This window comes from Saccostrea cucullata, unplaced genomic scaffold (genome assembly GCF_032062105.1).
Source record: "Saccostrea cucullata isolate Sc308-1 unplaced genomic scaffold, CSIRO_AGI_Scuc_v1 ctg1769, whole genome shotgun sequence".
Lineage (NCBI taxonomy): Eukaryota > Metazoa > Mollusca > Bivalvia > Ostreida > Ostreidae > Saccostrea > Saccostrea cuccullata.
In genome coordinates, this window is record NW_026939684.1 from 1 (window position 1) to 72,089 (window position 72,089).

The window sequence follows — 72,089 nt, forward strand, 5'->3', positions numbered from 1 at the left end:
TTTGGGGTTTATTTGAAATCATGGATGCTACAACTGAGTATGAAATGACTAGACCTGTAAGTCTAGGGTTAAGAAGGAGAGGTATGTAAAAAATAATCTTAAATCTGTAAAAAGAAAAGTTTTAACTCGAGTTTAAACTCGCTTATGTTCAGTCAGGATAGGAATGATATTCAAACACAAGCCGTTCGTGTCTTTTTCTGTCTTTTTTTACATCTTTTTTTATTCAACGTCTTAATATATCAAAAGAATATTTGGCAATATTCACACAATTGAATTTTTGAAATCTTTATTCGTCACGAAAAATTTTATTTTTGAAAACGGGAACAGACAACAAAAAGAGAGGAACAAAGACAAAACAACGGAGAAGTTCGGTCTAGAACGTTATTTTTTAAGATCTAAGGCACACAATGAAAAATTAAACAAAAAATTGAAAGTAATACTATTAGATATTTCTCAGTATTTGATCAGGAACGATGCCGAATCACTAAAGAGCGATTTCTCACACTCGTCAAAAACCACTAACAAGGAAACTGCTACAGGAATTAGCAATGACGAAACCTACTTGCGCATTGGTAGAGGCTCAATAAAGAAACCAATAGAAAAGGAACACCCGATAGGAGAAAGAGATAGGTCAATATTTCCAATCTTTGGGAATACAGAGAAAGTGGATAAAGATGAATCACAGGCGATTTACACGGATGATGGGAACAGAAAAGAAAATTCCGATACATTAGTTGAGCAGGAATTTCAGGGAATTAAAAATGATGAAGCGAACAGCGTCGAAAATTCTTTTACGTCAGAACCAGTTTTAAAAGAGGAGAGAGGCATAGTGCAGGAACCTGATGAATATATTTACAAAATCCTTCGATTTAACGAATCCTATGACGGTGGACTGAGACCAAAGAACATCTTCTCGAGAGTTAGTCTTCAGCAACACGTGGATCGGGGAAGTAAGGGCCAGGAATCGAGGTTTATTTCGTGCTGCAAAACACTGTATGGTATAGAGAGGCTAGGAAGCCTAACGAATGAGTTTCAAAGAATAAGAGAGGTAGTACGGATAAATATAACAAAGCTTAAAGACAGAGCCCAAATTATAGACCTGACAAAGGAGGAAATACGAGAACGTCACATATCACGTTATTCTACAGCATGGGGATATGCCGAAAGGTTTGAAGAAGTGATTATAGACCCAACGTCACATGTTCCTTCAGAATGTGTGGAGAAAATCGGCGTCGTTCATATGAGAAGTTTCAAAAAAACATAAAGTGTTGAGCAAGTATTGACTTGAGAAAACATTATTACGTACTTTACAAGCTGATTACAAGCAGATTGTGGTTTTTTGTCTCGTTTAGAAATATCATCTAAGTTTAAATAAAATTTCAGATTTCCTGGAAAGCCATACTCCCAACTGAATAAACATCTCTGTCTATTTTCATTGAAAAACATGTTGCTCTCTAGAGCCACGAGTTTTGTTTTGTTTACATAAGAAAATGGTATTAAAGTTGATTTCATAGAAAATACAATTTCATCTTGGAAACACTTTAGGTCATCTGTCGTGTTTATCAATATTTCCTCCCATGGTGACCACGGTGTTTTGCATAACTTCCACCGTCATTCGTCCAGCATCCGTCATGTTTTTTTTTTTGTTTTTTCTTTTGGCAACCTTTTCCATATAGTTCAGCTCGTCTGGACGTCAAAGTTTCGTTGAAGTAGATGGATCTTATTTGTTTTGTTGGATTTTGGTTGTAGGATTTTATATTTCGTGTGTTTCCATATCTCTGTATCTAATAGATTTTACTATAATGTCTCTAGTTTTCGGTTTGGATCGTATTTGCCCACTTCGTGTGACCTGAAAAATCTTTGGTCGAGATTTTATAATTGTTTTCATTTAGAACAAGGTTGTTAATGACATTCACAGGTAGTTTATCAGCAGATTCGTCTTGTTTTTCAGGAATGACAGTTAATTTTCGAGAATTTCACCTTGAATATTATTCTATTTCGTCGATTTTTGACGTGAGTTCAATTATTATTTCTTTTCTGAGTGAGCTTATCTCCGAGACAAAATAATCCAGTAAGAGTTTTTAGCTCACATGAGCTGAAGGCCCAAGTGAGCTTTTCTGATCAAAATTTGTTGTTTGTCGTCGTTGTGGTCGTTGTCGTCGTCGTAATATTTTCACATTTTCATCTTCTTCTCAAGAACCACTGGGCCAATTTTAACCAAACTTGCCACAAAGTATCCTTGCGTGAAGGGGATTCAAGTTTCTTCAAATGAAGGGCTACACCCTTTTCCAAGGGAAGATAATCATGAATAAGAGAAAAAGTAATGGCATTTTTAAAAAATCTTCTCCTCAAGAACCACTAGGCCATGAAAGATGAAACTTATGTGGAATTATCCTCAGGTTGTGTAGATTCAAGTTTGTTCAAGTCATGACCCCCGGGGGTAGGGTGGGGCCAAAATGGCCGATGAAAGTTTTACATAGGAATATATAGAAAAAAATCTTTAAAAATCTTCTTATCAAGAACCACTAGGCCAGGAAAGATGAAACTTATGTGGAATTATCCTCAGGTAGTGTAGATTCAAGTTTGTTCAAGTCATGACCCTCGGGAGTAGGGTGGGACCAAAATGGCCGATCAAAGTTTTACATAGGAAGATATAGGAAAAATCTTTAAAAATCTTCCTAAGAACCACTGGGTCAGGAAAGATGAAACTCATGTGGAAGCATCCTCAGGTGGTGTAGATTCAGGTTTGAACAAATCATGACCCCCCCCCCCGGGTAGGGTGGGGCCACAATGGTCGATCAAAGTTTTGCATAGGAGTATATAGGGAACATTTTAAAAATCTTCTCCTCAAGAATCAATGTGCCAGGAAAGATGAATCTCATGTAGAAGCATCCTCAGTTAGTGTAGATTCAAGTTTGTACAAATCATGATCCTCGGATGCAGGATGGGGCAACAATGGCTGATCAAAGTTTTACATAGGAATTTATAGGAAAATCGTCTTCTTAAGTACTTCAAAGCAATGATAAGTGATATTATAGGAAGAAAATGTTTTTAAAAAATCTTTTTATCAAGAACAGCAAAGTCATATGCTGTATTAATGTGAAGGAATTCTAAAGTAGTACCGGTACATGTATTAAATTCAAGCGGCTTTTAGGCCCCCCCCCCCCCTCCCCCTTCAGTAAACTTTTCAATTCTGATCTGATTTGTGTTTTTTTCCCAAGACGATTTGCTCAGGTGAGCGATGTGGCCCCTGGGCCTCTTGTTTTAAGTTATCTTTATTGAGAATGAGAGTGATTGCCTGTTCGATGGCGTTTTCATCAGAGAAAACCAGGTCTAACAAATCAAAGCATTATGTTCAACAGTAAGAGAAATCATTGCCCCATAGCATTAAAAGAAAATCTTTAACATATATATAATTGAATGACTATAGCTTGTTCATAAAGGGATTTCTTGCTTTCTTTGGGTTTTATTTTAGATCGTAGTCTCTCTTTTTCAACTGCCAGTCCCTATATGTTGGTATCATGCGACTGTTGCGGAGAAGGGCTATTAGAGGTGAAACCTACCTTAAAACCCAAATGTAGTTCATGTTCTGCATTTTGTACTTGTAACTTGCCAAATTGTCATTTAGCAGCTGTTACTGATGGTAAATTAGAGATTAAAAAAAACCATAGATATTTTTGTCAAGTTAAAGGGCAAATGGCCATTTCTAAGCGCTAGTGGTGTGACTTTTTGTTTATTCAAAAGAATTAATTTTGAGGAAGAGTATTATGCAGATGTACAGGTAAATTTGATTAATTTTTAAATCATTCATTGTTCCAAAAATTATTGAAAAGCAAGATATGCTTGCTACACCAATGGAAGTTGGAAGCAGTGGAGATAGTTATTTTTGTTTGATTTGTAAAAATCAGATTTATGAGCAAGAAAATGTGAAATCCTTTGGACAGCGTAGTATTTTTTGTGATATATACATAACTACTGGTATCATTTTAAATGTTTGGGTATGTCAAAGTCAGTTTTGAATAGCACTTCCACATGGATGTGTCAAACTTGTAAAACAAATGATATTCGAACTTGAGGTTATAACAGAGCGGATTTGTATTTCATAATATGCCTGTACATGTGAAGATGAAAAATACCATTTTGCAAGATCAGAGATTCTTAAGTATTTATTAAGAATTGTAACAAAGAATATGACTGAGAACTAAAACAGAGAAAATGATTTTATTCTTGGTGTAAAAAGTATGAACTTTGAATCAAATTATATATCTTTTATAGGAAGTCCTTTTATAAAAGAAAGACTTCAAAAATTAATGTTCATTTATGTGACAGTTGTGACTGCAGTAAGTACATGTTTCTTAACTGCAGTAAGAACACATTTGTGAATAAGAAAATTTGATGAATTGTTATTATTGTTCATTGTTTTGTTGTTATCTTAATTATATAATGGTGATAAATAATAATGGTCAATACAATTGATTCAATGGTTATTCCAGAGTTTGAAATTCAAGGGATGACAAAATCTAGTTCTTAGAATTAAGGTCACTTGCTACATACAAACACCTATAAAAATTTAAAATATAAAAGTTCATGTACATACGTTAAATGTTATTGTAAATGTAAATCAAATAAATCAGATTATTTATGTATGGTAAAACTTTTAATCTAAAATATTGACAAATGAATAAAATTATAATTTATTGAGAAATATACAAGTCCTTAAATTTTTGGTCTTTGTGGCAAGTGTCCTTAATATCATGACAGTGGTGGGTAGCAATTGCAAATGCCGGCAATGACTTTGACTGGATAATCTATGTGATGTAAAAGTGTAATTGGCACTTCATTTTTTAAAATGTGAAACGGCTTCTTACGCTGTATTGCCTGTTCCACATGTATGCGCCTGTTTCTTATGGTTTTTATTTTTGAAACATTTGTGGCAGGCATTTGAGAAACCCCACGTTTACCATGGGGAATCAAGACCTCAGCTCTTAACAAGGTGAGCTCTTCTATTATTGGGAAACCACTATCAGCCATTACCTTGTCACATGGCTCTATTATATTCAGAAAACCAGAGTTCACTGTCACAAACTTATCACGTGCAGACCTGTCCATGCTTCTGAAACAAAGTTAATCATTCCTGCAGGAGTAATACTCACCAATATTTTTGCGGTATGGTGGTGTTTGTAGTCACTCCAAGATTGTGCTGCTACCTGCAAAGTACTAGTAGTATTTTGGGTTTCAATAAAAATTTCTGCAGTCGATAATATGTCGGACATATCTGTAAGTGTTGTTTTGGAAAGATGAGGGATGATATAACAATTTCTCTGCAAGCTGGGTGGATTAAATACCAATGTGCCAAGCACTGAGCTCAGGAGTCTTATTCAAGTAGTAAACATACGTCTAGATACATGAGTAGATGAGACACCAAACTTGTCTGCAACATCTTCATTCAGATACCCTAATCTGAGTTTCACAATGCATAATATCATTTCCTCATTTGGACTGATTGTTCGTAAATGGCACGATAAATTGGTTTCAGGGAATAACATAGCCTTTTTGGACCCTTCCACTAGCGCACTTTATGAAGATAAAGGAGTATTGTTTTATACACTGCAATAAAAGATGCCAGAGTGGGTAAACCTGTGTAAAATTTTACTTTTGCATCAGACTTCATAACTGCCATTAAAGAAAATCTTTTGAGGGGTACCGATTACTTTTCCTTTGACTTTGAATCAAGGTTAAATTTTTGGCTCTAAATAGGCATTTCTTTGTATCATTGTCATTTGAAGAAATATTGGCTCCTCCAGAAGTTCCTTCGCATAAACTTTGTTCCATTTCAAAAAGGTCTGAGGTTGAATTCTGAGGAATAGAAAGGTCTGTCAATTCCAGTTTCCTTTTCTTTGATTAGTCTGGAAGACTGTTTTTGATCTCTCCTTAGATGGTGGTATCGAGGTAATTGGCTTGTGTGGTGTGTAGCCTAATTTCAGTGTTGGATAGGGATTTGCAGGAGTTGGCCTGATATCTAAGAAATGCTCAAAACAAACCCTGATATCTTCTTTGGCTTTCCAGTCTTCTGACCCGTTCTTCCTGTTCAGGATGCTTGCCCAGTTTTGTCTTGAATGATTATCTTTCAGTTCAGTTGGAAATGGGTAGAGATGGAATGGGGCTCACAAACGCAGTCCAATCCATACTGAATGTGATAAATTTCACATGTCTGCTTTTTCCATCTTATTATCTTGGTATCATTATTTGTGCAGAACTTAAAAGCGCAACATCGAGTTGACATTATTATATGTAGATTTTGAAATTCAACGTAGAAACGTGGAACTCCATGCAGACATAAAAAGAGAACATTATAAATAAAAAGAAAGGAAAACAAAACCAACGACATTACCCATTAATTCCTTAAATGTTCTGTAAAACATGCAAAAGATTTTTTTTAATTTATGGTGTGTGATAACCTCTCGCTTATTTATTTTTCTTAAACAGGTTAACTAAGTACAATCAGTGCATTTATCTATTTGAAATACACATATTAGCTGCAATCTACATAACTATTTTAATGGAGGTTATATAAAAATTTTGCAAGAAGTATAAAACTATAATCTTTCATACTAGAGATTTTTATTTCAAAACGTAAGGGGGCCGACTATTAGGGATGTGCGATTTTATCGGTATACCGGTATATCGCGATTTTTTTGTTGCGTGATACGTGATACGGAGACCTAAATACCGGTCTCTAGGTACATATTATAAAGTCCAGAAATTATTCATTTATTTGTTCAATCTTTCAAATTACAATTACAGAAAGTATAAAAATGCTGTAAAAAGTGAAAAGAACGGCATCTTACCATCCAAACATAATTGATTTTATACGCATAAAAATTTCAAGAAAGTAAAATTTTGTTTTTCTAGCATATTTGTTTAGAAAAATAATGACTTTTCATAAAAAATCATTGTAAAAACTGCTTTTAAAAATATCATGATATTATCGTGATATTGTGGGAAAAAAATATATCGCGATACGAAATTTTTGGCGATACCCATCCCTACCGACTATAGTCACACCTCCCAACCTTATTAATATTCAGGGTCATGAACCCAAGGGAGCATTCATTGCATCAGATATTTTCTTTAAACAAGGAAAGACAACTCAAGATTTTCTTTAATGGTATACATTTAAATTGTGATAAATTGGGGTGGGGATATTGTGAGATATGTTTTATTTCATTAAGATCACTCCTGGTCAATTTTTATGTTGAATAAGTAAAACATTAAGACAGTGTATTTTCAGTAAAATACTGCATAGGTATATGAATGTGTTCACTAAATTTCTGTTTAATAAATACAGGTAAATTGAGTTTCAAGTATACCTGATTTCACATAAGCTACATATCTGCAGCTACTAGTACATGTAAATATTTCTGGAAGGTATCTATCTACATAATCAATCATATTCAGTTATTCATTTTTTTCTGTTAACTGAATTCAACAAAAATAATATAAACTGATATGCACACCATTTATATATCATGACCATATTGAAAAAAAAGACAAAGTAAACAAACAGCATGCAATCATGTTTTTTTAATTTACAATAAATTTACTAAGCACTACATGTAGACAGACAATGGAATGTTCAACAACAAATAAGTTGTATATTACAGACATATGGTATAATAAAGATTATGCTGTTTAAAAATGAAGTAAAAATTTATAAATCAATATTTAGATACCCTTAACAAGATCTCCAAATTTTGACTATTTTTAATAAACAAAATTAAGTGCACATGTACATTCTAAATATTTTTTTTTCCTACTCAAAAAAATTAAAGTTCCATTTTTTAAAGATAATCAACCTTATAATAAAATTTATAGTCAAAATATTCAAGTGTTTCTTTCTTTACTGGTCTGGTTTAAAATACATGTGTAATTACAATATGTAATTCATATAGTTTAAGCATGCAATACAAGTGAGAGCTACATGTAGCTATAACCTCCCTTTTTTGCAAACATTTTCTGTACCGTGATTAAATTTTTAAAAAAATCAGTGTTAAGTTATAAATCTTATCTTATCATTTTATAACCTATGAAGTCACCTGTATGGCACAGTGGCAAGAGCATCTGCTCGAGAGTCATGAGTAAGGAGTTGATCCATAAATTGCTGGTTCGAAATCCCACAGTCGGACATAGATGAGACTGTATATACAGAGGTCCTGTGTTGCAGTAGGTGCTAGTACCAAAAAGATCCCTCATTGCTCATAATGCTCAGTTAGCCATGTGTGCCAAATAAAGAACAAAATTTGCAGCTCTCCACCAACAAATGTTGGCATCCCCATATGAGTGAAAAATTCTCAAGAAGAATGTTAAACAACGTACAAATAAACAATAAACTATAGAGTCTTTGAATATGCAAATTCTTTTTTTCCGAGAAAGGGATCCTCAAATGATGTTTAGATATGGTTCATATGTGTAGAAAAGTACTGTATCAATCCAGCTAGTCTTCATGAATTCATTTGTTATATGGCCTGAAAAATATAAAATGTTAAATCATTAACATAAAAGTATATGATTGATATTTTTATAATTCATCATAAATTAATTGAATCAATGAAATAAAGTCACACTTGAAATCTCTCATGGGACTGCTGAAAAAAAAACTGAGATATCCAAGAGATTCAGGGTAAGATATATAGAAAAAATGTCGTTCAAGGGACTTTAAAATGACTTTGATATCTCAATGTGTTCAAAATATCACTCAGTGTCAACTGTCAAAGATATATACCAAAGTTCAACTCTAAACAGAGTATATAAATTCATATACATTTATGCCATATCGGTTGCTAATTCAATCTATAATTGTTCATTAATAATCTGCATGAGAAAGAGATATGCGCAAAACGAGCAAATTAAATTAACAAAAGTAAATCATATATATGCTATTCCAAGTGTTTGCAAATCATTCATCCAATCTGTAATACTGTCATGAACGTCAACATACCCTAGGTAGTCAAAGTTTTTTGATTTTAAGATACTGTTGTTTAACTGTACTTATTTAGACTGCACTGTATTCACTTGTTTCCCAACAGTACAAATTTTTCACATGATCTGAAATCCATCATTACTATCATGATAAGAGTTATGCCTCTTTTTTCTGAAAATTGTAGCTTTTTTGACTTTACATAGATATCAACTTAAGGATGTACAACACACCTACCCCAAAAAATTCCTGTCGTTTAATTAAGGTCTTCCGTTTCCAACGGAAGACCTTCTACTGATTCTGTTGGTAAAGATTATTATTCTTTTTTTTTCTTCTACTTCCTAGACGCCAACTTTGAAGCCTCATATCTCACTCATTTCTCAACTGATTTCGCTCAAATTTTCAGAGGTACTAGAAGTTACTAAACTCTATCAGAATGCTGTTGAAAATTTCAAAAAGTCACTTCCGGTTTCGAGTTATTTTCCTTTAAACGAAAATTTATAGGTTTTCATTTCCAGACAAAGGCTCAGAGACGGCTAAAGCTGGAGCAGAAATTCTACTGATTTTAGATAATAGAAGGATTGAAGTTGTGCACATGGGTTTTTGTTTTTCGATTTCTCTATTCAAAATGGCGCTATATAGGGGTCAAAAATTAGAACGCTTAAAAGAGTTAAAAATTATTAATATTTTGCTTTTTATCTTCTAAACTAAGAATATTTTGTTAAGACATATAGAACAAAATTTGTGCAGAATTAGAAGATCTTTCAAATGATATCTCGGAAAAAGGGCTGACCCCTAAATTAAAGGATCTAGAGGGGCCAAAATTTTTTCCAGATATCTCAAAAAGTATTGAGAATTTGTAATATGTCCAAGAAGCAAAGTTGTTCAAAATGTCAAGCTTAATCTATTGAAGTCGTCAAAATGCGTCCGGCGACGTCACTTCCGGTCCAACCGGAAGTCGTCAGAAAATGCATATATTTACCGTTCTTGACAAGTTTTTGGGTAACATATGTCACTGGAAGCATAAAACTTAATTTTCTGTCCGTCGACATCACTTCCGGTCAAACCGGAAGTAGCAGAAAATAGCTTATTTTTAAAGGTTTTGATGCAAAATTGAAATTATAAAGTGACTGGAGACGACTTAGCTCATTGTTTTCTTTTGTTGACGTCACTTCCGGTCAAAACAGGACGGAAGACCTACTCGTTGCTTTGCAACGAGCTTTGCTCTAGTTTTCGTTATTTTTGTATATTTAGTACATGACTATATCTACTGCATGTATGCACATTTTGGACAAAATCGTTCGAGTGGTTTTTGGACAAGAAATTCCAAAAGTTGGCCCCCTTTAGTTGTTTACCAGGAAAGAAAATTTTAATCAATGAACTACTTAAACCTTGATTTACGAAAAAGCCAGGTTAGATATACCTGTCAAATTTCATTGACTTATTCCTTTAACCATTTAACACAAAACCATAGCAATCTTTTTGATATACATATCAACAAAACAAATTTTAAAGACCTTAAACTGAAAACTAAGAATTATCTAAGCCTTGTAAATTGTGTATTTTTCAAATTCAAAATTTTTTTGTGAAAAAAAACCTGTCGTTTAATTTTGGTAAAAAACTTTCTTTAGGTAGCTGGTAGTAAAAATAATCTTCATTATTTTTTGTATAATTTTTGTACACCAGTTTCGATTTAATAGCGGAAAATTACCCCCCCCCCCTCTCCCCTTCTCAATAAATCACATTCCCGTGCATCTTTCAGACGGGGGTCGATTACTTTGCTATGAATCTACAAATACACATTTAAAAAAAATCAAATTGGAATATTGCTTTGCTTAAAAAATATATTAACTTACATATTTAAAAGTTCTTATATGTAAAGCGTATTTAAATGTAAACTTTTAGGCAATTTTTGAATACCCTTACAACCTCCACCTCTTCATTTTTTGCGTCGCAGACCATTAGCGTTTGACGAGACGTCATTTACAGTGCAAATATACTAGTATTTCGTCATTATGATTTGAATCCCGGAGGTATGAATTAGTTTTTAAATTCATAAATGCAGAATAAATATTTACTACTGGTTTTATATATATCAGGGAAAAAAATACCGAAGGATTTTAGGATTTTAGTGTTTAGCCCATATATGTATGTGTTATGCATTCAATTTTCACATGAAACCTGGATACGAATTCATCTTACGTATATGTTGAATATGTTGATTTTTAATTTTATTTCTTTATTTTTATTTATTAAAAAAATGGTGTACGTTCGACTCTCCTGTGATATACATGGAATAATTATAGTGTCTTTCATGTTATTTCAAACGAGACAGTATGTGGTCGTGGGGATATATCGACATTTGCATACATGTACACCCCTCACGATATTACAGTGCAGAGTGTAGTACACGCATTCTTTCAATGTCGTTGCTTCGAAAGTTAAAATGAAAATTCCGTACTCGTCCACATGAACATCAAAATATCAAACATTGATCTCTTCATCTATTTTAATTTTTATCAAATCGCACATTGATATTTTTAAAAATCTTGTAGGCAACGTTTTGTTTTGATTCGAGGAAATGCGAACCGACATGTTGACAGTGACAGAAAGTCAAACGATTTGCTGCAAAGCTAGGATATTCATAAATTCAGATAATTACAGTACTAGTAAACAATTCTTTTCAATTCCATACTTACATTGTGTGTATGAAGTCTATAGTGCTCAATTCTCGGATTTATCAGGTCTTGCTGTAAATGTATCGGAAAACCGTGAATAAAGGGAGGAAAACAAACATCTCCTACATTTTCAGAGTTGTTCCTCTTTGATCAGTAAGGGTCTGAGAACAACATCGATTACATTGTAAAAAGTTTTTTGTTTGTTTAATGTTGTTTTATTTAATTAAAGAAGAAAAAACAATATTTATATCGTAAATGCCCAAATTATAATAAAGACCATTAATCAGACTGTAATATAGCTAACTGTACATAATGAGAATTTCGGCAATGTAAATTAAAATTTTCAAAATAGGCTAAAAAAAAATGCTGCGCTTTGATCAGGAATACAATTTATTGTATATGAAATGAATTTAACATTAAGGGATGGTATTTTATGTCTTGCTTTTTACGAAGTTTAATCGGGTTAATTAAAAAAAAACTTATGGATTGAGTATGGTACTCATAATCACAGCCAAGCCCCATTTCCTATTTTTCTTTTATGATTTATATCATAGACATAAAACCCCTTCGATTTAGGTCTATGTTTATATACGACGGGATCGTTTTATTCATCATTTTGACGCTTTATTTTTGTTAAATTTGACATCACGTCAAACGTTCAATTGAAATCGCAAGAGTTATCTCCCCCAGTGTGTTGTACGTCTTTAAGTATCCATAAAATAGGAATTTTAATTATGAAAACTTATATTATTTTAATCTGTACTTAACTTAAAAGCCAAGAAATAAACAAAATGATTTTCCAATATTTACATAGGACTTTCGAGATAAATATTCTGTTTCTAATTATGGCATCCATTACCCTTGATTCTGAGATTCTGTACTAGGATGTATTCATTCAAAAAATATGATGTATCATAGCCCTGATAATCTTGAATGCTTCAGCCTTAAATATTCCAGAATAAAACTTTGACCTCCCCCCGACCCACTGTGGACCCACCCTACCCTATAGCTATATGACCTGAACAAATCTAAATCTGCTCTTAACTATCTCAGAGTGACTAATAATGACCTGTCTATTCTTGAAAAGAATTAAGATTTAATTTTTTGTCTACGGATTACTCTTGTTCTCTCTATTTTATTGCTGTACTCTATATACATGTACATCAATAACATATCATCACCAGTAATCAACATACCTTCTCTTTGGACTTGACATCCTTTCCTACATTCTCGTGGTTAAAGCTTTCATCAGATAATTTGTTTTGTTACAACTGAACTACAAATATGATTAATAAGTTAATACAATCTTCTACATTTAATTAATCCAAATAAAATACAAGCATTTGCAATAATGTGGAAAGAAAACTGAATGAAAAATACTGACAAATATCAATGCACTACATGCAAATCAGAAAAAATATGTAATGCAATCCTTTACAATTTGCATAATATGCTGATTATGTATCAGCATAATTTTAAGTTCATTAAATTGTTTGCTGAAAAAGACAACAAACTGTATTTATAAATTCTCTTTTAATGGATTTTCTTCTGCCTTTGAACTTACCTGTACTATTATGCAGCATGATAATGTGAGAATTTTTTCACCCATTCTTTATTACCAGGTATTAAAGTATCTGCTGAAAATATAACAGAATGTGATTAAACCTTTTGAAAATTAAACAAAAACAAAAATCACTGATGCATGATTTTCAATTATATTGACCCTTTCATCTCTCTCTTTAACTATATATAACTTAACACAGGATTCTTTTATACATAGATATACCTGTACATGTAGATATTGTAGTAATTAGGCATGCTTAATATTTTTTATTTGTTTATTCCAATTAGCATGATCAGGATGATAATAATTAAACTAGAGCCGAGCTCGTTGCAAAGCAACGAATAGGTCTTCCGTTGGAGCTACGGAATGGAAGACGTAACCTTGAGTCTAGGTCAAACAATTCTAAAGTTATAAATAAATAAGCAACCTAGAGGCTTGTTAAGGAAGCAACTTACAATGTTTATACAGGAAAAAGACTGTAAAGGAATGTTATGTGCATGACCTTGAACTTTCTAAATGACCTTGCGACAAGCAATGACAAACTCTGTTATAAGAACACATAATCTGTGTATTACCGACTGGAAAAGTTCCCGTATGTTTTTTTTTTTAGATATTCCTTTAGTCCACCTTGAACTTGAGTGAAGGTCATGCCCCACCCTGCATTATATGAGCAATGTTTCACTGGTACAAATACGATTGAGAATTTAAAGTTTCTCTGTCAGTAACAGTGACTTGTCCAAAAGACTGGATATGTTCAGTCAAATTTTTTTCTGAACATATATCGAATCCAAAGAATTTATTAGGTTCAAAACTATGATTTACAGAATGATTTTACTAGAAATATATCTATAGGACATGAATGCCCCGCCCAGTGTATATTAGTAAATAATGCAACATTAAATCTGTATAAGTGTATTGACGTTTGTTGAGAACATCTCTAATAGTTTCTTAAAAATTGAAATCTTAAAAATGAATATAGATTATAAAAATCAGTTCATATAATGCATATAGGCATAAACTTACATAAAAATATCTCAAATGGTTTCTTAAATACTAAGCAAATTGCAAATTTAAGACAGGTGGTGTCAAGGTCACAGGAAAGTGAAGATCAAAATCATCTGAAAATGTATCAGGATACTAAAGTTTGATAAAAATGTCTTGAATGGATTCTACAAAACCGAAGGTCGCCCGTGAGGCACAGTGGTTAGAGCATCTAATCCACAATAAGGTTTGGATAGCTCTCATAAGTGTGTATTAGTATATAAAGTTGAGTAAAAATATATATTTTTCTTCAGAACTGTCTGAGCTAAATACTAACTGAATTACAGGGATGTAGCATCCTGGGGGGGGGGGGGCACTTTTTTCATCAACATTACCTTTAGTATAGGAAATGTTAATTGAAAGGATGGTTGGCCTTCCCACTTTTTACCATAGTATAGTGATATGAAGGAATTGTAGGAAAATGTAGTAAAAGTAGTAAAAAAATTTTGGAAGTGAAGATAACTTGCCTTTGAAAAAGTTGGCCACTACCTCCCCCCTCCCCCCCCCCTCTCCCCCCCCCCCCCCCCCAATAGGATTTTTGAGTTTGGGAAACTTTTTAACTTTTTTTTTGGTTTTCTTGTCAAATTTTTTCAGGCAAGTAAAAAAAAATTTTTTTATATGTTTCTGAGTTAAACACTAACTTGAGAATAGTTAGGTTAAGGTCAAAGGAAAGGTAAAACAAAATGTTGATGCAGTTACAAACGTGTAGCCTATAGTACGTATCGGCACTTAAAACATTGCTGTGACGTCATGCCTTTGTTCTTGCAGTCTAAAAATTTACCTGTAGCCCTCCGATAATAATAATTACCAGTCTGATAATATATTATCGGACGGCAATGATAACAAAATCGGACGGTATTTAAAAAACAAAAAGAAGAGTGAAATTAAGGTTAAATATGTCCAGAACCCCCCAATAAAAATGTTAGGAAACAAATTCTGGGAAAGCAAACGCAAGGAAATCAAATTGCTACAAAAAAATCCATTACAAAAAAAATCCAAGTTTAACCCTTCCACAAAATTAATACTTTCCACTCTTTAAAAGAATTTTTGATACAGCACTTTGAATAAGCGAATTTAAATCCATTTCTGCAAAAGAGTCTGCAAATCTCCTTATTTTGTTCCCCGATGGCCACACTTTTAAAACCTGAGAATATTTCCATTATCTAAACTAAAACTTCAGGGTAAAAATCCACATTTTTACTTTCCATGGTGATGGTTATAATATCAACTAAAATTATGTCTGTATCAATGTCAATTTATGCACATCATAAATAAAATTGTTCCCCCAAAAACTTTTCACCACCTGACCCCTGTCCTGCTAAACTAAACGACTGCCATTGAATGAGTGAAATGGAACAAGAGTTCACTCACTTTTTTTTACTGTCTCATTTCTTTTATCTACTTATCAGACGGGTAGAAAACAATGGCTGCGTAAACTCCTATTGTGTTATTATCGGACTCCTCCAGGTAACTTTTGGACATTTAAATGGCAATGTTTTAAGTAAGATATATGCCTCATACTATTCTATATGTAAAATTATCAGACAGTTTTCGGCCCTAACGGGCCTCAAACAGTCTGATAATTTTACATATAGAACAGTATTCGGCATATATCCATTACATATCAGTACATACATGTATCGGCACATGAAGTTTGATGGTACTATCTTGAATGGTCTCTTTAGACAGATTTAATAAAGGTGAGATTAAGTTCAAAGGAAAGGTCAAAGTCAAAATATGTCGATGCACGAAAATAGCTCTCATCAATGTTAATCAGCATAGGACGTTTAATATAAAAAAAAAAATTGAACAGTTTCTTTTAAATTGAGCTTTGAACTGAGGTTAACGCAAAGCGGTACGGAGGGACAGACGGAAAATGGGAGACGTACATGACAATATATGCCCAGCCTTTTTATGGGGAAGCATCAAAGGTTCAATGAGAATGTTTTATTTGAAATTTGGAGACTTGTGAAATAATGCGTGGAGACCGATCCTATGGATGAGACCGGATAAATCAAGGTCTTGTGTCGTGGTACATGTAGGTGCTGGCATGAAAAGGATCCAAAGCACCTGATTCCATCAGGTATAAAACTTGAAATTAATAAATGCACAAGCGAATACGATTGATTAAAACAAATATGAGATAAAGTGAAATAAAATACAATATAACGGGTAATTTTTACTGCTGTATATTTTTACGAATTTCGGTCCAAAAATGGTGATTTAAATTTTTACATGTTGATCTTTTACGAATTGAATATGTCCGTAAAAATTAAAAACATCAGACTAAAATTCCAGATCATATTGAATGCATTCGTACAAATAATGTGTCCAAAAACTCTATGAGAGAGAGAGAGAGAGAGAGAGAGAGAGAGAGAGAGAGAGAGAGTTATTAAATTGATATATCAATATAAACAATGCAACAAATTACATAATGAATTGTATAGTTTTTTAATAACCTTTATATACATAAGCAATGTACCATTCATTTATTCATGTTTTTTAAACACATAGCTAGGCACACGTGCACGACTGGTATATTTACAGAAAACAAAGAGAGACAACTCAAACTAACATAACTGAAGTGAAAGTATTCAAGTACAGCGTATTAAGAGGTCGAAGCTTTATTCAATGCACTCGAAGTAGAAGAGAGTGTCCAAGATTGAAAACACGGGTATTCATTTAATTGGAAGACCTGTAATTATTAAGTATTTATCAGAAGTTATGCGTCTCGAAAAAAAAACTTAAAAAGAGTAACCAGGTAGGTCTAACTGATAAATGAATTGACGGTGTTTATAATTTATATACAAGTTAATTGAGATTTACCTGTATGATCCCGATCGATGATTGGCTTAAAAGTGCTCAAAATACTAACAGTATACTAATTATATAGCCTCCATGGCAATGACAATGACAATGACAATGAATTTATTCTCATAAACTGACATAAGTACAGTGTTGAGAAAGATTACAAGTATAGTTAAACATATGTGCATGCGTGAAAAAGAAAAAAAGTACAAAGTAACAAAACTAACAATGAACTAACCAGTAGAGCCAACTCTCTCAAAAATAATTTTTACAAATTTACACAGTTTTGTCAATTTAACTAAATTTTTTGTATTAAAAAGTTGATCAAACTTATACACATTTGGATGTGAATAGTAATATTTTGATAATAATAATAACCTTGAATTTAAGATAAGTGAATCATTACAATTAAATAAGTAGTGAAATTCATCACCAATTTCATTTTTGGAACATAATCTACAAATTCGGTTTTCTCTTGGTACATTATGCCATCTTCCAACTTCAATTGGTAATTTATTATTACAAGTTCTGAACCTACAAAATATTTTCCAGTACTTAAAAGGCAAAGATACTAAATACTTTTCTAGACAAAATGAAGTTTTATATATTCTATAATTGAGACCTTTAGACGAATTAAACATTTCACTATACCACTTCTGTTTAAACTGGTCATACAGAGTGTTAAACACTATTTTCTTCAGCCATGATACATTTACAGGTTGACAAGTATGCCAAATATAAGAAAGTCCACATTCATTCAATATAGATTTGACAAAGTTACACCATGGATTATTGTAGTTTTTTAAAACACTTAACAAAGTCGATGATAATTTATCCCTTTGTAAAAAAGATAGTTTACACCAAAAACTTATCATTCTAACCTTTATATTAATTGTAATAGTGTATCTACCTAATTCGCCATACACCATAAAATTTGGTGTTGATGATTTTACATGCAAAATATGCTTACAAAATTTTAAATGCAATTTTTCAATCAATGGTGACTGAATAAAACCCCACACTTCACATCCATATAAAACTATAGTTTTTACAATTTTGTCAAACATATCCAATGTGCATTCTACATTAAGGTTGTGTTTTCTACATTTTCCAATAACACCATACATAGCTTTTGTTGCTTTTTGAGATAATTCTTTGACATTTGTGTTAAATGAACCATTTTTACAAAAACTTACTCCTAAATATTTAAAATTATCTACAACTTCTAATGTTATTCCGTTTAATGTGATTGGTTTTTCAATTCTTGGATTGCCCTTACCAAAGATTACAATTTTAGTTTTATTGGTGTTAACTTTCAGATGCCATTTTTTACAATATTTGTTAAATACATCCAATTGGTATTGTAAGTCTTCTGGTGTTTCTGACAAAAGGATCGTGTCGTCTGCATATAGCAAAACAAACAATCGAAGATACAAATGAAACTCCGATTCTAATTTAGACGTTATAAATGATAAACCTTTTACATTATTTAAATTCATGAAATCTTCAAGGTCGTTTAGATAGATGGCAAACAAAAATGGGGATAGGTTTTCCCCTTGTCTAACACCTACAGTACAAGGAAAGGGATCAGAATAAAGACCATTTGAGACTACTCTTGATTTAATACTTTTATACAGCTGTGTTATAACATTAAAACATTTACCATCTATATTATTTACTAAGACTTTATTCCAAAGACCTAAACGCCAGACAGAGTCGAACGCTTTCTCAAAATCAATAAAGGCACAGTACAACCTTTTCCTATAATACTTTGATGTTTCAATCAATGTATACAAAGTAAAAATGTGGTCCAAAGTAGAATAGTTTTTTCTAAAACCAGCTTGATTTTCTAAAATAAGATGGACAGTATTTGCATAATGATTAAGTCTCTCATTCAGAATAGATGTAAACAATTTACCCAAACAGCTTATCAAAGTAATGGGTCTATAATTTTTAGGATCTGTAGTGTCACCTTTGTTTTTATATAATGGAATAATATTTCCAAATGTCCACTGAGAAGGTATGATTCCTGAATCAAAAATCTTGTTAAATAATATTACATAAAAGTTTGACATAGTATCTACAGTAGATTTTATATATTCATTAACAATGTTGTCATGTCCACTTGACTTATCATTTTTCAAAGCATGTATACATTTTGTAATTTCATCATGTGTGATTGGTTGATTTATGCTGTTGTTGAGTTCTAAATTTGACAACAATTTTAGTTCATCTTCAGTCAAAACATGTTCGTTTTCACCCTCTACTCCAATGTTGCAACAATCTTTATAAAAATCATATAGTTTGGATAATTCTACATTGCAGCATTTATTGTTACCATCAGAGTTTAATATTTTCCAATATTCTTTTGGATTATATGATCTTAAATATTGTAATTTCCTTTTCATATCTGTCCTATGAAAATTTCGAGCAGATTTTAATTTTTGTTTGAACAACTTTTCCTTTTCATACAAATCTTCTTTTAAAATATTACCTCCAAATCGTTTAAAAAGTTGTTGTGCTTTTTTAAAATTCCGTCTAGCAGATTTACAGTCTTTTGTGAACCATGGCTTTTTAAAGACACATTTTTTCTTAACCTGTGAAAAGGTGGCTTTTTTATAAACACCAAAAACTTCCTTAGCACTTCCAACTTAAACTTCACCAGCTTTTTCGACAATATTATCAATTAAATCTAAGGAAACTTCATTACAGTTTAAAAGAGCTTCTTCTAAACCTTTAATGCAACTAACTTTATTTTCAACACAGTTTTGATAAGTCAATTTTTCATTATTATTCCACCTTTTAGCCTTTTCTGATTGATCATTACAATTATATGGACTATTTTCTAGATTTGGATTCGCTGATTCAGAATGTATTCTTATTTTTACTTCTATTGGATTATGCACATCTGAGTACAATGTAGAAAAAGTTAAAACAGTCATTTCTGAAACTTGTTTGATAAAGTTAACATTTGCAATGCAGTAGTCTACTATACTACAGTTTTTACAAGTAAATTCACCGTTTATATCAGTATTACATCGTCCATTTAGTATGTAAATATTACAGTTTTTACAAAAAGTTAACAGTTTTTTACCAAACTGGTTCAATGTTTTGTCTTTTGACTTTCTATCAACAGATAAACCATATTTTTCAAGTCTTGTTACATCACATGTATCACTAAGAAAAATATTTTCATCTATTATGTCATTTGAAAATAAGTGATCATTGTTATGAGAATTGATGTTTTCAATATAGTCCTTCTCCATAGCAACCCTACTATTAAAATCAACCATAAGACAAATGCTATCTAAACTATCAATTAGATTATTAGTTTCTACTTCTATATCATCAAAAATATCTGTGGATGAAAAACGAGAATTTATAGGTGGGATGTAAACAGTACCAATAATTACATCATTTTGAAAATTAAAAGCTTTCCCTAATAGTTTTATCCACAGTACATGTTCACATTCATTTTCTATAACGGTAACATATTTAGAATAAATATCTCTAACATACACTACAATCCCACCTGATTTTTTCGATGACAATGAAAATCTATGTTTACAAAAGGCATTAAAGTTTTTAATTTCAATATCATCAGCATTGTCGGTTTTTGTTTCTGTTAAACATACAATGTCATTGTTGTTTATAAATTCGATAAATTCGGGGTTTTGTAATTTTGAATTTAGTCCACAAACATTTAAACTAATAATTTTCAAATCGTTGAGAGAGTTTACATTGTTTACGTTTTGTACATGTTCTAGTTCCTGTTTGCACAGTTCTCCTTGGTTTTCCTAGTGCGCTTCCGCATATCTGAATTTTCTATGCGCTGTCGGCGGCGCGGCGCGGTTTTCAAATGCTGGGATTCGATCTCTCGACGGTCGTTCTGAAATGGTACCAGTTGACCCTCCACGTAAAGCTTGTCGACGACTAGTGAAGCCCTTTTGCCCTGTCTTTTAGCAGCTTTGTATTGGGGGTATAATTGTTTGCGTCGATCGTTAATTTCTTTCGGGAATTGTTCGTTAATTCCATATGGCTTGCCATTTAAGGATCCAGGGGCTGCTCGCCTAACTCTTTCTCGGTCCTTGTGCAGCACAAATTTAGCAATTATCGGTCGTGGTCGGGTTTCACCCTTCCTCCCCATTCTATGCACCCGGTGGAAATCAATTTTGTCGGTAATATTCAGCTCGGTCTTAATAAAGTCTTTTATCAAATCCTCTGCATCTTCTTCCTGAGTTTCTGGTATCCCATCAAATATCAAATTATCCCTCACTGACCGTGTCTGTAAATCTAGGTGACGTTCTTTAAGGTCACACAAGTCTGACCGTACTGCCTGGAGTTCTTCACGCATCGCTTCATTTTCTTTCAATGTTGATGTCGACCTTTTGTCTATATCTTTCACTGTCCGTTCGATTTCCTTGACAGCCTTTTGTTGTTCGTCGTACTGCAGTGAGATGTGATTCATACCCTGCTAAATGTCTTCAACTTTTACTTTCATATTTTTCATTTCTTTTAGTTCTTGGTTTACATTGCTTACATTACGCTCAAGGTCATTTAACCTTTTATCTATTTGATCCAGGGTATTTAGCTTTGATGACACGTATTCCAGCTTGTTACATATCACTGAAAGAGTTTCGCGCATATCAATGCTATGAGGGACAGTGTTCGATTGACTCTGTATTGGTGACATATAGCCTGCAAATTGTCCTTGTGGACTTTGTGGCATATAAGGTTGTAATTGGTTACCTTGAAACTGTATGCTAGGGGACGAGTTTTGAGAGGCCCCGTTGATTCCACCGATCATTCCATTGTTAAACGCCGGATCCATGCCCCGTGTGTTTGCGGAATGTATACGTGGTATAACAATGGCTGCCTGATCTGCGTTCACTCGTATCTTCTGCTCGCTCTCCCCACTAGTGTTCAACGTTTTGTTTTTCCTTTTTTTGGATTTTTTCTTTTCTTTATCTGGTCCCATTTGGCCCCATCACACAGCATCAAACAGCATTATGAATAAAACGATAAAAAACTGTGAAACTTTTCAAAAATGTACAGACCAAAATTTTCGTGTCCTCTTTCTTCACGCATGCGCCTTCATGGAGTACATGAGCTTAATAGCAATTAGCATTACTTTTACACATACCATGTTAAAAATTTATACGAGCCGTTTTATAAATTATGTGAAATTTTACGCGTTTAAATTTAACGGATTTATAAACCTAAAAAAATTCCCGTCATTCGGTAATATGAAAGTGGCGACATGATTCCACTATTGGAGTACACGATGTATTTTTAACATTCGACATGCCTGCGGCTCTCTGTGGTCACGCACATTAAAAAAATAATGGAGAAACAAAAGAGTGATGGTAAAAATAAAACGAACATATAGTACATTACCTATCTCAAGACTTCCATCACTAATTATAATTATTTGCCGAAGCCCCTTTTCAATTACAATTTTAATAAAATACATTAACATGGAATAGAGAAACAATTTTGGGTGAACAGGCCAAAGAAAGCGATCAAAATTCAAAATGATTTTATGCAGTGTTAGAAATTGTGATTTAGTGTAAGATCGGTGAATTATTCTTATTGATTCGATTAATTAAAAACACAATTTTCTATTAATTGATGGGTCTTTGTACACAATGGATTTTATACACCATCACAGACTATGCAGACACTTGCTTTGTTTACGACAACAGGTGGCTGGTACACTAGTGACCTCGATAGGCACCGTGGGATAAGCGCGTTGGATTACATAACATCTAGGCGAACGTGGAGATCAACTAAATGATCGTGAATTATTCGATTAATAAAGTTTAAAATTACTTACAATAATAATTAATGTAGAAAGATAGATTTAATATATTCCGATGAAGACGTGTTCACTATAAAACTAATTAATAATACATAAAAAGAAAGACTAATTGTTATAAAAAAAAATTTAATAGTGAACCGTAAAGCATGTATAATGACCTTTTTAGAAGAAATTTAACAGTAAATACCATAGGGTATATTATTGATAGGAAGTCTGTGTAAATTATACACATGAAGAGGTCTGATTTCCTTTCCAAATAAAAAACGCTACCTGTTTTCCTGGCCTGCTTTCTTCTTCGTGTTACGCAATACCCCCGGTATAATCGAGCAAAACAACATTTTCATCAGATCAAAAAGGTGTCAAAGAACAATTTTGATCGTAAGATCCAGATCGAAATTTTTACCGTTTTCGAGTTATAAATCAAAAGCTTTCAAGTTCCCTAAATCCCTAATTATAGGGGCCAGCCCCTTTTGAGTAGTATTATACGAAAGCCCCTGCAATTATGCACAACTTTTGTTCTATATGTCTTAACAAAATATTTTTAGTTTTCAAGATATAAAGGAAAATATGTGTAAATTTTCGCTTTTTTAGGCGTTCTAATTTTTGACCCCTATATAGCGCCATTTTGAATACAGAAATCGAAAAACAAAAACCGATGTGCACAACTTCAATCCTTCTGTTATCTAAAAACAGTAAAATTTCTGCTCCAGCTCTAGTGGTCTCTGAGCCTTTATCTGGAAATGAAAGCCTATAATTTTTCGTTTAAAGGGGAATAACTCATAAGCAGAAGTAAATTTTTGAAATGTTAGGCAGTATTCTGATAGAGTTTATTATCGTCTATAATGCCTGAAAATTTGAGCAAAATCCATTGAGAAATGAGCGAGATATGAGGCCTCATAGTTGGCGTCTAGGAAGAAAAAAAAAAGAATAATAAGAACTAGAGCAAAGCTCGTTGCAAAGCAACGAGTAGGTCTTCCGTCCTGTTTGACCGGAAGTAGCTTTCATTTTTAACAAAAATGAGAAATAACGCCCAAAAATTCTTTGAATCCTCTAAAGCTATGTTAATTAATGCCAAAATAAGCCATTTTTGCTACTTCCGGTCAAACCGGAAGTGACGACGACGCACGAAAAATTAATTTTTAAACTCCCAGAGACATATGTTGCCCCAAAACTTGTCAAAAACGGCAAAAATACGCGTTTTCCGACTACTTCCGGTTTGGCAGGAAGTGACGAAGCTGGACGTATTTTGACGACTCCGTTAGATTAAGCTTGACATTTTCAACAACTTTGCTTCTTTGATGTATAACAAATTCTCAATACTTTTTGAGATATCTGGAAAAAACTTTTGGCCCCTCTAGATTCCTTAATTTTGGGGTCAGCCCTTTTTCCGATATATCATTTGAAAGATCTTCTAATTCTGCACAAATTATGTTCTATATATTTTAACAAAATATTTTTAGTTTAGAAGATAAGAAGGAAAATATGAGTAATTTTTGGTTCTTTTAAGCGTTCTAATTTTTGACCCCTATATAGCGCCATTTTGAATAGAGAAATCGAAAAACAAAAACCGATGTGCACAACTTCAATCCTTCTATTATCTAACATCAGTAGAATTTCTGCTCCAGCTTTAGCCGTCTCTGAGCCTTTGTCTGGAAACGAAAGCCTATAAATTTTCGTTTAAAGGGAAATAACTCAAAACCGGAAGTGACTTTTTGAAATTTTAGTCAGCATTCTGATAGAGTTTATAAACGTCTATAACCTCTAAAAATTTGAGCGAAATCCGTTGAGAAATGAGTGAGATATGAGGCCTCAAAGTTGCGGTCTAGGAAGCAGAAGAAAAAAAGAATAATAATCTTTACCAACAGAATCAGTAGAAGGTCTTCCGTTGGAAACGGAAGACATTAATAATCTTAATCATCAGAATCAGCAGAAGGTCTTCCGTTGGAAACGGAAGACCTTAATAATATTGCATATTAAATATGTTATACCTGTGTAATTAGGGTCTTCCGCTTCCTTCGGAAGACCCTACTGTTATTCTACTGTTTCTTATTATTATTTTTTTTTCCCGCTCGATTTTTGACAGGCGATTTCTCAAAGACCTTTGGACTGATTTTTATGAAACTTTCAGGTTAGATACCTTGTAATTAAACCTATTTACACCTGTTTTCAATTTTTTGATGCATGCCTTTAATTGTGAGTTACTGCCCTTTAATTGAAAATTTTGATGTCTCGTTTCCACTAAAAATCTCAAGAACGACGTAAGATATTTACACGAAAGTTGGAGAACTTGTAGCCAATACATTGTAGATGTGCAGAACGATAAAATTATAAGCTGATTTCCTAAAGTTTGGAAGCTATAAAACGGCAAATTTTAGTAATTTTTTTTCTTGAATTTTTGCTACTTTTTGTGTAATAACTTTTGAACCGAGAATAATTTGGTAAGAAATATATAACAAAAGTTGTGTGTAATTACGAGAGCTTTCATATTAGATTAATTAAAAGGGGCTGGCCCCTATAATTAGGGGGTTAATAGCTCATACACGTTTTTTTCTGATAGCTAAAATATTGGTATATTATGAAAAAGTTTGACTGAAATAATTTCGAACTTATTAAATCTTGTCATTTGATATAAAAAGAAATAAACTTCCAGCTATATTTAATTGTTTTTTATATAAAACAAGTATGTGAGAAACCTTTCAGGAACAAGTTGTCTACTATAGCCAGCCAAGCCTTTACTGCATGTGCACATTTTTAGTTGATGCATCTAAAAGATATAGTTTTGATTCGGTGTTTCTTTGTTTTCTTTTTATTCAAATAATTTTAAAATGTGATGATGTACACAACAATAATTAGTACCTAGTTTAGAGGATTTTTGTTTGTAAACAACGCGCGGCATTGTGGGAAATAAGAAGGTACTAAAGACGCGATGTACTAAACACTGATTTGACCTGATTCAAATTTGTCTGTGAATGTTCCAAACAATTGAATTTTTGTATAGCATATGCCTCGAAGTCATAAAGTCTGTATATAAGTAAGTTAAAATACTCAATATTACCATTTAATTAAAAAATTAAAACGTCAGGTAAATATCAGGTCTCTAGTATATCCCGTTTTTAGTGTGCCCCTTCGAGTCGATGTCGGACACATGTTTACAAACTGAAAATAGAATGATTTGTGAAGTTGAACGTTTTCTCACCAAAGAATACGTATGTAGACATGCACACTCATTTAATCTGCAGCTACGAAGTACTTTGTCACTCCTCTGGAACATTGTTCTAAGCAGAATTATTCAGATTCATATATTCTAAGAAACTTGTGTGAATTGTTTACGAGGAAATTCCAACTGTCACATTAACAAGGATGAGCACTCTTGACTCTGCTTGGGATTTCCTAGTGATAATTGCATCGAGTGATGAAAGAGCTGACGGCGACATTTTAATGTATGATTGGCTTGGACCATTGGAATGAAGGTTAGAATATTTTTTTATTACTTAAAATACATGACAGTGACATACATTGATATTATTAGAAATACACAGACACACCGATATATTATCTGTTTTACAGTTCAGACGCTCCCTGTTTGGCTTGTAAATCCCCACAGCTTTATATTATACTTTTTTTTAAATTTGAGAATGTAATTTCAACAAGTCTTACTCACTCAGTCACTGTTACTTTCAAAACCAAAAATGCAAAAATTCCAACACAACAGTCCTACTATCTATCATAGTGATCATACCCTATAATTCAAACTGCACTTAGTGTTACAGAATATATGTGATAGGGTGATTTATTTCATATATTAATTATTATATTTCAGGATTAAATTAATTCAGTTGAATTATCATATTTATTTCTTTTCAGCATTTCATTTATTGAATAAATCCACATGGAATTATTTACATCAACCTGTGTTCATTGTGTTATTTATAGATGTATGACATCACAGTGGTCATTTAACCCCTGTCCCTTTTCTATTTATATCTTGTGTAGTGTCAGGGCCAACTTGGATTTCATTGGTTGGTTAGTTTCCCTCTCTTTTGGTTTTTAGCTTAGTTAATTACTTTGGTTTAGAATGATTTGTGAAGTTGAACGTTTTCTCACCAAAGAATACGTATGTAGACATGCACACTCATTTAATCTGCAGCTACGAAGTACTTTGTCACTCCTCTGGAACATTGTTCTAAGCAGAATTATTCAGATTCATATATTCTAAGAAACTTGTGTGAATTGTTTACGAGGAAATTCCAACTGTCACATTAACAAGGATGAGCACTCTTGACTCTGCTTGGGATTTCCTAGTGATAATTGCATCGAGTGATGAAAGAGCTGACGGCGACATTTTAATGTATGATTGGCTTGGACCATTGGAATGAAGGTTAGAATATTTTTTTATTACTTAAAATACATGACAGTGACATACATTGATATTATTAGAAATACACAGACACACCGATATATTATCTGTTTTACAGTTCAGACGCTCCCTGTTTGGCTTGTAAATCCCCACAGCTTTATATTATACTTTTTTTTAAATTTGAGAATGTAATTTCAACAAGTCTTACTCACTCAGTCACTGTTACTTTCAAAACCAAAAATGCAAAAATTCCAACACAACAGTCCTACTATCTATCATAGTGATCATACCCTATAATTCAAACTGCACTTAGTGTTACAGAATATATGTGATAGGGTGATTTATTTCATATATTAATTATTATATTTCAGGATTAAATTAATTCAGTTGAATTATCATATTTATTTCTTTTCAGCATTTCATTTATTGAATAAATCCACATGGAATTATTTACATCAACCTGTGTTCATTGTGTTATTTATAGATGTATGACATCACAGTGGTCATTTAACCCCTGTCCCTTTTCTATTTATATCTTGTGTAGTGTCAGGGCCAACTTGGATTTCATTGGTTGGTTAGTTTCCCTCTCTTTTGGTTTTTAGCTTAGTTAATTACTTTGGTTTGAGATCTTGGTCTGACCAGCAGACATATTGGTTTTGTTTATATGTTTGTCCATTTTCTATGACTTATTTACGACCATGACCAAGACTGGACAGAATGTAAGTTTACTTTTACTAATTTCATTATCTCTATATAATTGTTTATCTATTTAATTCCCAAATATTAATATTCTAATATAAAGTATGAAGATTCAGTATTTGTGATTATTTTATGACTTTGTAAATAATGAAAAGTAATGATTTCATATATCAGTGTATTGCATATTTTTGAGAGCAATACAGTAAAGTTGTTTATTATTTATATACAGATCACTGAGTAAGAGTTCACGCATCATTGTATATTTGGAGTATTGGCTTTATATCACATATAGGTATGATGTATATATATTTTGAATATTGTCCATATAATTATATTATTCTGGAAAAGTTCAGTATTATTGATCTGATTGTTTCATCTATAAATTCCAGTGTTTATACTTTGTACATACTATTGATTAAGAAAGACAACTCTTGATGTTTTATCCATGAGCACAATTTAAGGGAAATAACTCTCATTTTGACCGTGCTATCTGGCAAGTGATCTGCATGTATGTATTGTTATCAAATATTTATTATTGTTTATATATATTTCAGAGCTGTGATAATACTGATTGAATATACACTTATCCACATCTACAACATGGTGTTTGTGTTAATTTACTTATAAAACGAACCCCATTTCAATGGCATCCACGGTGGGATAAGGATTGGCTGACTGACCATTGCGAGGCGCACTAGCCGTGAGGATCTCACGCCGAGGAGGATCCAGGATCCACCGACGTGTAGTGTTTACAGACAGAGACTGTATTGCGCAATCCACTCAACGCTGGACTTTCAGTGAAAGTGACATTCAGCGAATGACCAGTGACATTTCATTTGAACTTTTGTGACTATATATTTATTCATTTGGTGTTTAGAAGCTTGCCGGCACGGTAAGGTATTTTTATTTTACAATTGTGCTCAAAACACGTGTATTTTGGACTGACAAGTGACAGGCATATTTTTGTTATAAAGTGAAAAGCCTTCTATACCCTTCCTGTATATATTAAGTGTAAATATTATTTATTTCTGAGCAAATTATTGTAGTGTGTGCAAGAAATTAATTCTATTAATCTGATATACCTGGTTTCCACCCCACACTAATTTCTTTTCTCTTGATCAGCTGACCTTGACATTTGTGACCTACATTCAGACTTGAAGGTACAGGTAGTTTGTTTACAGGTGATTTTGAGGTGACTAGTGTGTCTGAGTGAGTCTATTGTTTTGATTTAGATTCATTGATCTAGTTCTACAGTATTTAGTAGCTTTAATACCCCTTTATCACCCCTATAGTCAACATGTGAATTAGTTTATTTAATACCCAGATTACTGTACATTTCAGTACATATATACATAATAAGGTCACATTACTTTGAGTAATCAGTGTGTTGGTGATTCACCTGTGTCCGTCATTAATTGTTTATACATTGAATTCCTTATCATTATTTTGCATTATTGTACCGTTTACTTTGATTTCGCGTAATTTTGTTTATATCGGGTATTTGACCCCTGGCCGAGAGTTCGTCACGCTTGAGTGCACCCGGTGTACTGAAGAGAGTTATCTTCCTTGAGTAAGTTTGTAGTTAGAGTTATCTTTCATTCTTCAGAACCATTTAGTTATTTAGAAGGTAGTATTAGATTAAGGTTATATTACATGTAGATTAAGGTTATATTTATTTAGAATTTAGTTAGTTTATTCTTTAAACTTTTATTTATTTATTTCATTTGGTAATTTAATTTTATTTCAGCTTATTTAGAAATTTAATTTGAAATTTTGTTTTTCAGGTGATTAATAATACTTTGCATTTCAGTGAAATTTAGTGTTACATAGAGTTTAAAATTTAATTAAGTAGATATTTAGAATTTAAGTTTAATTAGTTTAATTAATTAGTTAGATTTAATTATTTGACTTCATCTCGAACTCTTCGGATTGGATTACACATTGGATTCTTCAGCTTCAGAGGATGTAGTCTTAGATTAATTCAGAAAATTAAGGTAGATTTAGTTACTAGGTACCTAGCTAGTATTTAGTTAATTAGAAAAATTCATTTGGAAATCAAACCACAAACAACAAATCATCATGTCCGTCGACATTTCACAGGAGGAACTCGATCAGATTGCAAAAGTTTTCAAGGAATTAAATGTAAAACCTAAAGCAGATACAGCACAGGATTTCAAACAATGGATGACTCAGTATGTTGCACAAATGAATGAGGAGGAATTTGTCAATGTAAAGACAGAACCACACACGGATACTGGAACGTCATCAGCATCAGGAAACACCGTCAGTTCCCACATCCCAAAGATCTCTTGCTTTTCTGGAGACGGCGGCAAGAATGACACCACATATGATCTTTGGCGATATGAAGTGGATTGTTTGATCAAGGAGAAGTGCAAGGAGGAGGCAATTGCTCAGTCAATTAGAAGATCATTGCGAGGAGATGCAGGCAAGGTTGCTATGAGACTTGGTCCTGGAGCCACTGTAACCCAGATACTGGACAAGATGGAGAGTGTGTTTGGTACTATAGAACGAGGAGAAACAATCATGGAACAATTTTACAGTGCGCGACAAGAAAAAGGAGAGGATAGCATGAGTTGGAGTTGTCGTCTAGAGGAGATATATAGAAAGGCAGTTATCAAAGGAGTTGCAACCAAGGAGGATTCAAATGAGAAATTGAGATCAAAATTCTGGAATGGTCTTCATCAGTGGATTAAGGATATAACTGGATACAAATTTGATGCATTGACCAATTTTGATGAACTAAGGAAGGAAATCCGACTTGTAGAAAAGGAACATGAAACAAAGAAGGTACAATCAAATATGGCTGTAACATCAAGTGAGGCTGCAAAAGGAGATGAGATCAAGGAACTCAAAGGAATGATTCAACAGCTCACTACAAAAGTCAGTGCCATGGAACAACAGCGTACAAACAGGAAAGATCTTGGAGAATCATATGGCAGAATTCCGCCACAGTCTAGAAGAGGAAATTATGGATATGGAAACTCATACAGTGGACGTCCTAATTTCAAGAACTACAATGGTCCAAGATATACTCAGGGATACAACTATTATGATTATGAGTATGGATATGACAATCAGGAATCCGCTCAAACAGAGGATGGAGAACCTGTGATATGTTATAAGTGCAGACAACCGGGACATATTGCCCGTAACTGTCAAGTGCGTATGGACCACAGTAGGAAATATTTAAACGTGAGGAGACCTTCGTTGCGGGGCAAACGCTAGGTCAGTACCGGAAAGGCCCTACTAAGAATAGAAATAGTGAATTGGTAGGAAATACATCAGAAGTAGAAGCAAGTTTAGAAGGAAACTTAGTCAGAGCATTGATAGACACTGGATCTACTGTTTCAACAGTTAGTCACGATTTTTATATGAAACATCTTAGTCATCTTGAACTTTATCCAATAAGAGAACTTTTACAAGTCGAATGCGCAGATGGTCAACAGTTACCATATTATGGATACATCGAAGCTTCCATCCAAAGTAAAGGAATACCACAATTATTTGAGGAACCACTACAATTTCCATTACTTGTTGTATCCACTAGTAACTACAACAGTCGAGTACCACTACTTATTGGAACAAATATATTACAACACATGCTAGATGGTGTCAAGAACAAATATGGAGACAAATATCTACAGAATGCTGCTTTATTTACACCATGGTATCTCGCATTTCGAGGAATGACTATAAGAGAAAAAGAACTTGCTCGTAACAACAACCAACTTGGAATTGTAAAATCAGCTGAAAATCACTGTATTATTATACCACCAAATTCAACAGTTTCTATATCTGGATATGTCGACAAAGCTATACTGTATCAGTCTACGACAGCTGTTCTACAAGCCACACCCCGCTCTGTAATTCCATCAGACCTGGATATTGTACCATCACTCACAGACTACACCTATCCAGCCAGTCATGTGGTAAGAGTGGACATTGACAACATCACTACAAGGACAGTACAAGTTCCACCTAAATCCATCATATGCGAGCTACAACCAGTGAAAATTGAACCACATCAAACAGCTTTACCATGTTCTAGCCTCCAAGAAACCAAAGATGTCTTAAGTTTGGTGAAGATCGAGCGAGATAAACTTACAGTATCAGAGCAGCAAGGAGCAGAACATTTATTGCGGAAGTATGAGGATGTATTCTCAAAGTCAGACATCGACATAGGACACACTAACATTGTGAAGCACAGGATCGATTTACATGATGAAACACCATTTAAACAAAGACCGAGGCGTATACCACCAGCCATGTTTGAAGAGGTCAAAGATCACTTAAGGAAACTGTTAGAAGGAGGAATTATCAGGAAGTCGAAGTCACCATGGTCAAGCAATGTTGTCCTTTGTCGTAAGAAAAACAACGAACTACGCATGTGTGTAGATTATCGCCAGCTAAACCTTAGAACGAAGAAAGACTCCTATGCGTTACCAAGGATAGAAGAAATTTTGGATGCCTTAGCAGGAAATAGATTCTTTACCATCTTGGATATGAAAAGTGGGTACCATCAGGTTGAGTTACATGAAAGTCACAAGGAAAGAACTGCGTTTACTGTTGGACCCTTAGGCTTTTACGAATACCATCGCATGCCATTCGGTCTAGTCAACGCACCTGCTACATACCAAAGGCTTATGGAGGAATGTTTCGAAGGGCTACACCTGGATATATGCTTCATCTATTTGGATGACTTGATAATCTTCTCCAAGACATACGATGAGCATTTAGAACGTTTGGAAAAGATTTTTCAACAACTAAGAGAAGTAAATCTGAAACTATCACCGAAGAAGTGCGAATTCTTCAAGAGCAAAGTGAAATATGTAGGAAACATTGTCAGTGAGGAGGGGATAGAGCCAGACCCGGAAAAGATCAGCAAGGTACAGAACTGGCCGCAGCCAAGAAACTCAGATGAAGTTCGCCAGTTCCTGGGTTTTGTTGGGTATTACCGGAGATTCATCGAGGGATTTTCAACAATAGCACGCCCATTGAATGACCTCCTACCAAATACAAAGAAGAAATCCAGAAAGGGTGTTAGGACATCAAAAGAATCAGACAAGTGGAGATGGGGTAGTGAGCAGGAACAAGCCTTCAACAAACTTAAGGAGAAACTCACAACATATCCAATTCTAGGATTCGCCAATTACTCCTTACCCTTTGAACTTCATACAGATGCCTCATCATCAAGCATTGGCGCTGTATTATATCAGATGCAGGACAACTTCAAACGGGTTATAGCCTACGCAAGCAGGAGTTTATCGAAATCCGAAAAGAATTACCCTGTTCATAAATTGGAGTTTCTGGCTTTGAAGTGGTCTGTATGTGAGAAATTCAGAGATTACTTATATGGAGGAACATTCAAGGTTTATACAGACAACAACCCACTCACATACGTTTTAACATCAGCGAAACTTGATGCGACGAGCCAAAGATGGATTGCAGATCTGGCCAACTTTAACTTTGAGATATTGTATCGACCCGGATCACACAATGCAGATGCAGATGGACTAAGCAGGATACCAAACCAGGAAGTCATAACATCTGATTCCATTAAAACCATATGCAACTCAGCTGTATCCAATCACCCCTATGTACAATGCTTGTCCATATCTCCATCATCAGTTGACAACCTACCAGACTTGAGTGATCAGACAGAAGTTGATGTTCGTCGTCATCAGTACAATGACCCAGTGTTAAGATTTTGGATACCGTACGTACGAGATCAGTACAAGCCAGCAAAACACCATCTACCATACAACAACATGCAATACCATGCTTTACTACACAAGAATTTTGACAAACTTAGACTACGAGACGGGATACTCATTAGAGAAACAATGGTGAATGACAGAAAGAAATCCCAGATACTTTTACCTAGATCATGCATTGGAACAGTATTATACCATCTACATACTGACATGGGACATCCAGGCCGAGAGAAAACCATCAGCTTATTAAGGGATAGATTCTATTGGCAAGGAATGACATCAGATACGGAACATTTCATTTCAAACTGTAGGAGATGCCTTTTAAGGAAAACACCAACAACAAGAGCTCCACTTATCAACATCAGAACATCACAACCGTTAGAACTCGTATGTGTAGACTACCTTAAACTAGAGAAATCAAAAGGAGGATACGAAAACATCTTGGTTATCACCGATCACTTTACTCGATTTGCTCAGGCTGTAGCTACAAGGAACCAAACTGCCAAAACCACAGCTGAGGCATTGTACCATCATTTTATTGTTCATTATGGGATACCTTTAAGACTACACAGTGATCAGGGTGCAAATTTCGAGTCTAAGATCATACAGGAGCTCTGCAACATTCTTGGAGTTATCAAGTCAAGAACAACGCCTTACCACCCCATGGGCAACGGCTTAACAGAACGCTTCAACAGGACTCTTCTCAAGATGTTAGGAACACTTGAAAATTACCAAAAACAGGATTGGAAGTCTCACATTTCAACTTTAGTTCATGCGTATAATTCGATGAAACAGGAAACAACAGGACAATCACCTTTCTTTCTTATGTTTGGACGAGAACCTAGACTTCCAGTAGATCTCATTTTTAAAACAGATGGACCAAATCAACATGAAAACTTGAACTCCTACATCAAATCTTTGAAATCTAAATTAGAACAGTCTTACCACTTAGCACAGAAATCTATCCAGAATGCCCAGGGAAGACAGAAGAAGAATTATGACATCAAGGCAAGAGATGCTGTTATTCAGCCAGGAGACAGAGTATTGGTCAAGATTGTTGCGTTTGAAGGCACTCACAAATTATCAGATAAATGGGAAGAAGAGCCATATATAGTGCAGAGTCAACCAAACAAGGATGTTCCTGTGTACATAGTGAGAAAAGAAAGCAACAACACCTGTAAAAGAACTTTACATCGGAACCTTTTGCTACCAATCGGACACTTAGATGTTGATTTACAAACAGAAAGGCCTAAGCCAGCACCTAGGAAAAGGATAAAGCCTAGAGTCACAAGAAGAACCAAACAACTTACTACCTCACAACATGAGGATAACAGTGACTCAGATAGCAGTGACGAGGAGATGATAGTACAGGAGGCAGCATCCACTGCACATAGCAAGGATAGTACACCTGCTTTTGAGACAGGAAGTAACCAACAGGAGAATGCATTGGCCAATGAGGAAGAGAGCGCTGAAGAAGAGGGTAGTTCCGGAATACCTTCACCTGCTGAACAAGTTGAGGACACAGGTACTTCAGTAGCTAGTATTACAGAAGACACTGACGTGAAGGAAATAGAACTGTCTGCAGACACACAACAGCAAGACGAAGCTGAAGCTGATGATGATGATTTGGATGATACCAATTCTGAGGAACATTCAGCTAATGAACAGCAGACAGTACCTAGAAGATCTCAGAGGACAAAGAAAACAACATCATGGATTACCAGTGGAGACTATGTAGTAAATCAACAGGTAGCAACACAACAACCAGACTGGAAGACAAGAGCAGATTATTTACAGACTTTAGCTTCCAGTCATGTATTTCATTCTAGCAACAGTAAGGAACTAGTGGAAAAGGCTCTGATAGACATTATTACAGGTAAGAATTAGTTAGACAAGTCAGTTAAGTCAGTCAGTTGAGTCAGTACGGTAAGTGTATATAGTTCTCGGTGATATTCTATGTTTTTATGATTTTATTTTATTTTACAGTCGTTATTTATTTATGAAATAGTAAATGACGAGGACGTCATTTCACGAAGAGGGGAAGTATGTGATAGGGTGATTTATTTCATATATTAATTATTATATTTCAGGATTAAATTAATTCAGTTGAATTATCATATTTATTTCTTTTCAGCATTTCATTTATTGAATAAATCCACATGGAATTATTTACATCAACCTGTGTTCATTGTGTTATTTATAGATGTATGACATCACAGTGGTCATTTAACCCCTGTCCCTTTTCTATTTATATCTTGTGTAGTGTCAGGGCCAACTTGGATTTCATTGGTTGGTTAGTTTCCCTCTCTTTTGGTTTTTAGCTTAGTTAATTACTTTGGTTTGAGATCTTGGTCTGACCAGCAGACATATTGGTTTTGTTTATATGTTTGTCCATTTTCTATGACTTATTTACGACCATGACCAAGACTGGACAGAATGTAAGTTTACTTTTACTAATTTCATTATCTCTATATAATTGTTTATCTATTTAATTCCCAAATATTAATATTCTAATATAAAGTATGAAGATTCAGTATTTGTGATTATTTTATGACTTTGTAAATAATGAAAAGTAATGATTTCATATATCAGTGTATTGCATATTTTTGAGAGCAATACAGTAAAGTTGTTTATTATTTATATACAGATCACTGAGTAAGAGTTCACGCATCATTGTATATTTGGAGTATTGGCTTTATATCACATATAGGTATGATGTATATATATTTTGAATATTGTCCATATAATTATATTATTCTGGAAAAGTTCAGTATAATTGATCTGATTGTTTCATCTATAAATTCCAGAGTGTTTATATTTTGTACATACTATTGATTAAGAAAGACAACTCTTGATGTTTTATCCATGAGCACAATTAAAGGGCAATAACTCTTATTTTGACCGTGCTATCTGGCAAGTGATCTGCGTGTATGTATTGTTATCAAATATTTATTATTGTTTATATATTTCAGAGCTGTGATAATACTGATTGAATATACACTTATCCACATCTACAACATGGTGTTTGTGTTAATTTACTTATAAAACGAACCCCATTTCATATATTCAACTAATTATATATTGACAGTGTGACTGTTAGGGTGAAGGCAGATACTTATTTAGTTTTAATTTAGATTGTGCTTGTCAAGCCGCATTTGACATAATGGTGCATCCATGCACAGTGTTCACACTGAGAGTTTATTCAAATGTTTAATTCGAATGATTTCACTGCTCGTTAAATTACTTCCCATTAGCTCCATGTGAACATGACTAAGGATAGCTAATTCAAATTAAATAGAAATGAATTTTGAATGTAGCTTAAACATGTTAAAGAAGCTAAGCACTGTGGGTCCAAAGTATACTGCGGAAAAATTGTGTGGAGCAATGTGCAAGTCAAATCTTCTTTTGCCGAGGTGTTATCATAAGAGCTCGCATTATGGGCAGGGATTTGTGCTGCTGTCTGGACTCGCTATAAATAGATGTTTTCAAAAAGTCTGAATTTTTTTAATATCATACTTTACTGACAAAAAAGGACAAATATTGCTCAGTTAAATTGCAAAAGAAATTTGTTTAAAAAAAATTGTAATAATAGAAAGTTTGCTTTTTTGTTTGATAAGACTGCTGTAATGGTTTAATGATTGTTTATTTGCCTTAATCATACATTTTCAGTCATTTCATGGTGCCACCACTTGGGATGGTATTAGCTGCAAATATAGACTTGTACTTAGCACTTATTGCCTATAAGAAGTATGAGATCCATTTTGTGCTAACACCTACCATGACACAGAATCTTGGTTTATGCAGTCTCATAGGAGTAACCTGTCTAAAGCATTTAGCAATGGGATTGGAGCCTGAGACGTAAGGTTCAATTTCTTATTGATACTTTGATTGATAATATTTATTTGAGAATTTCACTTATTCACATACTTAGAGATGTTGATATATACTGTTGAATAGCATCACATAGACCTTTACTTAGCTAACTTAAGTAAACATGTACTGTGAGGTTTTTAAGGTCTCATTCATTTTATATGCCGGATGCATGTTAAGGAACATTACTGCATAAATGTTTTTGTCTTAAATTTGAAGCTCTTTACTAATGCCCTGTTCACACGGAGAGTTTAATTCGAATTAAACATAAGTTTACTGCGAATCAGCTTCGCTTAGCGTTCACACGGAGAATTTAATGCGAATTAGTTTACTTCGCATTAGTTTACTGCGCATTAAATTACTTCGCATTAGCTCCGTGTGAATGCTAAGTGAAGCTAATTCAAATTAAATTCGGACGCATGCGTAATAGCAAAATTAAGTCAAATGCCACATGTTGGTGGTCAGCTATAAGTACTTGTACTATTTTTGGGTGAAAAACTAAGGAAAAATGTGTTAATCACTAAAATATGTCTCCAGACACTGTGACATTATGTCAAATGCATCTGCTTCTGCATAAGGTGACGTGATTTGCAAATGACGTCATAATAGCCTTCCTCACGCCTGACTGTCGAAGTAAAATTTTAATTCGCATTAGTTTACTTCGCATTAGCTGTCGTGTGAACGCAATTTAATTCGCATTAGTTTGATTCGCATTAGTTTACTTCGCATTAATTTACTGCAAATTAAATTCTCCGTGTGAACAGGGCATTATATAGAGATATGTTACCATATAGTGTTAAACGTCTTCAAATTAGGGTAGACCTTTACTTTAAACTCAGCAATGTGAGTGTGTTGTGTGAACTTGTGTTAGCAAGACAGTGTGTTGTATGAAATTGTGTTAGTCTGACAGTGGGTTGTGTGAATACTTGTTAGCTGTTGCGTAAACTAGTGTAAGCAAGACAGCGTGTTGTGTGAAATCGTGTATAAAGTGGAAGTGTGACAGTGTGTTGTGTAAACTCGTGTTAGCTAGACAGAGTGTTGATTGTTTTATCCTTACAGTTACATATACAATACTCACAACAGGCAAACCTTGAACTTGCACATCACTGTCTTCAGAGTATATCCTGCAAGAAACATTTGATCATTGCACATTACAAATGAATTGATTTGATTTTCTTTTTTAAAAGTTTATATTTGCTTTTTTTGTTTTATTTTAATGAAATTATAATTTTTGTGCATTTAATACAGTATCATCACTATCATGTGCATACATATTGAAGACCATTTTTAAATTCAATCAACAATGTCATTCTTCAAAAGAAAAGACATACATTGAAAACATGTAAAGATCAGGGAAGCCCATATTTTAAAAGTGGAGAAAATAAAATAAATTTTCTTGTGTGTATAATTTATTTGGGATGGTGCATATCATTAAAAAACAAACAATAAAAAAGGACGGAATGTCTCAATAGCTGACTTTATAATGCAAGGCTAAAAAATAATTGAAGGCCCACTGGACTGGGGTCAGTGATTTTTGTTTTATCTAGGATAGTACATGGTAGGGGGCACTCTGTCTTTTGGGTCAGTTCTATGTACATGTATAACAAAATACAATTATAGATGGGCTACTAACTTGACAGGATTGTGTCAAAGTTCTGTCATTTTGGAATCCTGTTTTGTTTAGATTAATTATTTGTCCAACTGTGTATCACAATAAATAAACAAAATATAACTATTACATCTATCATGATTATTATTATTATGGTTTTGGGTCAGTCTCTTTTTATTAAATCTAGTAGCCTGGGAGTGAGATAGTGATATTATGATGATCTGACCAGTAAAAAGCCTGAGTGAGCAGAAAAAGAAAACTATTTCTAGCCTGGGCCTACAATGATTTCAAATTTGTGCTTCATTATACATTTTCTAAATTCAATTGTGTTTGTTTATTTAACCGTATAGGGACAATTGTGTTATTTTTGTCATACCTGGAGATGGTTGTTCAAAATGTACTCTGCAGCTGTACCTGCAATAGACAAACAAAAAAGAAAATTATTTTTCATTTAACACATTGAAATAATTAAACAATATGTAAATTAAATACATGTATTCTTACAAACAAAAATGCAAAACATCAATGTAAATTACCTTTAGCAATTATCTTTTCATTACACAGATTGATGCATGCATGCATGTAATTTATTATACCCCCGCTTGATAAGCGGGAGGGTATATTAAGTAATTGGTATGTTTGTCCGTCTGTTATGCTTTGGTGTACCCATCTCTTATCCGCTAATTCCTCTATTACCACTGAGTGATATTTGATGACTTTCACACAATCTTTATTACATATTGCAATCGTGCATCTTCTATTTTACTTTTTGATCCACCACATATTTGGGGTTTCCCATATCAAAACATGGACACAGTCATTATTTTCATATGAGAATTAGCGGTAGGTATCATTTAGTGTCAGAGCGCATTGCTCACAGTACCTTTAGTTTTATAATATTTATACTATTTCAGTAGCTACTTTTAGATGGGCAATACTTTAAAAGGGAAAATAGTTGTACACATAGAAATATTCAAAATTTTCATAAACTGCATATGTGATTGATTGATTATATGTTGTTTAGAATGTCCCTCTCGAAAATTTTTCACTCATATGAAGACGCCACCACTTGCCGGTGGAGGGCTACAAATTTGGGGTGAGGGCCTTTGAGCAGGGAGGAATAATTTTGTGCCAGCACCTACAGCGACACGGGGCCTCGGTTTATACGGTCTCATCCAAGGACCGGTCTCCATGTCCCACAGTGGGATTTGAATTAGCGACATAAGGATTGACTCTTTACTTCCCGACTCTAGAGCAGACACTCTAATCACTGCGCCATGCGGGGGACAAGTTTCATACCTGATATATACACAAGTATGTGAGAATTTACTGCATTGACATCATCTGATCAATCATAAATTCTATATGATAATAATTTAATTTCACTCATATAGAGCAATTTCATTGGCTGAATCATTCAGAGGAACATATAATATTTTGGATAACATAACTTGGTATGGGGACACGCCCCCTTGACAACCACACCCGGAACTACTTTTTACATCCATAGAATCATACAGCTGCTGTATATTGAAAGAAATCTAACAGAAATCTTACAAAAAAACATTAAAACAATAAATACTTTATAAATTAATTTGTTTTTTGTTTTTTGTTTTATTTCTGCATCTGTCTTAAATAAATGGCACAAAAATAAAAAGAACTATTACATGGGGGGCATTTTTATTGATGTAATATGTCATGTGGCGTCTGCTTTTTGTAAACAATCAAGAATGGGAGACTTTGACCTAAACTATAACTTTAATTGCCATTTGGAGGAATCAGGAGAGATGGAAACTGTAGATTGGGAAATATTAGAGCAAATATTTAGTACTGAGGGTGAATTTTCCTGCAGTGAGGTTTCTATTGATGTTCTGGCCTCTACATCTCAAACAGAAGCAGAGCAAGAAATGAAACAAGCATTTCAGCCAGAAGAGAAAGAGAATTTTACTGTTCCAAAAATTCAAGATTCCAAAAAAAGATTTAAAGATGTATCAGAAATGGAACTGAAACAATTGCAGGACAAAAAGCAATCTCTAGCTACTAAAAGAAACACTAAATGGGGGGTTAAACTTTTTCAAGGTATGTTTTTGTTTAATCATGTTATTTATACTTTGAAAACTATTAGGCCTAAATAAAAACTTGTGGATGAAAGTAATTCTAATTTATAATTTAATTTAAAATCTAGCAATACACCATATTATTTCAACCCAGAATGGGAATTGCACCCAAATCTCTCTTTTCAGAGCGCTTTGCTATTTAAGCTATCTAGGTATATATTGAAATATGGTGCATTGGTAATAACTCTAGTACCTCCCCTTTTTGTAGACTGGAGTGTCGAAACATATGGAGAACTGACAGATTTTTCAACTATCGAACCTGCTCAATTAAATACAAAACTAGGGAAGTTTTATGCGGAAGCTACACCGCAGCCAAGCAAAAAAAGGGCCGACCATATGTCTAGTCAACAGGCTTCTGAATACCACAAAAATTCATTCAAGTCCATGCGATCAGGAATCAACAGGCATTTGCAAGATTTAGGGAGGGATATAGATATTGTTCGAGGGAGGGAATTTAAAAGCTCAAACAGCATTCTTGATGGAAAACTGAAACAAAATCTACAGGAAGGTCTAGCAAGACCTACAAAACACAAGGAAATCATTCACACTTCTGATTTGATGAAAATTTCAACTTACCTTTATGAAAACATGAATCCTGTCGTTCTTCGCCTCCGCATCTGGTTCCTGTTATCTATTCAGTTTGTAACAAGGGGTCTTGAATTCCATGACCAGTTAAAAACAAATTCTTTTGTCTTCTCCTCCGACGAAAATGGGCAGGAATATGTAACACTGTCACATGATACCAAGCAAAAAAATTGGCAGGGGGGAATTGACACTGCAGAGAACCCCAAAGAGAAACGCATGTACGCCGTCCCAGAATTAAATGAAAAATGTCCAGTCAAATCACTCAAGCTCTTTCTTTCAAAAACAGACCCAAATGCCATCAGCCTCTTCAACCATTGTTTAAAACCCGCCCTATCATCTCCGCAAAATGAATCCATTTGGTTTAGCTGTGTTCCCGTTAAAAAATACCAGTTCACTCGTTACATGTCCGACATTTCTAAAAATGCTAATTGCAGCAAAAACTACACGGCCCATTGTCTTCGTGCTACCGCAATTCAAGGAATGAATGACGCAGGCTTTGAAATCCGACATATTATGCACATGTCCGGTCACAAAAATGAATCGTCCGTAAGAAGTTACAATCGGGATTGCTCAACTACACAGAAAAAAATGATGAGCGACACTCTTAGCGCACTTACTGTTCCACACACAAGGAATAATGAAAACAGCAACGACCAACTTGCAGTCGTTTCCCACACTGCTCCTAATCCAGCGATTCCGAGTCTCGATCTACCCGTTTCCTCTTCAGCACCTGCGATCCCGACGGCCTTATCGATGCAGTCTTCACATTTTCTCTCCTCTGGTTTCATGTCCAATTCCACTTTCAACAACTGTGTCTTTAAATTTGAAAAATAAACTCTTCAACACCAGACAGTGCGTCTTTCCATAATCAAATATGGCTACCCACGCTTCAGTTCCGCTTCGATTCTAGGTCAAATATGTTGCTAAGTGTAGATTAATGCGCGCGTAAATTCAAAATTTACGTTATGTACACATGTGTTTTTTCCGATTAAAAAATTGAAAACTTTATGAAATTGAGTTAGATTTGTATTTGAAATTAAATTATAAGGAATGAAGCTTATTTTAACTTATTTTATACGATATAACATAACTTGGGGCAGTTTACGCTTTTTTATAAACCGCTTCGCGGTTTATAAAGCGTAAACTGCCCCAAGTTATGTTATATCGTATAATATAAGTTAAAATAAGCTTCATTCCTTAATTAAATTAAAAGTAACATTCTTATTTTGATCAGTATAGGCTCTAGTGAAAACTTCATGATTGATATAAACAGCTGACACTATTAACACTGCAAACAAATGTAAACAAACCTTTAGTCCTTTATCCAGGTACACATGTTTATGTGTAGAGGAAATTCGGAAGAACTTCTTGTGCATGCACACGAGTACGGATAGAATTAAATTTTAGTCTCTTGGTATTTGAAAAACACATATGGTTCTCACAAATTACCGGGTATTGATAAGTAAGAATAATGACTTTTATACGCGTAACTCTGCATATGCATGCATATTAGACTACCTTACAGGTAGGAACGAACTATAGCACACCTGCACTTTCTCTTCAATTTTAGACATGCTATTAACAGCATTTGACAAATAAGCTCTAAAATATATAGCCATTTTGTGCTAGAGGTAATCGAAAAAATAAATGAAATTCTATTTACGAGTGTTTTTGTTCACTAAATCAATGTATGTGGGTTAATCTTTACCATCACAACTCCCTTCCACGTGGAAACATGTTCACAAAATCGAGAGGTGCTGTTTTGACACTTTAAAGTGCAATAGTACTTGACAGAATAAGAAACTGCAAACCTACTTTCACTTTCCAGGTAAAGAAACGTTTGTTTTTCAACTTTTTGCAATTTACAAATCTTATAAATCGAGATAACATAAAGTTTTACCTCTTTTTTCATGTTGAATGGTCTCGCTGAATTCTCGCGAGGAACGTTGTTCGGACGTTTACGGATTTTGTTGATATTTTATTACGTTTATCTCCGAATTCTTCCGATTTATGCTAATGAGGTTAGGAGGTGTGATAGTTTTATTGTGTGAAAACTACAGTAGCGAAACTCTTCATTTTTATATCATACACCCCTGTCAACGCGCGATCGGCAACGCGGATGCGATCGGCAACGCGGATCAAAACATTGAAGAAATAAGTATTGTAGGGGGTAAATTTAAATAGTTTTGTATGTGCTGGAGTGTAACCAGCTGAAAATAAAATTAAGGATGAATTCTTCTGATCAATTTACCCCAAGTGGGTCTTCGTACTTAGACATGTCGTAAAATTCAAACTGATAACAATTTTCAAAGAAGTTTTTAAAGTTTTTATGATTTATATGTTTAACTATATTTCTTTTTAAATAAAAAATATTTCTATGTGGTATAAATGACCAACACGTGTGCAAAATTACGATATTTACGACATAGGCCTAAGAAAGTCGACAAGTGAAATCGACGTCGAGAGGGGAAGATTCAAGAAGACGGGATCGCCCGTTTCAAAGCGACAGGAATGCCGAATGGCACTCCATTAAAAGAGCCAACCGACAGAAATTTTAAAACATTTAAAAGATTGTCGAGATCACAATTAAGCCTACAGGAACATTCTCGGTACGCAAACATGCCAGCCAAGAGCGCCGAAGTGTGTTGACGCAGTGGAAAAGCGAAAATGTAGGTTTACAATGCTTTCAAACTTATTGAAAATAGCAATGTTTGTGCGTTATAGATACAAAGGTTTCAAAATACATAGTATACTGTCACATCGCAAAGTCAAACATAGCATATTACATGTTACATGTACGTAACGTTAGGCCTAAGGTCTCCAGAGGCTTGCAGACGACAACATTCGTATTATCTTTTTTATTACAATTTTAGCTTTTAGTATATGATAAATTACCTTTGATATTGTAAATGCAGAATCTCTATCTCAAATTTATAGACACACCGTAAGAAAATAATAAGATAACTTCTATAATTTTTAGCTGTTTACATTCGGTAAGAAACAAGGTCGCTTCATTCTATGGCGGCCTATGCGGGTTAAAAAAATGGAATATTTCTGAAACATCATGGAACATGCAGAAATTATTTTAGTCTAAACTACAGGCCTGGGTTCATAAAAACAAAGTCAGATAGACAAAATAATGATTTTTCATTTTTGAACAATGATACATGTATTACCAGTAAATTATAATCTAATTTTTTTCTAAAATAATTTTTTACAGGTAAGTCTTGTTTTCACAAGAATCACTCATGAAGGCTTTTAGAAGAGAGCAGGGTTTAAGAACCACTAAAATCAGATGGAGAAAACCATAAAAATCAGATTGAGAAAGTGGGACTGGATTTGACTAATCTCTGTGATGCCACCATCCAACACCACAAACCAGGACCCAATCTGGAACCCCAGGCCAAGAGAAAGAGAGGACATCCAACAGACTATTGTGAAGTTTTATGTGTTAATTGATTACTTTTTGTTCTTAAAAATCTTTTCTTAACAAAATTGTAAATATTACCTGAAATTATCACACTAATTTTGAATATTTGGTGAATAAAACACATACTTTGATGCCTAAATGCTTGATTTATTTTCATTAAATGCTGAAAAAGAAACATGGGGTGGGGATATAAAATATATCAAAACTTTCTTATATGTGCACTAACCCCTACTTTTCATGCTATGAAAAGAAGCCATAATACCTAAAGAAACTGTACAACAATTTTTCTTAAAAAGTTTAATTGTAGAAATATGTTTTTCTTTGGTTTTTTGAGCAATTTTAAAGGGAAAAATGTGTCTAATTTTGACATGGGTGAACAACATTTTTGGGTACAAGTTATCTAATTGGTATTTATTTGCTCATATTTTGTTTAAAAAATCAACTTTGCAATACTTTCAAGTAAATTTAAGCCAAATTAAGTTTTAATTCACTATATTTATATGTTTTATGAGGTATTTTATTGTCCAGTAGCATTTTTAAGGAAATTTCCCATGCTCTATTTTGGCCTATGTTCAAAGGGTTGAACCTCTCTTAGATGAACACTAACATACACTTTTCTTGTCTTTAAATTATTCCTTGGATATTACACTTTCAGAAAAATATAAGCATTTGAAAAGTTTAATGCACGTTTTTTTCCGCGTATCATAAGAATACATCCTTAAAAGACATTTAATTTAGATAAGTATCTACAGTTTAGGATTTACCGAGAGTAAATTTGGTTCACAGTTTCTGTGCAAATGCTACCGATCAAATCAACAATGTTCAAAATATCAAATTTTCAAGGCTTTGAAATAGTTTATTGTTGTTATTACCTAAGAACATTTGCTGCTTTTGTTATGTAACGGTTCTTGGAAGTATGAACTAAAAGATTTTAAAATTAAAACTACATACAATATCTTTAAACAAATTTTAACTGGAAAATTTGACAAACGCGAGGCGATCGTCAACGACATGTATCTTTTTATGAAGCGATCGTACAACATAGAAATAGCGATCGTACAACACACGAAATAAGAATAGCACAATTCAGAGAATCTTGTTGTCAAAAAGTTTATTTTGATATACAATAGATATTTTACATTCAAATTAGGCAATCAATCAGTCATTGTTATACCACTTTAAATCTTAAATTTTTCCTACATTTATATAGAAAATTGAAATTAACTGCGTAGATTAAAGAGATACAACTGAAAAAGAGTTTGATGGCTAACAAATATGTAAAGTAGATTTTTTACCTCAATTTTCATAACAGTGTCACCCCCCACCCCCACCCCCCCCAAAAAACCCTAAATATCTTAGATGGTTTATCATGCAAAGTGTAAGTAAAGGAACATTTTCTAAACTCAAGATTCAATTTCGGAAATGTGTTGTGTGGGATGGCGGGAGGGGGTGTTATGATTCAAGTTCTTGAACAAACAAATTTATCCAAAAATTACCAGCTGCCTTACCCGGATTTGACTACATACTGCAAAAGGGGGACAACCAGTCTATTGGTTTAGCCCCCCCCCCCTTCAATTTGCTTCCGACGTCTATGAAAGTAAAGTTTTCACCCCACCCCACCCCCGATTCTACATTGTACATGTGCGTGCATGATATTAAAATTGGCAATTAATTTAAAAAAAATAATACTAATAATGATAACAGTTTTCAGTAAATTAGAAAATACACTGTAATACATATAATGCTGTTATATTAACGTGTGCGTGTACAAAACATTTTTACTGAAAATATTCGGTAAAGTTGCTAGGTATGCAAATTCCTTTGATCGTTATTTTTATAGTATTAATACATATCTTTTTTTTTATTTTCTGAAAAAAATTCAGTTTTTGATATGTATGCCAACTCCTGTAATTGAACTGCCATATCATAGACAATAAAGCCTTTTTTCTACATTGCTAAAATTCGGTCCTATAACACTCTATAGGTGTCTGTTTTAAACAATAATCAAATAATATCAAGAATTTAAGGTTCCATGGAGTTTTGAATTTTGTTCTCTTAAAATACGGACATTATTCAACTAATATAAAAGATAAATTCGCTCTTTCCCTCTCGAAAATCAAATGCTCGGTATCTCGTTCTATTTCGACAGACTTTCCACCCATACCACATAGCTATCTATTACTTTATTTCATTAAAAGTATTTTATAAATTTCAAGTTGCACGATCGCATGTTTATCATATTTTCTTTGTTGTACGATCGCATATAGAGTCGTTGCCGATCGCCAAAACGTTTGGCATATGTTCACTTCAAACCGTTATTTCAACGCTTTCTATTTGATGAAGAACTTCAAATCGGATTTAAAATTTATTATTTACCTATTTACAATTCAAATGTGCCTTTTGGACTGTCGGGTATACGTAATAAGGTAAGAAATACCACTTAAACGAGCTTCAATGTCACGTTAGGGCAGTCATGTTCAAGGAAAACTTAACTTTAACATAATATATGGCGATTTTTAATGCTTAGAGGACTTTTATGGTGTTAAACATGTCTAGTGGCATTTAAAAAGTCAGAAATGTTGAAGGAAAATTGCGAGAAAATAGGACAAAATAATGTTTTATTTAACCTCATCTTCCTCATGTAGTTGAATTTAACTATCCGCGTTGCCGATCGCATCCGCGTTGCCGATCGCGCGTTGACAGGGGTGTATCATATATAACTTTCATTAACTTCAGTGTACATGCACAGTTTGGTGGAAATCTACCGTCCAGGTATTTTTTAGGGACCGTCTCAAAATACAGTATATTTACTATAGGATTATATAGGAAAATGCCCCTTTTATAGCACTTAAAAGCAAATTATACAAATACTACAATAGACATTTTGTTCAAACTATAATATTTGATGAGTAATACTATATTATACAATATATGTAAGAAACACAAAATTCTACCGTCTTGTTACCAGAGGGGGCATCTCAAATTGCAAAAAATTAGCAAATTTTACTATTTTTATAGAGCACTACAAAAAATGACGTACACAATGGATTCACATGAAAACATAAACAAGATATTTGAGAGTTGCTCTAATTTCTGTGTTTTAAATTTCAAGAGCGTATGTTTATTACCTTTTCTTTAATAATATTTTTATTACCCTTTCTTTAAGAGTTACAGATTATCATAACGTCAAAAACACTCTGCAACGACGTCAACCAACCTATTTTTTGAAAAATTGGTTAAAAATCAATTATATCAAATTTTAATTGCATTTTTATACCTATAATTTCTTTATTTTGTTTAATTTTAATAATTAAGCGAAAAAAATTGCATTAAAACAGTAAATACGCTTCATTTTACTATGATGCGCGAAATACTGCGCAATGGAAACTATAGTCGGCCCCCTTAAAGCAATATGGAGCAAAGACTGCCGTTGAATACTATTAAAGCAAAATGTACATTGAGCAAGTTTACTGTACACTACCTTATGCGCAGCGAAGCACAGACTTCACATTGAGCTGCCTACCAGTCGATGAACTGGTCTTTATTATTTCATTTAAGGATACACCAAAGGCTTTTTTCAAAATTTTTGTCAATTTTGAGATTTTTGGCTAAGAAAACAATGCTAATCACTGCTTTATAATGCATGAAAAATTCTTGCTGATTATTAAAATGGTTTTCTAATTATTTAACAATAATCAAACATAAACACTAACACATGTGAATGTGCCGTTATTGAGGCTTTTGATTTGGTCTTTAACTGCCTGCTTCTGAAAGGAGTAATAAATTACTGTGACCACTTGGGGAATTCTTCACTAGCCACACAGAGGTTATCAGTAATTAAACTGCAGGAACTCTTGATATAGGGAAGGAGATCTAACAGGTCACTAATGACCATGAAATAGGAGGTGGAGCTTATCTCTTGCCATTTTGCCGGGAAATCTTTCTGATTCAGAATTGAACCTATTTTACTTCATTAAAAGCACCTAAATAAAGAATAGAACCTCCCATTCTTGTGAATATGCATAGGAAATATGGATAAGTGACAGGTATCCAAAGCTGAATCTCCAAGGTGTCATATATTTCTAGCTTTGTCAGACTTTGTTGTGTAATGGGTTTTTGCCCTCTACTGTAAAGTAAGATCAGACAGTTGGTGGTATTATTTGAAAGGATTCAGTTCCCTTATTTATTGACCAATTTCTCTGAAAACTGCCCAGAATGCGTCTCAAATGTGTGTTCACAAAACCGTATCTCAGATTTTTGATATCTTGCTCAGTTCTCGAATTATTGGGGGAAATGTAGAATTAGGCTAATAAATTGGTAACATTGAAAGACAAATGGATGTAACTTTTGAATAAGAAGATTTATCAAAAATCTGAGATACGGTATTAAAGTTCAATCTTTAATCTACATTGAGGCAAAATTTTGACTTTGAGAGGTGGAATACAAGAAAGTTGATTTATAAAATATAATTGCACTAATATTTACATTAAAATATTAATAATTTTTTAATAGGATAAAAATGAAAATTTAAATTAAGATCATTAAATAGTGAATTTAAGAAGCTTTCAAATGATATATACTTTTAATATGTTATCTTTGTTAATGAAAGAATTACAAGCAAATTAAATTTTGCCTTTTGGAAACCTTTTGTGTATCCTTAAGAAGCTAATTAAATATTGTATCTTTTAGAACCTATGTAGTGAAACGTAATGATTGCACTAGACTATTAAAGTAAAAGTAAACCACTAAATATCCCAACTCACGACAAAAATTAACGAGACCGCGCGTTTAACCATGAAATGAAACATTCATGAATGAAACATTGCTTGTTTGTACTTGAATAATAAAACTCTTACGTAATGTTTCAATTTCCAATAGGTTTAAAAGATGTTTTCTACCTACTTTTGCAAATAAAAAAAACTTGAATTATTTTACACTCTTGTTTCTTCATATAACTTTGTTTACGAATTTCTTTGTCCGATTAACTGGGGCCACATTTAACGCGCTTAGATTGGTTGATTGAATATTGATTAACGCCAAGTCGGCAATCTTTCAGCCATGTTTTGGCGGTAACGCGCTTAGGTGAAGTTGATACGCTTAGATGAAGTGTTGATATGAATATTCCCACCGACAAAACTCGGATAAAATGGTATCAGTTTACTTTGTTTTTTGAAAATTATCTACTTTCACTTTTACATGTACTTCCAAGAAACCTTTCAATGGCCAAACGTCAGCATCGCATTTCTTTATAAAGAACAAAGGAACCAAGAGCCTAAGGGTGTGATTGTTGATTTAGGCACCGATTGTGGTAATTTTCTGTCTATAAAACCTATAATTTTGTCTATTCTCAATACTTACAGCGTGTGTTTATTCTCCGGTTTTGCTAGATATCGTGCAGAGTCCGGAAATAACACAGTTTTATTATGAATAGTTTCAGGTTCATCGTAAAAGGGACAATGGACACTAAAAAGAAGTCTATATTGGCTGGAAAGAAACAGAATGGTGTGTATGATAATACAAATGATACTTTGCTCTTTAGCTTTGCTTTTCCGTTAGTGTTTTTTGGCGTGCTGGTATAGCTATTCATCTGAAAAAACTTTAATCACTCGGACAACGTTTCAAAAAGAACGATAAGTAATACCGGTATCATTATGAATTCAGCTACAATCAAACACAGAAACAAAAACAACCCCAATCTTAAAATCCAAATCTCAGTCAAGGAAGATGGAGAACTGGCCCCGGGATCATGAAACATCTTAAGGTTAAGTCAAAATGTTCATGCTGCATTAAAATTTTGATTAGGTCAAGCAAACAAAAATTAAAGAATTTGTCAATATTGCATCACATAAGTGCTGTTATCTGCACATTTTGATAATCATTAAAAAATAAATAAACACTTTACAAGCGATTGAAATTTTGACTTAAGTCTAAGTCTGTTTCATGATACTGGGGCCTGGTTCTGAATATTTAAGTCTAACTCAATTACGATAAGAAACTCAGTATAACGGTTGGAGTTTAAATAAAATAGCATTCGTAGAAAACTCAGTTATAATACACTGCTTTAGTATCAATCATGTAGTTACTAGAAAACCCAATACCATTGTTTACGTACCGGTCAATATAAAATTGGACAAAATGGGTATATCAATGTGAATTTTATGATTTTCTACTCTGCTGACATTGTTTTCTCTTTCATATAAAAACTGTTTTGGTTCATGGTACATGGTAACTATGGATACTTTTCTCAGACATTTTCTTAGCAAACAGCCCATAATTATATCTATCAAAAGTCACTTAAATTATCTTTACAGAAATTAAAATCGAGACTATGTTGGGGTTGCGTAAAATATCAAACTGTTTCAATTAATTTAACCCAGATACAGGCAAAAGCTCAATTTAACTATAAATCTAAATAAGGCAAGGTCGGAAGCTAAATTCATTGGATAAATTATCCCCTCTGATTTCTCATTTTGATATTTTTCAGTTGCATGTACACCTCCGTATTATACGGAATTATTTTCAATGGAAATGTATTTTTTGCAATTTCCTTAAAAAATCTTTTTTGTTATTTTTAATGGAAATGTCATTCTTGCAGAATTTCTTCAAAAAGTTTGTTTTTTTAAGGTTTTTGAGACACACACGTTTTAGTTCAATAGATTGTGTAAAAATGTACAAAAATTGTTGTTCTTATATCACGTGGACCCACACACCCTTCTTGTTTATATTTTTTTAAATTTTCAATCAGGATCCAATGATGACAAGAAAAAGGTCAAAGCAAGGAGAATAATTTCACTCCAGACCCAGACCTCAGACGTAAAACATAAGAGCTCGACTAAAATTACATCTAAGAGCAAGTTGTCCATCAAAGGTAGGAAACGTAACATTGGCTCTGGTGATGCCGCGGGATCTACATGTATCAATCCAAAGCTTAAGGCTGCAAGAGTAGACAGGAATAAAGAGGAATCTGAAACAGGGTCTGGTGATCAGAAAAGGGGTAAATTAAACGTAGAAAGAAAATCAAATATAAAGTATGTATATCGAATTCTTCGGCCTGGCGAAAGCTATAAATATGGTCTGTACCCAAAAGATATTCAGTCGAGAATAAGTATCCAGCAACATGTGGAAAGGGGAAGCAGATGCCAAAAATCGAAGTACATTTCTTGTTGCAGAAGACTTTGCGCCATAAAGAGGCTGGGAAAATTTACATATGACACAAGTCAAGTAAGGGATGTGCTAAGGATAACCATAGGCAGACTCAAAAACAACGTCCAAGTTATAGATCTAACTAAAGTTGAAATACGCGAGCGTCACATCGAACGCTCCTCAAAAGCTTGGGGGTACTCTGAAAGATCCGAGGAAGTCATCTTAGAGCCAACATCTCATGTACCTCCAGAATGTTTAAAGAAAATTGGAGAAATTCGTTACAAATTGTTTAGAAAAATATAAATTATGATCCTGGTATGCTTCATTTCCAAAGGAAAATTTTATTGCATTTAATCAGCACTATAGAGGAAGATTAATTGTTCCACGTCCTAATTTGCTTAGAAATAGTTAGAATCTATAAAATTTTGTTTAATCCATGTATCTTAGGTCCTTGGAGAATGTCAATCAAAAAGAAGGTCACCGTGACCTTATTTTTAACGAAACACGGTTATATTAAATAATTTGAGGTCCTGAGTCACTCAAAAGCACCAATCTTTGTCATCTCGGGTACTTTTTATCAACTGGTGTCTGTTAAATTGTTTCACTGTACATAGATATATTTTTTAAGTTTCCTTATTTTAAATTGTAGAAAAATGAAATGTTAGACGGACAAATTGAGAGAGAGAGAGAGAGAGGGAGAGAGAGAGAGAGAGAGAGAATTTCTATATTCTTTCGTTACATCAATTTGTTATTATATAGGGGTCTTTATATAATGTAGTGCTTGCTCTGTATAGTATGTATAAATATTTTATCATATCTAAGTATTATTTTTACAGCACATGCCGTTTTAGTTTAAAATATATATTAAATGCACTTTAAATGGCAGCAAAAGGAGAACTATATCTTTATTATTTTAATATATTGTTATATATTATGAATTTATAATAACTGTTTATACATAATATATATAACATGACTGTATAGAAAACATTCTATCATGTGTACTCATATTATGTATGTAAGAATGAATGCAAATTTTATTAAAACGAATAGAATAGTAGAACTTGTATACCAATTCATTAACATAAAACGCTTAGGAACAAATGGGTGTCAGAAGCAATTGAAAGTGGGAGGGGTGGGAGCTTATTTAAAGTAGGACCAGTGTGGGCTAAACCAACAGAAAAAGGTAAACCCCAATTTTCAACGCCTACTGTATATAATGATTATCTTTGAAAAAAAATGGATGGCCCCCCTCTCCCCCCGGTTCCGACGCCTATGAGGAAAGATGATTGTTATGTGTAATATTTTGATTTGTAGTTCAAACAAATGTACAGAATTGTGGTCCCCCGCTTTTTGTGTATAACTAGTTTAGTGAATGGAATGCGATAAAATAAGTATAAGACATATTGTGTCAAATAAGTACGCTCCATATTATGTCATTCAATATCAATCACCAAAGTTAAGAACTTTGAAAAATAGGTCAGGCAAGGTAAAGGGGTAAAGAATTATAGCATGCTCAGAAACATCATGTACTTACATTCAACATCCATATCAAATATGAAAGTCCTATCTCTTTCAAAAGTAACTAGTGCTAATTGTAACAGGGACCGTTACAGATGTTCCCCAAACGCTCCCCAACTCCCTTTTGGTGCCATATTCCCTGTAAGCTTCATTAAATAAGACAAACTCGATGCAATTGAGACTTTAATAACGTTTACCCAGAAGTGTACAAAGTTCATTAAAATTTTGCGTGCGCATGTGAATGCATGTGCGTAATGACCATGTCATCTTGTCTACACAATCTATATATTTTTAAAAACTAAATATTAAAGCATTTAATCCAAAAGTATTAAAAAGATACGCTCATTCAAGTGTTTTTTTTTTATTTTGCTCATTTCACGTGCACGTACGTGCATACATGAGCATGGTGACCATATCGTCTTGTAGATGTCCGTTACATCTATCTATGTTCTAAATCCCACCCCGTTTGGTTGAAAACCAATGGAGTTATATCTGTTTAAAGTTTCAGCCAATCAGATTGCAGCGCACGTACATGCACGTGTATGCATGTGCATGATGACCATATTTTCTTGTAGTAGTCCAGTATATCTATATATGTTCCAAATCCCATCCTGTTTGGTTGAAAATCAAGGTAGTTATAGCTATTTAAAGTTTAAGCCAATCAGATTGCAGCGCATGTACATGCACGTGTTTTCATGATAATTGCTATATATCTTGTTGTAGGATATCCTAATGCATGGCAATTTTCAAAATTTCAAAAGATTTCGTTAAAAAATAAGAAAGATATGGAGACTTTAGTTTCAGCCAATCACAGCAAAGCGCACGTGCATGCGCGTGAGATCTTGCTATTTTGACCATGTCATATTGTCTATGCTTCTAATATATCCTCATATTATAAGTTTCAAAGCATTTCATAAAAAATTAAAAAAGTTACGCCTATATCAATTAAATCGGTCATTTCACATGTTGCACGTGCACGCTCTTGCAAGCACGTGCGCGCAAAATGACCTTCGTTCCGCAAATCTACATAACATGTCTACTGACCCTAAAAACATTTCACCTTAGTCGGAGGTATATTTTAAGAGATCATTCCCGGACAAAAAAGTACCCAGGAAGAAGAAGAAGAAGAAAAATAATAATAATAACTAGAAAGTCTGCTATTGCAAGCAATAGCATATGTCGCCCCGTACTGGACAAGACTTTCATTTTAATCATCACTAAAACAAAAGTCCATTAGCTAAGTTTGAACAACCATCGAGTTGTATGATGGTCCTTTCCATTGGAAACGGAAGACCTTAATTGGGTACATCCCACTCATTATTTTTAGAATCGGTAGGAGAAGAAAGTAGTGCAGGAAAATTACAAGTTCCTAAATTTGCAGAATTGCATAAAAGAAATCTGGCAGATGCACTAAACTGAGCCTCATACTTGTTAATTGGCAGTATCTTTCCTATCATAAAAGCTTGGGAAATGTAATCTATGAAGAAGATCAGCCGAATTATTTTGTGTATTGTAACGCCAGTGAGAACTCAGAAATTTCCCTCTTTCACTTTCATTTTAGAGGTTCTACCAAAAAACGAATCTGACATGCCACCATCAATTCGAGCATTTCTGCATTGCAGAGAGCTGATGTTTGTTATGAGATGATAAATCATGTGTAAACTTTCTCAGTTTAGCGGAATCATGAACATTTTCGGCGAGATGAATGTTTTGTATACAGTGGTGATCAAGGCTTCGCGAACCTTCAGGAGCGGATCAAAAGATTTTTGAATGAATAAAAACTATGAAAATGACGTACCAATTTTTTAATTTATACTTGCACTATCTAATGAAATGAATAATATACAAGTGATAGATATACAAGAAAACGCGAAATGATAATAAATGCAGCTGACAATCGTTATTTTTATTTTATATAGATAAAATAAAATATTTATAAATTCAAGAGACAAAACAGAAGGAGAATGAATGATGGCAAAATATCACATGACGGGAACTGAATTTTATGAATGAAGATTTTAAAAAGTTACTTGTAAGTTGTATATGTTATATCTGTGTATTCTACCTGGCTGTGTTCTTTAAAAGGGGGGGGGTCGTCTTGAACATAGTAAATAGCCATAACGTTTGAACGGTAAGTACTAGGGCTTTCGTATTTCAAATATGTAATCCTTGTGAAAAGAACTTTTATTGGATACGACGAACTTTGACCTTTTGACCTAGACCTTGGAGAACACATGTGTACATCTGAATCTTTTTTTCTGTTTCGTTTCTATGGCAACTGTGAGCGACTCATTACAATTATTTTGAAAGTAGAAATCACTTTGTCACATTGCAAGGAATTAACATTGAAAGTTTCAAAACGATTGCCTGAGTAGTTATTGAGAAAATCGAAATTAAAGAATTTTAACTTTCACCTGGTTTCCATGGCAATAATCGATTATTTGAAAATTTTAAATGCGAAGCGCACAACTACAGATACTAATCCTTAAAATAAGAAAAGTTTCATGACGAACGTTTAAGGGACCAGAGAGAACACTCTCGGACAAAATTTGTCGCTTTTTACAGGTTTCCATGGCAACGGTAGACATATTGGAACTGAACGACCTCACTGCACAACTACAACCAGTGATCGTCCTTTGAGGAAAGTTTCAGGAAGATTGTCCCAGCCATCTCCGAGAAACAGCCTGGATAAAAAAAACATGCGTACAATATCAATATGTCGTCCCCGACTTCGTTCGGGGCGACATAATAACTCCTGAATTTTTCTCATCAATAACTCCTGAATTTTCCCCTTCAATTCGAGCATTTCTGCATTGCAGAGAGCTGATGTTTGTTATGAGATGATAAATCATGTGTAAACTTTCTCAGTTTAGCGGAATCATGAACATTTTCGGCGAGATGAATGTTTTGTATACAGTGGTGATCAAGGCTTCGCGAACCTTCAGGAGCGGATCAAAAGATTTTTGAATGAATAAAAACTATGAAAATGACGTACCAATTTTTTAATTTATACTTGCACTATCTAATGAAATGAATAATATACAAGTGATAGATATACAAGAAAACGCGAAATGATAATAAATGCAGCTGACAATCGTTATTTTTATTTTATATAGATAAAATAAAATATTTATAAATTCAAGAGACAAAACAGAAGGAGAATGAATGATGGCAAAATATCACATGACGGGAACTGAATTTTATGAATGAAGATTTTAAAAAGTTACTTGTAAGTTGTATATGTTATATCTGTGTATTCTACCTGGCTGTGTTCTTTAAAAGGGGGGGGGGTCGTCTTGAACATAGTAAATAGCCATAACGTTTGAACGGTAAGTACTAGGGCTTTCGTATTTCAAATATGTAATCCTTGTGAAAAGAACTTTTATTGGATACGACGAACTTTGACCTTTTGACCTAGACCTTGGAGAACACATGTGTACATCTGAATCTTTTTTTCTGTTTCGTTTCTATGGCAACTGTGAGCGACTCATTACAATTATTTTGAAAGTAGAAATCACTTTGTCACATTGCAAGGAATTAACATTGAAAGTTTCAAAACGATTGCCTGAGTAGTTATTGAGAAAATCGAAATTAAAGAATTTTAACTTTCACCTGGTTTCCATGGCAATAATCGATTATTTGAAAATTTTAAATGCGAAGCGCACAACTACAGATACTAATCCTTAAAATAAGAAAAGTTTCATGACGAACGTTTAAGGGACCAGAGAGAACACTCTCGGACAAAATTTGTCGCTTTTTACAGGTTTCCATGGCAACGGTAGACATATTGGAACTGAACGACCTCACTGCACAACTACAACCAGTGATCGTCCTTTGAGGAAAGTTTCAGGAAGATTGTCCCAGCCATCTCCGAGAAACAGCCTGGATAAAAAAAACATGCGTACAATATCAATATGTCGTCCCCGACTTCGTTCGGGGCGACATAATAACTCCTGAATTTTTCTCATCAATAACTCCTGAATTTTCCCCTTCAATTCGAGCATTTCTGCATTGCAGAGAGCTGATGTTTGTTATGAGATGATAAATCATGTGTAAACTTTCTCAGTTTAGCGGAATCATGAACATTTTCGGCGAGATGAATGTTTTGTATACAGTGGTGATCAAGGCTTCGCGAACCTTCAGGAGCGGATCAAAAGATTTTTGAATGAATAAAAACTATGAAAATGACGTACCAATTTTTTAATTTATACTTGCACTATCTAATGAAATGAATAATATACAAGTGATAGATATACAAGAAAACGCGAAATGATAATAAATGCAGCTGACAATCGTTATTTTTATTTTATATAGATAAAATAAAATATTTATAAATTCAAGAGACAAAACAGAAGGAGAATGAATGATGGCAAAATATCACATGACGGGAACTGAATTTTATGAATGAAGATTTTAAAAAGTTACTTGTAAGTTGTATATGTTATATCTGTGTATTCTACCTGGCTGTGTTCTTTAAAAGGGGGGGGGTCGTCTTGAACATAGTAAATAGCCATAACGTTTGAACGGTAAGTACTAGGGCTTTCGTATTTCAAATATGTAATCCTTGTGAAAAGAACTTTTATTGGATACGACGAACTTTGACCTTTTGACCTAGACCTTGGAGAACACATGTGTACATCTGAATCTTTTTTTCTGTTTCGTTTCTATGGCAACTGTGAGCGACTCATTACAATTATTTTGAAAGTAGAAATCACTTTGTCACATTGCAAGGAATTAACATTGAAAGTTTCAAAACGATTGCCTGAGTAGTTATTGAGAAAATCGAAATTAAAGAATTTTAACTTTCACCTGGTTTCCATGGCAATAATCGATTATTTGAAAATTTTAAATGCGAAGCGCACAACTACAGATACTAATCCTTAAAATAAGAAAAGTTTCATGACGAACGTTTAAGGGACCAGAGAGAACACTCTCGGACAAAATTTGTCGCTTTTTACAGGTTTCCATGGCAACGGTAGACATATTGGAACTGAACGACCTCACTGCACAACTACAACCAGTGATCGTCCTTTGAGGAAAGTTTCAGGAAGATTGTCCCAGCCATCTCCGAGAAACAGCCTGGATAAAAAAAACATGCGTACAATATCAATATGTCGTCCCCGACTTCGTTCGGGGCGACATAATAATAAGAAACAGAGTAAAAACAATATGTTCCCCAACTTCGTTTGGGGAACATAATTACGGCAATATCCATTATATTGGTCATTTCATGTGTTGCACGTGCGCGCTCTTGCCAGCACGTGCGCGCAAAATGACCTTGATTCCGCAAATCTACATAACATCCCTACTAACTCTAAAAAGGTTTTACCTACTTCGGGTGAACAGTTTACAAGATCACTCGCGGACAAAAAAGTACCCAGGAAGAAGAAGAAAAATAATAATAATAAAAAACAGAGTAAAAACAATATGTTCCCCAACTTCGTTTGGGGAACATAATAAGAAACCGAGTAAAAACAATATGTTCCCAAACTCCGTTTGGGGAACATAATAAGAAACAGAGTAAAAACAATATGTTCCCAAACTTCGTTTGGGGAACATAATAAGGCAGCAAAATTCAAATTCTCATTTCTCTACTAAGATTTTTACATCGAGCTCGGAGTTGGTTTTCTTCAGAAAGACAGGACTGGGTTCAAGGCGACTAGGGGTACCACACCGGTAATTGACCAATCAAAATGAACTTAGTCAATTGTAGGTCCATACATTAAGCCGATTTTCCTTTCTTTTGAGAGTTTTTTTAATTTCCTTCCAGGCCAGTTTGACAACTCTGGTACCCGTGCCTAGGAAATTTTATCTACTCTATAAATAAATAAAGTTTTTTGACAGGAACTATTTCTCCAGGGCATAGGAGGCTACTTCCTGGGGTGCTTTTGTGATGTTTATAAAGACATGGAAAACACGTGGATTTGAGGGTAGCCCTGTTTGCATATGCAAATAAATCAGAAAATGTCGTGTACGTACCCTGGTTTTTTGGTGTCAGCTAATGTGACAGGTATTGTTTAACACCCCCTTATCAATATTTTTTCATGAATTCAAACACGTGAGGTTTTACTGGAAAGAAACGTGTATTGCTTTTTAATATACCGAAACTCGCTATTTCTGGGGATTGTGTAATTCTAAAAAAAATTCAGATAAATTTCAATGGTGAATTAAAAGAAGAATGCTTGGTATTAAAATATTAATTCATATCAGTAGAATTGAATGCTATTAACGACATCTGGAGAAATAGGCTTTAAAAGGTTTATATCATATCTTTGTTCGTCTGCACTTAAATTTCAAACACGACAGAATTTGTAATTTTTGCCATAAAAATTCATAATTTCTATATACTTTAGAGACTTACCGTAAAACTTTCAGGAAACTTTCTATGAAGTCTTTTCTGCACCTTAAGTGAAATTTTATGTCGATCCCAGGTGTTGATCGAGTTTCAGAGAAATTTTCTACGTTGTTATTGATTTTTTTTTTAAGGAGAAGGGGGGGGGGGTTGACTTTTTTATTCTAAGCATTTGTTAAAGTGAGTTTGTAAATACATCTACGAACTTGAGCTGGATTGTGACCTTTGGGTCAAGGGGTCAAAGGTCAAGGTCAAAGGTCAAGGTCATCAAAGCATTTCATAAAGAAATATAAAAGTAACGGCCATATCAAGTATACAAGTCATTTGATCATTGCACGCGCGCGAAGGTGCAATGCATGAAAGCTATATCATCGTGACTACACTTTTAATGTGTTTCTATTCTTTGAATTTTGAAACGTTTCATAAAAAAAATTACGACTATATCAAGTAAATCGGTCATTTAACGCATTGCGCGCGCACACGTGCATGCAAGTCCTTGCATTCAAGTCTGATAGTAGCATAATGTAAGAATCCGTCATATCTATTCATATTCTAAATTTCATCCTGTTTTGTTGAGAACCAAAAAAGTTATAGGCATTTAAAGTTAAAGCCAATCAGATCGCAGCACACGTGCATGGGCGTGGTTTCTTGAAAACTTTTATATATCATAGTTTAGGACGTATTAAGGTATGATTATGTTTTAAAATTCAAAGTATTTTGTCAAAAAACAAGTAAGATATTGAGATTTTTGTTTCAGCTAATCGGAGCAAAGCGCACGTGCATGCGCGTGCATGCATGTGCATGATGACCGTAACTTCTTATAGGAGTCTATTGTGTCTGTCTATGTTCTAAATCTTATCGTGGTTGGTTGAAAAACAAGGGAGTTACAGCCATTTGAAGTTTAAGCCAATCAGATTGCAGCGCACGTGCATGCGCATGCTTTCATGACAAATGTTATACATCATGTTGTAGGACATCTTAAAGTATGCTTATATTTTAAATTTCATACCATTTCGTCAAAAAACGGAAAAGATATTGAGATTTTTGTTTCAGCCAATCAGAGCGAAGCGCACGTAAATGCGCGTGAGTTCTTGCTAATTTGACAGTGTCACATTATCTACACTATTAATATATCCTTATATAATGAGTTTCAAAGCATTTCATCGGAAAATGTTAAAGTTATGGCTATATTAAATATATTAGTCATTTCAGTCATTTCACGCGCCCGCACGTGCAGGCGTATGCGCGCAAAATGACCTTCGTTCCGCACACCTACACAACACACCTATTAACCCTAAAAAGGTTTTAGCTCAGTTGGGTGAACAGTTTCTGAGAACACTCGCGGACAAAAAAGTACCGGAGAAGAAATAAGAAGAAAAAAGAATAACTAGAAAGTCTGCTATTGCAAGCAATAGCATATGTCGCCCCGTACTGGACAAGACTTTCATTTTAATCATCACTAAAACAAAAGTCCATGAGCTAAGTTTGAACAACCATCGAGTTGTATCAGTTCTTTCTGTTGGAAACGGAAAACCTTAATTGGGTACATCCCACTCATTATTTTTAGAATCGGTAGGAGAAGAAAGTAGTGCAGGTAAATTACAAGTTCCTAAATTTGCAGAATTGCATAAAAGAAATCTGGCAGATGCACTAAACTGAGCCTCATACTTGTTAATTGGCAGTATCTTTCCTATCATAAAAGCTTGGGAAATGTAATCTATGAAGAAGATCAGCCGAATTATTTTGTGTATTGTAACGCCAGTGAGAACTCAGAAATTTCCCTCTTTCACTTTCATTTTAGAGGTTCTACCAAAAAACGAATCTGACATGCCACCATCAATTCGAGCATTTCTGCATTGCAGAGAGCTGATGTTTGTTATGAGATGATAAATCATGTGTAAACTTTCTCAGTTTAGCGGAATCATGAACATTTTCGGCGAGATGAATGTTTTGTATACAGTGGTGATCAAGGCTTCGCGAACCTTCAGGAGCGGATCAAAAGATTTTTGAATGAATAAAAACTATGAAAATGACGTACCAATTTTTTAATTTATACTTGCACTATCTAATGAAATGAATAATATACAAGTGATAGATATACAAGAAAACGCGAAATGATAATAAATGCAGCTGACAATCGTTATTTTTATTTTATATAGATAAAATAAAATATTTATAAATTCAAGAGACAAAACAGAAGGAGAATGAATGATGGCAAAATATCACATGACGGGAACTGAATTTTATGAATGAAGATTTTAAAAAGTTACTTGTAAGTTGTATATGTTATATCTGTGTATTCTACCTGGCTGTGTTCTTTAAAAGGGGGGGGGGGGTCGTCTTGAACATAGTAAATAGCCATAACGTTTGAACGGTAAGTACTAGGGCTTTCGTATTTCAAATATGTAATCCTTGTGAAAAGAACTTTTATTGGATACGACGAACTTTGACCTTTTGACCTAGACCTTGGAGAACACATGTGTACATCTGAATCTTTTTTTCTGTTTCGTTTCTATGGCAACTGTGAGCGACTCATTACAATTATTTTGAAAGTAGAAATCACTTTGTCACATTGCAAGGAATTAACATTGAAAGTTTCAAAACGATTGCCTGAGTAGTTATTGAGAAAATCGAAATTAAAGAATTTTAACTTTCACCTGGTTTCCATGGCAATAATCGATTATTTGAAAATTTTAAATGCGAAGCGCACAACTACAGATACTAATCCTTAAAATAAGAAAAGTTTCATGACGAACGTTTAAGGGACCAGAGAGAACACTCTCGGACAAAATTTGTCGCTTTTTACAGGTTTCCATGGCAACGGTAGACATATTGGAACTGAACGACCTCACTGCACAACTACAACCAGTGATCGTCCTTTGAGGAAAGTTTCAGGAAGATTGTCCCAGCCATCTCCGAGAAACAGCCTGGATAAAAAAAACATGCGTACAATATCAATATGTCGTCCCCGACTTCGTTCGGGGCGACATAATAACTCCTGAATTTTTCTCATCAATAACTCCTGAATTTTCCCCTTCAATTCGAGCATTTCTGCATTGCAGAGAGCTGATGTTTGTTATGAGATGATAAATCATGTGTAAACTTTCTCAGTTTAGCGGAATCATGAACATTTTCGGCGAGATGAATGTTTTGTATACAGTGGTGATCAAGGCTTCGCGAACCTTCAGGAGCGGATCAAAAGATTTTTGAATGAATAAAAACTATGAAAATGACGTACCAATTTTTTAATTTATACTTGCACTATCTAATGAAATGAATAATATACAAGTGATAGATATACAAGAAAACGCGAAATGATAATAAATGCAGCTGACAATCGTTATTTTTATTTTATATAGATAAAATAAAATATTTATAAATTCAAGAGACAAAACAGAAGGAGAATGAATGATGGCAAAATATCACATGACGGGAACTGAATTTTATGAATGAAGATTTTAAAAAGTTACTTGTAAGTTGTATATGTTATATCTGTGTATTCTACCCGGCAGTGTGCTTCAAAAGGGGGGGGGTCGTCTTGAACATAGTAAATAGCCATAACGTTTGAACGGTAAGTACTAGGGCTTTCGTATTTAAAATATGTAATCCTTGTGAAAAGAACTTTTATTGGATACGACGAACTTTGACCTTTTGACCTAGACCTTGGAGAACACATGTGTACATCTGAATCTTTTTTTCTGTTTCGTTTCTATGGCAACTGTGAGCGACTCATTACAATTATTTTGAAAGTAGAAATCACTTTGTCACATTGCAAGGAATTAACATTGAAAGTTTCAAAACGATTGCCTGAGTAGTTATTGAGAAAATCGAAATTAAAGAATTTTAACTTTCACCTGGTTTCCATGGCAATAATCGATTATTTGAAAATTTTAAATGCGAAGCGCACAACTACAGATACTAATCCTTAAAATAAGAAAAGTTTCATGACGAACGTTTAAGGGACCAGAGAGAACACTCTCGGACAAAATTTGTCGCTTTTTACAGGTTTCCATGGCAACAGTAGACATATTGGAACTGAACGACCTCACTGCACAACTACAACCAGTGATCGTCCTTTGAGGAAAGTTTCAGGAAGATTGTCCCAGCCATCTCCGAGAAACAGCCTGGATAAAAAAAACATGCGTACAATATCAATATGTCGTCCCCGACTTCGTTCGGGGCGACATAATAACTCCTGAATTTTTCTCATCAATAACTCCTGAATTTTCCCCTTCAATTCGAGCATTTCTGCATTGCAGAGAGCTGATGTTTGTTATGAGATGATAAATCATGTGTAAACTTTCTCAGTTTAGCGGAATCATGAACATTTTCGGCGAGATGAATGTTTTGTATACAGTGGTGATCAAGGCTTCGCGAACCTTCAGGAGCGGATCAAAAGATTTTTGAATGAATAAAAACTATGAAAATGACGTACCAATTTTTTAATTTATACTTGCACTATCTAATGAAATGAATAATATACAAGTGATAGATATACAAGAAAACGCGAAATGATAATAAATGCAGCTGACAATCGTTATTTTTATTTTATATAGATAAAATAAAATATTTATAAATTCAAGAGACAAAACAGAAGGAGAATGAATGATGGCAAAATATCACATGACGGGAACTGAATTTTATGAATGAAGATTTTAAAAAGTTACTTGTAAGTTGTATATGTTATATCTGTGTATTCTACCTGGCTGTGTTCTTTAAAAGGGGGGGGGGTCGTCTTGAACATAGTAAATAGCCATAACGTTTGAACGGTAAGTACTAGGGCTTTCGTATTTCAAATATGTAATCCTTGTGAAAAGAACTGTTATTGGATACGACGAACTTTGACCCTTTGACCTAGACCTTGGAGAACACATGTGTACATCTGAATCTTTTTTTCTGTTTCGTTTCTATGGCAACTGTGAGCGACTCATTACAATTATTTTGAAAGTAGAAATCACTTTGTCACATTGCAAGGAATTAACATTGAAAGTTTCAAAACGATTGCCTGAGTAGTTATTGAGAAAATCGAAATTAAAGAATTTTAACTTTCACCTGGTTTCCATGGCAATAATCGATTATTTGAAAATTTTAAATGCGAAGCGCACAACTACAGATACTAATCCTTAAAATAAGAAAAGTTTCATGACGAACGTTTAAGGGACCAGAGAGAACACTCTCGGACAAAATTTGTCGCTTTTTACAGGTTTCCATGGCAACAGTAGACATATTGGAACTGAACGACCTCACTGCACAACTACAACCAGTGATCGTCCTTTGAGGAAAGTTTCAGGAAGATTGTCCCAGCCATCTCCGAGAAACAGCCTGGATAAAAAAAACATGCGTACAATATCAATATGTCGTCCCCGACTTCGTTCGGGGCGACATAATAATAATAACTAGTGCTAATTGTAACGGGAACCGTTACAGATGTTCCCCAAACGCTCCCCAACTCCCTTTTGGTGCCATATTCCCTGTAAGCCTTATTAAATAAGACAACATCTGTGCATTTTTGACTTTTTGACTTTAACAACGTTTTCCCAAAAGGATACCAATTATATTCAAATTTTAACATTGCACGCGTGCCCATGTGAATGCACGCGCATAATGATCATATAATCTTGTCTACACTTTCTATATATTTAAATATACTTTATATTAAAGCATTTAGTCCAAAAGTATTAAAAATCACTCATTCAAGTGTATTTTTAATTTCACTCGTTCCAAATGCACGCACGTGCGTGCACGTGCATGATGACCATACCTTCTTGTTTGGGGCCCTTATATCTATCTATGTTCTAAATCCCATCCTGTTTGGTTGAAAACCAAGGGAATTAAAGCCATTTCAAGTTTCAGCCAATCAGATTGCAGCACACGTTCACCCACGTGATTTCAAGAATTTTTTTCTATATCATATTGTAGAATATTCTAATGCATGACTATGTTTTAAATTTCAAAGCATTTCATCAAAAATCAAAGGAGATATAGCCATTTAAAGTTTCAGCCAATCAGATTGCAGCACACGTGCATGCGCGTGATTTTTTGAACTTTTTTATATATCATATTGCAGGATGTCCTAATGCATGACTATGTTTTAAATTTCAAAGCATTTCGTCAAAAAACAAAGGATATATAGCCATTTAAAGTTTCAGCCAATCAGATTGCAGCGCACGTGCATGTGCGTGATTTCATGAAATTTTTTCCACATCATGTTGTAGGATATCCTAATTCATGAAAATGTTAAAAATTTCAAAGCATTTCGTCGGAAAACAAAAGAGATATTGAGATTTTTGTTTCAGCCAATCAGAGCAAGGCGCACGTGCATGCGCGTGAGTTCGTGCTAATTTGACAGTATCATATTATTAACACTATTAATATATCCTTATGTAATGAGTTTCAAAGCATTTCATCAAAAAATGTGAAAGTTATAGCTATATTAAGTATATCAGTCAATTCACTCATTTCACGCGCACGCACGTGCAGGCGTATGCGCGCAAAATGACCTTCGTTCCGCACACCTACACTACACACCTATTAACCCTAAAAAGGTTTTAGCTCAGTTGGGTGAACAGTTTCTGAGAACACTCGCGGACAAAAAAGTACCGGAGAACAAATAAGAAAAAAAATAATAATAACTAGTACTAATTGTAACGGGAACCGTTACAGATGTTCCCCAAACGCTCCCCAAGTCCCTTTTTGTGCAAATTTCCTTTAAAACTTTTTTAAATATGCTTAGTATCACAGAATTTCATAAAAGAATTTTAAAAGCTACTATGATATCAACTTTTTGTCATTTAACACATTGCAAACAAACGCTCGTGCATGCACATGCAAGGTGATCATGGGATGTTGTCTAAACCATTACCATATCTTTATATTCCAGAAATCAATAAAAAATCTTAAAAATATACATTTTACCGTTTTTCAAACATATTGATTATTTTACGCATTGCCTGTGCGCAAGTGCATGCAAGCACGTCCTTGCATTTAATTTTGATAGCGGTATCATGTAGAAATCCATAATACCTATTCATATTCTAAACTTCATCCTGTTTTGTTGAGAAACGAGAAAGATATAGGCATGTAAAGTTTCAGCCAATCAGATTGCAGCACATGTGGATTTATGTGCTTTCATAATAATTCTTAAATATCGTGCTATAGATCTTCATAATGTGTGACTAAGTTCAAAATTTCAATGGATTTTGACGTAAAACAAAAAAGATATTGAGACTTTAGTTTCAGCCAATCAGAGCCAAGTACATGTGCATGCGCGTAAGATCTTGCAATTTTGACCATGTCATCTTGTCTATGCTACTAATATATTCATGCATTGTGAGTTTCAAAAAATTCCATCAAGAAATAGAAAAGTTATGGCTTCGTCCATTATATTGGTAATTTCACATGTTGCACGTGCGCGCTCTTGCCAGCACACGCGCAAGTACGTGCTTTCATGAAAATTATTATATATCATTTTGTAGATCTTCATAATGTGTGACTAAGTTCAAAATTTCAAAGGATTATGACGTAAAACAAGAAAGATATTGAGACTTTAGTTACAGCCAATCAGAGCAAAGTGCACGTGCATGCGCGGGAGATCTTGCTATTTTGACCATGTCATCACGTCTATACTACTAATATATACTTATATTATGATAATCAAAGCATATAATCAAAAAATAGAAAAGTTACAGCTATATCTGTAATTTTGGTCATTTCACGTGTTGCACGTGCGCGCCCTTGGAAGCACGTGCACGCAAAATGACCTTCGTTCCGCAAATCTACATAACATGCCTACTGACCCTAAAAAGGTTTCACCTTAGTCGGACGTGTAGTTTACAAGATCATTCGCGGAAAAGATTTTCCCAGGAAGAAGAAAAATAATAATAATAATAATAATAATAATAAGAAACAGAGTAAAAACAATATGTTCCCCAACTTCGTTTGGGGAACATAACTAGTGCTAATTGTAACGGGGACCGTTACAGATGTTCCCCAAACGCTCCCCAACTCCCTTTTGGTGCCATATTCCCTGGAAGCTTCATTAAATAAGACAAACTCGATGCATTTGAGACTTAAAAACGTTTACACAGAAGTGTACAAAGTTCATTCAAATTTTAGCATTGCACGCGTGCGCATGTGAATGCATGTGCGTAATGACCATATCATCTTGTCTACACAATCTATATATTTTGATATACTTAATATTAAAGTATTTAATCCAAAAGTATTAAAAAGATACGCTCATTCAAGTGTTTTTTTGATTTTGCTCATTTCACTTGCACGCACGTGCATACATGAGCATGGTGACCATACCTTCTTGTAGATGTTCGTTACATCTATCTATGTTCTAAATCCCACCCCGTTTGGTTGAAAACCAAGGGAGTTATAGCTGTTTAAAGTTTCAGCCAATCAGATTGCAGCACACATATATGCACGTGTATGCATGTGCATGGTGACCATATTTTCTTGTAGTCGTCCAGTATATCTATCTATGTTCCAAATCCCATCCTGTTTGGTTGAAAATCAAGGGAGTTATAGCTATTTAAAGTTTAAGCCAATCCGATTGCAGCGCACGTGCATGCACGTGTTTTCATGATAATTGCTATATATCATGTTGTAGGATATCCTAATGCACGGCTATTTTCAAAATTTCAAAGGATTTCGTCAAAAAACAAGAAAGATATTGAGACTTTAGTTTCAGCCAATCAGAGCAAAGCGCACGTGCATGCGCGTGAGATTTTGCTATTTTGACCATGTCATATTGTCTTTGCTACTAATATATCCTTATATTATAAGTTTCAAAGCATTTCATCAAAAATTTAAAAAGTTACGCCTATATCAATTAAATCGGTCATTACACATGTTGCACGTGCACGCTCTTGCAAGCACGTGCGTGCAAAATGACCTTCGTTCCGCAAATCTACATAACATGTCTACTGACCCTAAAAACATTTCAACTTAGTCGGATGTATAGTTTACGAGATCATTCCCGGACAAAAAAGTACCCAGGAAGAAGAAGAAGAAAAATAATAATAATAATAACTAGGACTAATTGTAACGGGAACCGTTACAGATGTTCCCCAAACGCTCCCCAACTCCCTTTTGGTGCCATACTCCCTTTAAGCTTCATTAAAAACGACAAACTCTATGCATTTGAGACTTTAACAACGTTTCCCTGAAGTATACCGAGTATATTCAAATTTTAGCATTTGCACGCGTGCACATGTAAATGCATGTGCGTAATGACCATATTCTCTTGTCTACACTATCTATATACATTAATATAATAAAATAATAAAGCATTTAATCCAAAAGTATTAAAAAATACGCTTCATCAAGTGTATTTTTGATTTTATCCATCTCACGTGCATGCACGTGCATGCATGTGCATGATGACCTTACCTTTTTGTAGGAATCCACTATGTCTGTCTATGTTCTAAATCCCATCCTGTTTGGTTGAAAATCAAAGGAGTTATACCCATTTAAAGTTTAAGCCAATCAGATTGCAGCGCACGTGCATGCGCGTGTTTTCATGATACCTGCTATATATTATATTGTAGTATATCCTTATGCATGACTATGTTTAAAATTTCAAAGCATTTCGTCAAAAAACAAAAGAGATATTGAAATCTTTGTTTCAGCCAATCAGCGGGAAGCGCACGTGCATGCACGTGAGTTCGTGCTAATTTGACCATGTCATATTATCTAGACTATTAATATATCCTTATAGAATGAGTTTCAAAGCATTTCAATAAAAAATGTAAAAGTTATGGCTATAATAAGTATATCAGTCATTTCACTCATTTCACGCGCACGCACGTGCATGCGTATGCGCGCAAAATGACCTTCGTTGTGCACACCTACACTTGACACCTATTAACCCTAAAAAGGTTTTAACTTAGTTTGGTGAACAGTTTCTGAGAACACTCGCGGACAAAAAAAGTACCGGAGAACAAAGAAGAAAAAAAAGAATAATAATAATAAGAAGAAGAAACCGAGTAAAAACAATATGTTCCCAAACTCCGTTTGGGGAACATAATAAGAAACAGAGTAAAAACAATATGTTCCCCAACTTCGTTTGGGGAACATAATAAGAAACAGAGTAAAAACAATATGTTCCCCAACTTTGTTTGGGGAACATAATAATAAGAAACAGAGTAAAAACAATATGTTCCCAAACTTCGTTTGGGGAACATAATAAGGAAATATAACATTTTGGAAAAGTAGAAAAATTCCAAGGTCAAATCACGTGGTTGAGAAACAATGCATTTACACTATGAAAGACCTATATGTGTTCTCTTTCAAATTTATGACCAAAGTTTAAGTTTCTTAAAAGTGTACCAACCTTCAATGCTAAAGTTATTGGGTTTAAAATTATGATATACATGTATTTATACATGTGGCAGGTAATATATACAGATGTGTAGTATGGAATCATGAAAATATTACAGAGTGTTTTCCTTTAAGGTGATTTTAGCAAGAGTTATTCGGTAAAACCGTATGCATATAGTGCATGCACGTAGCAACAGGGGGGGGGGGGGGGGGGCAGGGGGACTGCCCCCCCCTTTTTACTGTTACTATTGGAAATATACATTATAAGGCTGTGCCCCCCCCCCCACTTTATACTTAAGTAAAGAAATATAAAGGAAATGTAGTAATGTAAGCTAAATAAAATTTGGGCTGAAAAATGTCCCCCCCCCCACCACGGAATAGGATTTTCGAGTTTGGGGAAAACAATTGTTTTTTTCTGCTTGTCAACTTTTTTAAGTTAAGTAAAAAAAAATTGTGCCCCCCCCCCTCCCACTTTCAAAATTGATGCTACGTGCCTGTATAAGTCATCATTCCCAGATCCCTTCATTATTTAACCAAGTTCAATTTGTTATACCTTCTGATGATGTAAAGAAAACACTATTTTTTCTTATGAAAGTACATTTGTTAAAGCCTCTATTAATTCACAATTTAAAGATTGTAAGTATAAACCCTATATTTCTTGCATGCATTTTAATAATTTGTTGCTCAAAGAGGAAAATTCACTACTTGTCCTACAAAATGGCAGTTAGTGGGAAAAACTCCCAGGCGAAATGCGTTATAAGAAAAGGGTCTATTTTTTTTTTGGAGGAGTGGACACGCAGGTTTCGCCCGAAAGCCCCATAGGCGCTTGGTTACGGGATGGTGTATTTTGTGTAGTATGTGTTTTTCTATGTGTGCCTGAATACCCTCATTAAAATAAAAATAAAAAATAGCCGAAATTATCACGTTTTAAAAAATGTCATATTTATTGTATATAAAAAGAGTAGCGCTTGGTTACAGGATGGTGTATTTTGTGTAATATGTGTTTTTCTATGTGTGCCAGAATACAATACTATCATGTATGGCTATGTTATACCTTTCATGCAATATACTTCTAGCACATTTATTAAAAACAATAGATCGGCTGTAAATCATTCTGAATTTGTAGGTTCAGCAATTTTAGAACTTGTTTCTAATGGATGTGCCCGAGAGGTTCATGAGCCTTCTCATGTGGTTAATCCTCTCACTGTCTCGGTCAATGCGTCAGGTAAAAAATGCCTTGTGTTAGATTTAAGGGCATGTAAATCAGTACATAGAAAAGCAAAAGGCCAAGTTTGAGGGTGTCAAAGAAGCGCTTTTGTATGCCAAAGAAGGTCAATTTATGATCAAATTTGATCTGAAATCTGGTTACCATCATATAGATATACAGTATACTTGGCCATAAGTGAGTCATAATTTTATTTTTACACTATATATTTCATTGAAAAACCTATTT

The 72,089-nt window shown here is 34.0% G+C and overlaps 2 protein-coding genes and 1 long non-coding RNA gene across 4 annotated transcripts; 2 read left to right on the forward strand and 1 right to left on the reverse strand.

The window, feature by feature from the left end:
- The first annotated feature begins 20 nt into the window (after positions 1–20).
- LOC134253686 (uncharacterized) lies at positions 21–3,104 on the forward strand. The gene is made up of 2 exons (XM_062736270.1): positions 21–81; positions 447–3,104. Exons 1-2 carry the CDS (start codon positions 21–23, stop codon positions 1,262–1,264), a joined length of 879 nt encoding a protein of 292 aa, XP_062592254.1. The 3' UTR covers positions 1,265–3,104.
- A 5,389-nt stretch (positions 3,105–8,493) lies between these two features.
- LOC134253683 (uncharacterized) lies at positions 8,494–43,579 on the reverse strand. Its single transcript, XR_009989154.1, has 6 exons — positions 43,525–43,579; positions 39,536–39,573; positions 38,629–38,674; positions 13,220–13,292; positions 12,852–12,931; positions 8,494–8,525 (listed from the first exon to the last, which is right to left on the reverse strand). It is a non-coding gene; the product is annotated as an uncharacterized LOC134253683 (long non-coding RNA).
- A 6,891-nt stretch (positions 43,580–50,470) lies between these two features.
- Positions 50,471–53,457, forward strand: LOC134253684 (uncharacterized). 2 transcript variants are annotated; one of them, XM_062736268.1, is made up of 3 exons: positions 50,476–50,599; positions 50,723–50,793; positions 52,037–53,457. In XM_062736268.1, the coding sequence occupies exons 2-3, from the start codon at positions 50,748–50,750 to the stop codon at positions 52,735–52,737; spliced, it is 747 nt and encodes a 248-aa protein (XP_062592252.1). In that variant the 5' UTR covers positions 50,476–50,599; positions 50,723–50,747; the 3' UTR covers positions 52,738–53,457. The 2 variants fall into 2 exon arrangements, with proteins under 2 accessions (XP_062592251.1, XP_062592252.1); XM_062736267.1 differs by having other exon boundaries at positions 50,471–50,793.
- Positions 53,458–72,089: the final 18,632 nt, after the last annotated feature.

Bases quoted from the DNA above. Each gene is read 5' to 3' on its own strand.
- LOC134253686 (XM_062736270.1), top strand. From the start codon at position 21: ATGGATGCTACAACTGAGTATGAAATGACTAGACCTGTAAGTCTAGGG. The intron at 82-446 runs GTATGTAAAAAA...TAATACTATTAG, and splicing joins TCTAGGGTTAAGAAGGAGAG to ATATTTCTCAGTATTTGATC.
- LOC134253684 (XM_062736267.1), top strand. From the start codon at position 50,715: ATGAATAGTTTCAGGTTCATCGTAAAAGGGACAATGGACACTAAAAAG. The intron at 50,794-52,036 runs GTGTGTATGATA...ATTTTCAATCAG, and splicing joins GGCTGGAAAGAAACAGAATG to GATCCAATGATGACAAGAAA.